The sequence below is a fragment of the Quercus suber genome, unplaced genomic scaffold (assembly GCF_002906115.3).
Source record: "Quercus suber isolate HL8 unplaced genomic scaffold, Cork oak 2.0 scaffold_34, whole genome shotgun sequence".
NCBI classification, from domain to species: domain Eukaryota; kingdom Viridiplantae; phylum Streptophyta; class Magnoliopsida; order Fagales; family Fagaceae; genus Quercus; species Quercus suber.
This window is the reverse complement of record NW_027069499.1, coordinates 1,835,499-1,907,587: the sequence shown is the minus strand read 5'-3', so window position 1 is coordinate 1,907,587 and position 72,089 is coordinate 1,835,499. Positions and strand designations below refer to the sequence as shown.

The 72,089-nt window shown below is 35.6% G+C and overlaps 4 protein-coding genes and 2 long non-coding RNA genes across 9 annotated transcripts in view; 4 read left to right on the top strand and 2 right to left on the bottom strand.

The window, feature by feature from the left end:
• LOC112034895 (uncharacterized) overlaps positions 1–2,300 on the bottom strand; it is a 5,488-nt gene extending 3,188 nt beyond the window's left edge. For 2 of the 3 annotated variants that reach the window (XM_024067717.2, XM_065770673.1), the window contains exons 1-4: positions 2,067–2,300; positions 1,857–1,937; positions 1,154–1,243; positions 839–1,005 (exon numbers count right to left, since the gene is read on the bottom strand). In XM_024067717.2, the coding sequence (XP_023923485.1) occupies positions 839–1,005; positions 1,154–1,243; positions 1,857–1,937; positions 2,067–2,144 (416 nt within the window). In that variant the 5' untranslated portion in view covers positions 2,145–2,300. The remainder of the gene's footprint in view (positions 1–838; positions 1,006–1,153; positions 1,244–1,856; positions 1,938–2,066) is intronic. The other variant, XM_024067716.2, reaches the window with a different exon arrangement.
• Positions 2,301–12,020: 9,720 nt separating this feature from the next.
• On the bottom strand, positions 12,021–13,534 carry LOC136066408 (uncharacterized). Its single transcript, XM_065770696.1, has 2 exons — positions 12,558–13,534; positions 12,021–12,456 (listed from the first exon to the last, which is right to left on the bottom strand). Exons 1-2 carry the CDS (start codon positions 13,532–13,534, stop codon positions 12,021–12,023), a joined length of 1,413 nt encoding a protein of 470 aa, XP_065626768.1.
• Positions 13,535–19,608: 6,074 nt separating this feature from the next.
• LOC111996559 (uncharacterized) lies at positions 19,609–21,721 on the top strand. Of its 2 annotated transcripts, none has more exons than XR_010627918.1 (3): positions 19,609–19,771; positions 20,510–20,575; positions 21,146–21,721. It is a non-coding gene; the product is annotated as an uncharacterized LOC111996559 (long non-coding RNA). The 2 variants fall into 2 exon arrangements; XR_002881261.2 differs by having other exon boundaries at positions 19,614–19,766.
• A 4,712-nt stretch (positions 21,722–26,433) lies between these two features.
• LOC111996550 (ATG8-interacting protein 1) lies at positions 26,434–31,724 on the top strand. The gene is made up of 3 exons (XM_024028530.2): positions 26,434–26,632; positions 27,939–28,783; positions 31,305–31,724. The coding sequence occupies exons 2-3, from the start codon at positions 27,953–27,955 to the stop codon at positions 31,407–31,409; spliced, it is 936 nt and encodes a 311-aa protein (XP_023884298.1). The 5' UTR covers positions 26,434–26,632; positions 27,939–27,952; the 3' UTR covers positions 31,410–31,724.
• A 2,638-nt stretch (positions 31,725–34,362) lies between these two features.
• LOC111996558 (origin of replication complex subunit 5) lies at positions 34,363–40,102 on the top strand. Its single transcript, XM_065770671.1, is given in 7 exon segments — positions 34,363–34,488; positions 34,574–34,840; positions 36,947–37,761; positions 37,860–38,279; positions 39,119–39,363; positions 39,366–39,433; positions 39,552–40,102. Coding segments are annotated over 5 exon segments (1,599 nt in total). The 5' UTR covers positions 34,363–34,488; positions 34,574–34,840; the 3' UTR covers positions 39,603–40,102.
• A 12,778-nt stretch (positions 40,103–52,880) lies between these two features.
• Positions 52,881–53,422, top strand: LOC111996552 (uncharacterized). The gene is made up of 3 exons (XR_010627917.1): positions 52,881–52,993; positions 53,201–53,273; positions 53,397–53,422. It is a non-coding gene; the product is annotated as an uncharacterized LOC111996552 (long non-coding RNA).
• The last annotated feature ends 18,667 nt before the right edge of the window (positions 53,423–72,089 follow it).

Sequence of the window (72,089 nt, the reverse complement as noted above, 5' to 3'; positions counted from 1 at the left end):
AGCAACTCCCCCACTAGTTTTGGCATCACCCAAGAAACACCAAACAAGCATAATACAAAAGAACATAAGCTAGTCGCATAGGTGCAATGAATAAGCAAGTGATTCACAGATTCCTCACAACACAAATATTCCTCCTTTTCAAATTATCCAATGTAAAAATCTTCCCCTTAGCTGCAGAATGAAGAAAGAAAGAAAGAAAGAAAGAAAGAAAGGAGTGCGACATGAGGACCTCCCAGTAGGTCACCCATCCTAGTACTACTCACACCCCCAACACACTTAACTGCACTTGGCATCACTATCATATACTAGTAGCCAAACATAGTTACATGAAATGATCTAATTTGATATAACAAAAGCCAGCATACACTTGCATGCATATAATGATATTTCATTAGTATTCATTTTCTGCATTATTAAAAATAAAATAAATAAACTACAAAAAGGAAAACTTATCTCAATAAACTCATAGAAGAGATGCCAATTATCCAACTTGCATACATTTCCAACCATAATCAGTATGCTTCATTTCTTTAAAAGACATTGCTAAAGTTGTAGATTATCCCCTGAATGCAACTTCCAATAACCTCATAAAGCATGCCAACACCACTAGCATAAAAGCCAAAATGGTTCAAAACACAAACTTAGAAAGCTCTGTCAAAAAATGCCTATGATCCAACAGATGCTTATATTCAAGTATAACCAGTATGCTTCATTTCTAAAAAGAATTGCCTCCTTGTACAATATCTCCACAACTTTTTTCAAAAACTTTAAACAGCTCCTATAAAGTCTTCTTTACTTTTTGTGCATCATGTGTTACATGATTGATCCCATCTCTTACCTATTTGCACTAACCCAAGTTGCCAAGTCCTTCTCCATCCATTCGTCCCTGACCTTTCCGAAAAGATCTACCAGATCATCTCTATTCTCAGTCCATTCTTCCATAATTACAGGTTTTAACTTTGACCAGTTCTCCAATATACCATCAACTGTGAGTCCCTCTGCAACCTAGCAGATAGAAAAGCATGATTATCATGCCCAGTCTAAGATATTTGCAGACTGGCGCTAATGTGATCAATAATAAATCTGAAATGATAGCATGAGTTTCCAAATGCAATGAATAATTCATGTCAGAATTGAGTGGATATATACTCACCGTGGACTTCTGGATGGAAGGTATTCTCATCTCCAATAATAACCTCACAAGCAAGAGGTTTTCATATCCAGTTTCCACTACAGGTCGCACCTGCCATGGTATAAGACATGACTCAATTTGGACATCACAATTATTGGATTTTTCATCTTTTCCATTTCAAAAAAATAAAGAAATTTTTTTTAACAGTACTAGCCTCTTGTTCTTAAAGAAGTTTCCATAATTACAAACACAAATTGATGAGTATGTCCTATTCTTCAAAGTATGCCAATTGAGCACTTATATACAAGACCATGATGTGAAGCACTGATAAAAAAGCTTCTTAAAATTGATGATAAAAACTTCCACAACACATAGTTAACTGTCATAACAGGTGTGAGGAAGTATTCATTTTCTTTATTCAAAGTGATAGAGTAGCAGAGAAAAACAGAAAACCATTGATTAAACTCTGGGTCTAGGACAAAGAAGAGTTTCAATTGAAGCAGTTCATAAGTTTGGGACTGACCCAATTGTGGAATCAAAGAATTAACTTTATTTTTTCTTTAAAAACCGAAACACCCACTTAAAAAAAAAATAAATAAATAAATAAAACTCAAATTCTAGTAGAATTAGATAATTTAAAGTTTCTTTTTTTTTTTTCCAGCTAAATAATGCATGGATATAAATTAAAAGCAAAAAAAAAAAAAAAGCAAAGGAGTTCACTCACTTTATACATTTGATCAACAATCCAATCCTCCGTGGTTGAATCCACGCCGTCAAATAAAGCAGGCCATCTAACTCTAGCAGCCTACAAACATTCAAAAAAAAAAAACAACATAAGTAACTAAAAAAAAGTACATGGTCAAAATTTATTGTATCTGATTTCTCAGAAAATAAACAAAGAATTTATGTGAGAGAGAGAGAGAGAGTTCTGGACCTTGACAGCAGAGAGAGAGCTCTCTCCGCAGCTATCGCAGAGAACTCCATCGAAGTCTAAGGCATACAGATCCCCCATTATTTCTTCTTCTCCTTGCAATTTGTTTTTTTTTTTTTTTTTTCTTTCGGTTGAGATAAAGTAATTTTGATTACCCGCCACCCACCCAAACAGTGCTCATTCCGTGTCGCCTACTTCTCTGGCCTCTTCCGTTTGGGAAGGCGACAGGTAGCACTAGGCTTTGGATTTTTAGCTATGAAATATTCAAATTTCAAATATCACCATCACTATTATTTTCATTTTTTTTATCTGATTTTTTTATTTAAATATAAAAAATTTTATTAATTAGGTTAACTGAAACCATATTGTAATTAAATTCATTTTCACATAATATGATTCAACAATGATTTTATTTTCATATTTGTTGGCTTAATTCTATATTAAATCTACTTTAATTTTCTTGTATTTTTGGAATTACATTATGGGTCTGTTTAGATAGCACTTATTGTTGCTGAAAGTTGCTAAAAATTGATTGTTGCTGAAAACACTGTAGCAAAATAATTTTTAAATATATGAATAATACTATGGGACTCATTTTTAATATTTTTAATGTGTAAACAGTGCATAAACAGTGTGTAAACAGTGTATGCACAGTACATGCACAGTAAATTTTGTCCCCCAAAATCAAAAAAGCCGGGAAAAAAAAATTAAAAAAAACACAAAACGCGACTTTACTTTGAGTAAGAAAAATTGCTATCCAAACGCAAGCTATAATTGGGTAGAGCACTCCTTGGTTATTGTGGATAATTGAAAAGCCTTGCTCCCGCTAGATGTTTGCATGGATATGGACATGTGGCAAAAAAAGGAGCAGACTTCTTATACGCAACTTGTGACTTGCTTGAGGGACAAAATTCCAACAACTCATTTTTATCAATTTTTTTTTTTTTTTGGGCTAAGCAAAAAAAAAATATATGATAAAAATGAAGTGTGAGTCTTGACTTACCCTAATCTGATAGTTAATCGATATGACAATAACCACCACAACTACAACAGCAAAGTTGAAGACGTAGTTCACACTAAGGCTGAGTTCCACCAATTTCGTGAAGAGAGATAGCAAATTGTGGGCGAAATCCTGCAAGGAATTGCTACTCTTCTTGCTAGGAAATTATCTCAGAATAACAATGATCAATATTGTAGTGGTAAAAATCCAAAATTATGTATTAGGCCTAGGGCCCTATTTAAAAACTAAAGTGTGTCCAAAGAGAAGAAAAGGGTTGAAAAGGAACCAAGGTGGGAGAACCATACCTGGGAATGAACGGAGAGTGTAGTCCGAAGAGAGCGCCAGTAGTCTGAAAAGTGTCTTCTCCTTGGATATCAATAGTCTCAGTCAAGCAAGTACCTAGGAGGTTCAAGTGACCTTCCTGACGATTCCAATAATAAAGATAAACCTCAGGCATGCATAAAGATGATAAGAACAGATAAATATCTAGAAGAAAAACTGCTACCACCACATTAAATGCACTACAGCAACTTTTTTGGCCGCATTAATGTGGAGAAGACCCCTGAACAGTGCATTCTCAACCACCACCACTCACAGAGGACCATAGAAGATGCCATAGGGGATATACACTCAAGTGAAGGCTCAAATGACTAACAAGTATACGATCAAGATGATCTAAAAAGAGACTATATAATGTAAAAGGTCTCCCAGAGGAGGGGGGATATTTTCTAAGAATGATACATGCAAAAGTTTGTCTCTTCAGACATGAATATATTCAAGTTTTAAGTTTGTTCTTACATTGATTTATCAGTAAAACCTTTATTGAACATTGTTTCACCCACTCTCAACAAATTCATTGTATTGGGCTTATTGGACTCATACTCCAAATCATTTGGTCTTGGGCCACAAATCTTGACCCTACAAATATATTCATAGACACACTAACTACAAGAAAAATCCATTTTGATGGATTTTATTAATTTGGAAGAGTATTTTAATCTTTGGAAGATTAGTGATGAAAAAAAGTACAGCTTGCATCTAGTAAATTGGACGATGAAGTAGAGGAATGGTCAAAAGACATTCAAATTGATAGAAAACATCGAGGTAAGCATCTAATTCACTCTTGGAAAAGAATGAAAAGGGTATTAATTGATTTATGGTTTCCTAATGACTACTGATAATTCTAGAAAATCAATGGATTGAAAATCTTCGAACTTCGACAATCTTGAAGGTTGAATCCTGTAAAAACAAAATAAGATCAGAGGAGACCGGTGGATGCTGGCCCAGGGTCCTCTGATGGCAAAGTTAATCTTTTTGCTAATCGTCTAAAGAAAGAGAGCGCTATCAAGAAGTTTTTAGAATGTTTTTCATACCTCGCTTCTCTGCCAATGAGCCCTTTATATAGTGTTCGGCAAAAGCAGTCACCTTGTAATCACTCCAGTCATTGCGGGTTTTGGGGGTAACCGCCACAACCGCCATGACAGTTACAATGCTTAAAACTGATTATTTACTGTAGAACGGTTAATGAACATTGCGCCCGTTAAGAACGGACGTAACGCCTCAGACGAGATGGTTATAATGCCCGGCTCGTCTGCCGTTAAGGACGGACGAGACATTTTTACTGTGCCTCGTCTTCGTCCCTTAGGACGATGGAGGCAAGGATGAATGTTGACTCAATTGGCGAAGGCTCCATCTTTTTCCACGGACGAGAATTTGTAGACAACCTGAGCTGCTTCTTTCCTTCCCCATTCCTTGGACGAGGTGTGTGGACGACTTGGGACTTAGATATTTTTGCATCCGCATCAGTTGCCCCCTGTCCACATAGGTCATTCAGCTAATGGGGTGATTCGTCCTTGGATGTTCATAGCTAATGCAGGACAAGTAAATGTGCCACGTGTTAACATCTTATTGGTAATTAGTCTCGTCGATTCATCTTTTCGAGATAGGCGCCACGTGTCACTCTCGTATTGGTGACGTCGTTTCAAATGCCCAGGTCAACATCCTATAAATAGTTGAATCTCTCCTGTGCCCTTCACATTTCTAGAATTTTCTGCCTTTGACATTCCTCGTCTAGAGCCTCGTCTAGGAGTTTTCACGCGTCTATAGCCTTCATCCGTCTTAGAAACAGGTATTCCTTCCTCCTTCGTCTTATAGGTTTCTTCAATTTTTCTTTTCAAAGAAAATGTCAACAACAATTATCTCCTCGTCTAGTGATAGTGTAGAGAAAGAGATAGACGAGTATTACGACGAGAGTAACTCCAATAATTCTAGTAGTACTAGTGATAGCAGTGGGGGGAATTCCTCGGACGAGTACATTTCTGGCGTCCCTGGGATTCCTTTGGAAGTTGTTCAAGATCAACTTCGGAAGGCCTCAGGGTCCCGGGCAGGTACCTCGTCCAACATTCCTCCTAATGCCTCGGACGAACAGACTACTGTCTTTAGTTGCGCCTTAGATATTCTCTCTAAGACAGACGAGCAAAGGTTGAACAATCTTAGGACATGGTACCAAATCCCGGACGAGCTTAATCCCAGATTGCCAGTCCGTGGAGAATGGTGTTGTGACCCTCGTTTTGGGATAGGCGTCTATGAAGCCTATCTTTTGGGGGGCCTAAGATTTCCATTAAATTCCTTTACCAGAGAATTACTATGTAGGTTAGGTTTAGCAGTATGTCAGTTTAACCCCAACGCGTGGAGGTTGATTATCTCCATGCAAATTTTGTGGAAGGAAGTATTTGGAGGGGACCGTCCTCTCACCGTGGACGAGTTCCTCTTCTGTTACAAACCTTCTGAAATTCATCAATCACTTGGCTTCTATCAATTCACAGCCAGAGGTAGTGATTGTAGATTGATCAAGTCCTTGGCCTCGTCTGATAGGAAATGGAAGACGGAGTTTTTCTTCGTCTCTGGCTTTTGGGCTGGCAGCCCTGCAGACGTTGGCCGGGATACATTTGGTCCTTATACTGGGGATTTAGGGAACCTTCGTCCAGAGGGTAAAGTCTTTGTCTCCCTTTGTCTTTTCTTTTTATGTGTGATTTATTTATTTTTATTATTATTTTTTACTAACTTTTATTTATTTTCTTTTAGCCGTTGGACGACCCTCCCTCAGCAAATTCCACCGTGACCGCGTCCACAGGGCTCGTCTACACTCAGACAGGGACTTCCATTCCTTAGTTACACTCAGACGACTTGCCAAGTGGGGACTTGGTCCTAAACCGTCTGAAGAAGCTCTTGCACACGAGATCACAGTTCGAAGAAGTAAGTTCAAAACTCTTAAGTGTTCTTGTTGTTGTTTGTCTTTTGTCTTTGCTCTAAAAGAAAGATTTTTTTTTTTTTTTAGGAATGGCTACAATGAAGGGGAATAAAGGGAAGGAGGTTGCTGCTGAAGGGGCTCGTCTTGAGGGCGAGCCTCAATCTCGTCCATTGGCTGGGGAGAAAAGGAAAACTTTATCCAGAACTCTGGATTTAGGGAATCTCCCCAGCCGTCGGAGCAAGAAAGTTAAACAGGTTTCGTCCCAAGCGAAGCCCAACCTACCTCCGTCCCAACCACCTACCCAGGTGTTTGACGTTGACTCGTCCACGCCCATTGAGACCCCCCCGTCCAAGACTCCTACACCCACGACGACCATTGCCGCCTCGTCCCAGCCTTCCCAAAGGGTTGCTTCAAATATTGTTGAAAATGAAGATTTGGCCTGGGAACGGTTCCAGAGTGCTGTGCTTGACGAGGACATAAATGCCTGTTATGACATGTCCTTGAAGGAGTTTGAACACTCAGGTGTTCATGATCTTTTTAAGGTATGGACTTCTTGAGCTCGTCTTAGCTATAATATGAGGATCATCCTGTTAACTTTTCTTACTCGTCCTTTCTTATAGGCTATGTCAAAATTTATGGCGGCTTCTAAGCAAGCTACAGAGCTGGACAAGATGAGGGTCTTGCTGGAGACGAGGATCCAAGAGGTGAAGGCTGAATCCAAAAGGTGGGCTGAGGCAGCTGCTAATGCTAAAGAAAAGGCAAAAGAGTTGGAAAATTTGATCGAGGAGCTGAGGACTGATGCTGTAGAGAAAGAGACTCGTCTTGATCATCTCCAGAAAAAGAATGACGAGCTGAGTTCTCTTCTCTCTAAAGCACGAGAGGACGCGGTGGCTGAATTTAGGGCGTCCAAGCAATGTACTGATCTCCTGGACACCAACTATGCAGCTGGCTTTGAGGATTTCAGAATTGAGGCTATGGAAAACTTCCCTGAAGTTGACTTCAGCTCCATCAAGCTTAATTTGAACGCTGCTGCAACTAGCTCTCTCCTCCAAACTGGCTCTGAAGACGTCAATATTGAAGACGACGCCTCCACCTTGCCTCCTCAGGACGACTCCCATGTTGATGCTCCCCCAGCCTAAGGACGAAGTTTTAATTTAGTTATCTTTTGTATTTTTATTTTTATTTTGGTCCATTATTTTAGGACCCTTTTATGTAATGCAAGTACATTTAGCTCGTCCATAGTTTAAGGACGAGTTTATGCAAAACAATTTTAATTTCACAAGGGTGTTTGGACATAGTTGTCCGCCCTTGAAACAGTTGAATGAATATTGTTATCTTTCTTTAATATGTGCATGGACGAGTCTTTACTTTTCACATGCCTGTTCTGATGCTTAGCTCGTCCATTTTACACATTTTATCATTTTTGTTGGAATTTCACTAAGTGTGATTTATCCATGAAGTAACAATTCAGCATCATTCATCTTTTTATTTTTGCCAACTTCCGTCCTGAGACTGTATTTTTATTCATCATGGACAGAAATATGACTCCAGAAGCACTCGTCTGTACCTTTCCTTGTTCATACGTGAGATACACATAATATTTTACTTCATCCCTTGTATGGACGAGTATATGTCAACCTCATGACGAGTGTAAGTTTTACCTCGTCCTTTGATTTGGACGAGTTTACTTGGATATCAAGTTTTACCTCGTCTCTTGGTTTGGACGAGTTTACTTGGATATCAAGTTTTACCTCGTCCCTTGGTTTGGACGAGCTTGCTTGGATGGCATAAACTTCATTTCGTCCTTTTACTCGGACAAATTTGCTTTGGAAAAAATTTAAACGATACATCTCTGCATCCAGAGAATTTTCTCGTCTTGAGCTTTTCAGCTCTTAGCTACATGAAAATCAATATTGAAAAAAATATTATATACATAACATAACATATTGTTTTAAGACGGAGCATACACTTCATAGGCTAATGCCTTTATTCAAACACATACTATAACGTTGTCCATAAGTTTAACACAATAATAAAGCCACACAGAAAATAACAGTAAAGTTTTTAATCCCTGAGCTCGTCCAGAGTCATGCTCCTCCAAGCTGACATTCTACTGATAGTACTTCCTCAAGTGCTCCACATTCCAAGGATGCTCCAACTTCCTCCCATCAAGGGCTTCCAAGTAATAGGATCCTTGTCTTTTCCAGTTGACGACTCTGTAGGGGCCTTCCCAATTTGGTCCCGCCTTCCCAATTTGGTCCCAACTTCCCATGTGCTGGGTTCTTTATTGCCAAGGAAACCCTTTTTAGGACGAGGTCTCCTATGTCGAAACGCCTTGGCTTCACTATTGCATCATATCGCCTAGCCATGAGGTTTTTGTACCTTGCCATCCTTTGCTCAGCGTCCATCCTTACCTCGTCTATGAGATCAAGGTTCAAACGGAGTTGTTCCTCGTTATCTTTGTCTTGATACGTCGCCACTCTATGGTTGGCCATATGCACTTCCGCAGGTATGACCGCTTCTGTACCATAGGCTAGCTTGAAAGGAGTTTCCCCTGTAGGAGTTCTTACTGTCGTTCTATATGCCCATAAGACACTTGGTAGCTCATCCAGCCATACTCCCTTAGCCCCCTCAAGCCGAGTCTTGATTATCTTCAACAAGGATCGGTTTGCAACTTCCGCCTGGCCATTAGCTTGTGGGTGGGCTGGAGAGGAGTAGTGACTTTGAATTCCAAAGTGCATACAAAAATCTTTGAAAAGTGCATTGTCAAATTGTCGTCCGTTGTCTGATACCAGCACCCTAGGTACTCCAAATCTGTACACAATGTTCTTCCACACGAAGTTCTTAACATTTTGTTGTGTGATGTTGGCCACAGATTCTACCTCTACCCACTTGGTAAAATAGTTAATACCAACCACGAGGAATTTCATTTGTCTTACACTCAATAGAAATGGACCCAGAATGTCTAGTCCCCATTGGGCAAAAGGCCACGGGGCCGTCATTGGAGTTAAATACTCTGATGGCTGCCTGGGAATGTTGCTAAACCTTTGGCATTGATCGCAGACCTTGACGTAGGCCTTAGCGTCAGCTTGCATATTTGGCCAATAATACCCTGCACGGACGATTTTGTGAACGAGCGACCTGGCTCCTGAGTGATTACCACATGCTCCTTCATGAATTTCCCTTATTACGTAGTTTGCTTCGTCCGGGGCTAAACACCTGAGATAAGGCTGAAAAAAAAACCTCTTTTATAAAGAATTTCGTCCATAAGAATGTACCTGGCTGCTCTCACCCTTAACTTTCTAGCTTCGTCCTTCTCTTCTGGAAGTCGTCTGTCTTTGAGGTACGACACAATTGGAGCCATCCAATTCTCTCTATCTTCCACCTGTAGTATCTCTGGGATATCTACACTTGGCATATACTGAATTTCATCAAACTTGTCTACGGCTTCCCTCGCCGAAGCTTCCCTCGCCAAGGCATCAGCTTCCATGTTTTCCTCCCTTGGGATTTGGACAAAGCTAACTTCCTCAAACTTTTTTATAAGGCGCATTACTCTGTTCAGATACTTCCTCATTCGTTCTTCCTTTGCCTCAAACATTCCATTCACTTGGCCTAAAATTAACTGTGAATCTCCCAGGACGAGGAGTGACTTCGCATCTACGGACTTGGCCAATTCCATCCCCTTGAGAAGAGCTTCATACTCAGCTTCATTATTAGTTGTCTGGTACTGCAAACGGACTTTGTGTTTTAATTTATCCCCCTCTGGAGATTGTAAAACCACACCTATTCCTCCCGCATACTGTGTAGATGAACTATCCACATAGACGACCCACTTAGTATCTTCCTTCTCGCCCACTTCGTCACCATTTAAGGTAAACTCTGCAATGAAATCTGCCAGAGCTTGAGCTTTTATGGCGTACCTCGGTTGATATTTTATATCAAACTCACTGAGCTCGATGGCCCATTGGATCAAACGTCCTGCTGCCTCCAACTTGTTTATTGCTTTCTTAAGTGGGTGGTCCGTCATGACATTAATAACATAAGCTTGAAAATAGTGCCTTAGTTTTCTAGAGGCTGTTATCAATGCAAAAGCTAATTTCTCCATTAGGGGATATCGTCCTTCCGCTCCCCTCAGTTCCTTACTAGTATAATATACAAGTCTTTGTACTTTGTCTTCTTCCCTCACTAATGCTGAACTCACTGCGTGTGGAGTGACTGCCAAGTATAAGTACAACTCTTCTCCTTGCACGGACGGGCTTAACAAAGGGGTCTTAGTGAGATATGTCTTCAAATCTTCAAAAGCTTTCTGACACTCGTCGGTCCATTCAAATGCTTTTTTAAGAACCTTAAAAAATAGCAGGCATTTGTCAGTAGCCTTAGACACAAACCTGTTGAGGGCGGCAACTCGTCCGGTGAGGGACTGGACTTCCTTAACATTGCTCAGAGGCTTCATATTCAGAATTGCTTGAATTTTGTCAGGGTTTGCTTCGATTCCCCTGTAGGAGACCATAAACCCTAGGAATTTCCCTGATGACACTCCAAAAGCACATTTGATAGGGTTCAATTTCATGTGATACTGCCTTAGTGTGTTGAACGTTTCCTGCAAGTCGTCCAAATGCCTATGCTCGTCCTGAGTTTTTACCAACATATCGTCTATATAGACTTCCATATTCCGCCCGATCTGTGGACGAAACATATGATTAACTAGTCGTTGGTACGTCGCACCAGCATTTTTCAAACCGAAAGGCATCACTTCATAACAAAATAATCCCTGACTGGTGACAAAGGACGTCTTCTCTTGGTCCGCTTCATCCATCCTAATCTGATTATATCTAGAGAATGCATCCAGGAAACTGAGCAACTTATGGCCTGCAGCAGAGTCTACCATCTGATCAATGCGTGGTAACGGGTAACTATCCTTGGGACAAGCCTTGTTTAAGTCAGTGAAATCGACACACATTCTCCACTTGCCGTTTGCCTTCTTGACCATGACCATATTAGCCAACCATTCGGGATAGTATACCTCTCAAATAAACTTCGCTGTAATTAACTTCTGAACTTCCTCCTTAACAGCATTGTCTCTCTTTGGGGCAAACACCCTCTTTTTCTGTCGCACTGGTTTAGAGGAAGGGCATACACTTAGACGGTGGGTAATGACACTAGGATCTATACCCGGCATGTCTTCGTGACTCCATGCAAACACGTCTCTGTTTCTTTTCAAAAAACAAATGAGGTCTTTCTTGATCTTCACTTCCAGATCTGCTCCAACCCTGGTACACCTCTCAGGGTTATCATCATCTAAAGGAATATCTTCCAACGCTTCAATAGGTTCTGCCACAACTTTCTTTTCTTCAATAGTCATTGCCTGAACTTGCTCATCCGCAGCCAGCATGGCTAGATAACACTCTCTTGCTGCTAATTGGTCTCCATGTACTTGGCCTACCCCATGTTCCGTTGGGAACTTGACTGACAAGTGGTAAGTAGATGTAACTGCCTTCCACCTATTTAGGGTTAGCCTCCCAATTATTGCATTGTAAGAAGACGAACAATCAACTACAAGGAAGTTCACCTCCTTGGTAACTTGCTGCGGATATGCCCCCACTGTCACTGGTAATGAAATGCTACCCACAGGTTGCACTTTCGTCCCACCAAAGCCTATTAGGGGGGAGCTCGCTGGACAGAGCAAGTCTCGTCCTAACCTCATCTGCTAGAAGGCTGGATCGTACAAGATATCAGCAGAACTCCCATTATCTATCAACACCCTTCTAGTCTTGTAGTCCACGATAAGGAGGGTGATGACAATAGCATCGTCATGGGGGTGATGGACTCTCTCCGCATCCTTGTCCGTGAAGGTGATCGCCTGCTCGTCCGTAGTCCCTGCACATGGTGATCGTCCAGAGAGCTGAACACTCTGGACTGCTTTCAAGTAGGCTTTCTTTGACTTAGAGGACTGTCCTGCAGAACTTCCTCCCAGAATGATCCTTATTTCTCCGAGCGGTGGTCGTGACAATTCTTCTACCTTCGCTTTCAGTTTCTCATCCTTGTGATCTCGTCCAAGGAAATTTTTCAACTTCCCTTGTCTAATGAGATTCTCAATCTGCTGCTTCAGATCGAAGCATTCGTCCGTATCATGTACGTGGTCTCTATAGAAGCGACAATACTTGTTTCTATTGCGCTTATTGGGCCCTTCATCTTCTCTGGCCACTTTAAAGAAGGCTCGTCTTTAATTTGCATGAGGACTTGCTCGAGTGGCACGTTCAAAGGAGTGTATTGCTGGTTCCTTGCTGATGGACCTGTCCTCTTCTCTCGATCTTTTTTATCCTCTGTTCGTCCCTTCTTTGGACGAGGAGCCTGTTCTGAATGACGAGCAGGATTTGTTTCCATTCTCTCAGCCCTCTTCCTCTTTTTAGCTATAATCGCATATTCTGCATTCATGAAGTTTTGGGCTGAATGGACGAGTTCGGCCATGGACTGAGGCTCCTTCTCATAAAGTTTATGTATAAACAAGTCAGAATTGACCCCATTATGAAAAGCTGCCAACAGTAGCTTATCATCTACCTCGTCCACGGTCAGGGCTTCCCTATTGAAGCGTGTGATGAAGGAACGCAAGCTTTCATTTTCCCCCTGTTCTATCGTTAACAAACTGGAAGTAGAACGTCTGTGACGCTGACCCCCTATGAAGTTATTAACAAACAATTTGCTTAATTTTCCAAAAGAACTTACTGAATTCGGGGGTAATTTGCTGAACCATACTCTAGCCGGACCCTTGAGAGTGGTAGGAAAGGCTCTACACATTATTTCATCTGGAACTCCTTGAAGATGCATAATGGTCTTGAAGGTAGCAATGTGGTCAAAAGGATCTCGATTCCCATCGTATGAATCTAAAGAAGGCATTTTAAACTTCGGTGGCAGGGGATGGTCATTGATGGAAGCCGTAAAGGGAGAGTCAGTTCTGTGAACCAAGTCTTCCACTGGGTTCGCCCTCCTCATGTTCTCCTTCATTTCGTCCATGGCCTTCTTCATCTGATCCATCTCTTTCTTCAAGTCAGATGCCCTCCGCGAAGTAGTATCCCTTGATTGACTCCCATGCTGCAAGTTCTCTCTGCCCTCTTGACTCTGAGTTTGCCCTTCTTCATATTCTTCATGCGTCTGCCTTCTTAAATTAGCCTCTCTTCGTAAGTCCTGATTCTGGCGAGTTAACTCCACTATCGCAGCTGCCATAGAGTGCATATGTTGGACAGACGGGGCCTGCATATCCGGTGCAGATTGGCGATCGCGATGAGGATTACTCGATGCGTCTCTACTCTGCTGAGGGCCTGGGCTAGTTGCCCTTGATCTAGTCCGAACCATTTCAAACCTTTCACGAGAGAAAGAAATCGCAGAACTAAACAAGTTCAAGAGCGACAAATACGTTTCTTTTCCCTACAGACGGCGCCAACTGATAATTCTAGAAAATCAATGGATTGAAAATCTTCGGACTTCGACAATCTTGAAGGTTGAATCCTGTAAAAACAAAATAAGATCAGAGGAGACCGGTGGATGCCGGCCCAGGGTCCTCCGATGGCAAAGTTAATCTTTTTGCTAATCGTCTAAAGAAAGAGAGCGCTATCAAGAAGTTTTCAGAATGTTTTTCATACCTCGCTTCTCTGCCAATGAGCCTTTTATATAGTGTTCGGCAAAAGCAATCACCTTGTAATCACTCCAGTCATTGCAAGTTTTGGGGGTAACCGCCACAACCGCCATGACAGTTACAATGCTTAGAACTGATTGTTTACTGTAGAACGGTTAATGAACATTGCACCCGTTAAGAACAGACGCAACGCCTCAGACGAGATGGTTATAATGCCCGGCTCATCCGCCGTTAAGGACGGACGAGACATTTTTACTGTGCCTCGTCTTCGTCCCTTAGGACGATGGAGGCAAGGATGAATGTTGACTCGATTGGCGAAGGCTCCATCTTTTTCCACGGACGAGAATTTGTAGACAACCTGAGCTGCTTCTTTCCTTTCCCATTCCTTGGACGAGGTGTATGGACGACTTGGGACTTAGATATTTTTTGCATCCGCATCAACTACTATAATATACTAGATTACACAAGTATTGATTATAGATTTGTATATTCATATGAAAAGCAACATGTTCAAAACATGAAAGGTCAACCACAAAACCAAAATTATCATAGCGAAGTCTATGTGTCAAGAAAAGACAAGAGTTTGAAAGTTGACAAGAAGCAGCCAGTTTCTAAAGAAAATTTTGAAGTGGTTAAAAAAAATCAAGAATTGCAACAAGTTGTTGAATTGAAGCTTGAAGATATCACTTGTCAAAATTTGATGAAGAGATAAAAAAATAAAATAAAATAAAATAAAAAGAAAAAGAAGAAGATTGAGTTGATTGTGGATAATGACAGAAATCAAGATATGGTAATTATTAAGAATATTGCAATCCAATTGAGGTCAAATATGAGAACAAGTCCACAAATCACAATCCCCAGGTTTTAGTTGATTTTTTGAAGATGACCACACAATATGTTGATTTTCTTGGAGTAGAAAATTATAATTTTATCATCAACCCTTTGTTGATTGATGTTGCAAATAAATTGAAAGTAGATGAGAAGAAATTTTATTCTACACTTTATGAACAATTCAAGTTTCAAAACCAAATCAAGTTATTAAAGCATTCAAAGTATTTGTTTATTTGCAGTAGAAGATTTCAAATTTCGACTATCAACTCGAGGATGAGTTTGTTTCAAGTGTAGGGGTCTAATGTAAGACACAATTTACTATTTAATTATTAAAATTTATTATTTTTGGTATTTTTACATAATTTTTATTATTTTAGGTTTAGGGTATTTATTTCCTTGTTTTAGGTATTTTTAATGTTGTTTAGTCAAATTAGGGTTTTATATGCTTTCATAGCCATCTTAGGGTTTCCTAACCGCCTTAGGTTTTCTAGCCATCCTAGTTTTTTTTTTTTTTTCAACTATTTAAACGCATTATAGACTCCAAAGGTAATTCATTTTTTGAAATTAATAAAAATGCAGACTTTGTCTATTTATTTCTCTTGTGGATTCTAGAACCCTACCACCTTGTGGATTCAAGGAACCTCTCATGAATTTGAACTTTAGTTTGGTTTCTATTCCATCAAAGAGAATATTGTGTGTGTTTTCTTCAGGCTTCCATGATATCAGCGCAAGTGCCTGCGACGAGTGGATTCCTCATGGGAAGTACGCCTCAGCCTAGAATGGACTAGGTGGAGGGTGAAAATGGAGTCACCACCTAAATTAGGTTTTGGAACCATATATATAGCACAATTGTAGAAAGACTGATATTTATCAGAGCATGTATCCGAAATTTAGGTATAGGGATGAAAAAGTGTTAGGCACCTAACCCCACCTGACTCATAAGTCGATCTTCTCTCATTGTGTTCCAAATCTTAATCCTATCAAAGGATCCTCTAATAGGTTATTTTAAACTCACACACACACACACACACACACACTAACATTCATCTAAACACACAACATGACATATTATCCTAAAAGCCTAGTATTCATTTATCATGGCATTCTCAATCATTTATCTAAGGGAAGCTAGCATATCAAGGTTGTAATATCATATGATATCAAGCAAGCATTCAAGCAGTTGATGATCACATTCTTTACCCTCTTTTTATTTTATTTTTTTTTAGTTAATAGGGTACTAGGTTTAATAATGAATTTACTAACACAGAATCTAACAATACAGGTGAAGGTTAACCATGTGGCTAAACAATCTTGGGTACCTAACACCTTCACGGGAACATACCATAACTCCAAACATAGTTTAAACTAGTTCCTTTGCATATAATGGTCAAATGGTTCTCAATTTACACAAAACCAAGTGACAACTCCATCTCTCTGTCCTGGAATAGTCTACCCTTTCACTTTATACTTTTAGAATTTCATATGTTTATTTTTATGTTTATTGTTATGTTTGTGTGTTTATGTTTTTATTTTTTTTTATTTTTTTTTATGCATTATTGAATCTTGGGGCAATTGCACTCCCTTTCCTTAATGTGGTGCCCTGCACCAATTAGGATATTAAATTAACTTCACATGAGTGATATATGCTTAGTAACTATTTAATCCTAAGTAAGTTAGTTTAAAAGTCAAGTTAGAAGACAAGGTGCTTAATTAATGGTATGGTATAGAAGTTAAAATAATGTAATACATATGTTTTATATATTTATATGTATGTGGTAACATAGTAAAATACCTTAATATAGGTACTAGCCTCTGAGCACTTGCTCACGAGCGTGCTCAAAGGCTCTTCTATTTTTTGAATGTGGGTTAATTTAGAGTATTTATTATAATTTGGAATTACTATAGTTTTCAATCACAAAAAAAAAAAAAAAAAAAAAAAAAAAAAAAAAAAAAAAACACCTAGGGGTGTGATGAGTATCATGTGTGGAGAAATAATTTTTTATTAATTTGATTCCAAGTATAAAATGACCGAGCAAGATAATATTAAAAAAAAAAAAAAAAAACCAAATGTAGAGGTTAGAATTTTGCAAAGAGGAAAAGGAACCAAACTGTGGAGGTTAGGTTTTTTCTTTTTCTTTTTTTCTTTTCTTTTTTTAAATTTTTTTTACAAAGGAAATACATTCATGAAAAGGAAAAATATAGCACAAAGAATGAAAACCATAAACATATTGTCAAAAATAATAATAAAGAACCAAAAAAAAAAAAAACGTAGACAAAACCATAATACATGGATTAGAAAATGTACATACCTTTTTAAAAGAATATACGCAAGCATTACACCGGTTTTTGGGAGACCCTCTAAGAATGAAATTAGTGTAAAGGCCATTCAACAATTGTTGTAATTTCTAGGAATTTTGTGTTATTCGTTATTGAATTTTTCATCCAAAACACACACACACACACACACAAAAGCTTTGAAGAAAACTTACATGCCTTTTTAATGAAATTAAGCAAGGATTGTACACAAATCTTTGCACCTCCAAGAAGCAAGTTTGTGCATAGACCGTGCAGCAAAAGGAAGTGAATACTTCAACTGTCTATGGATGTTACACTTAGAGAGCTTGACAAAGATTTTATTTCAATTAGGAATAGGAATAGTAATCCTTGTACACGTTTGTGAGCACCGCGTAACAAAAGTTCTATTTCAATTAGGAATAGGAATAGTAGTCCTTGTACACGTAAAAAATACTGAGAAGAGTTTTTGTTTAAGAGGACTTCATCTATTGGGAAGTTTTTGTTTGTAGCGGATGGGAAACGTGGGGAGTTTTTTTTTTATTTTGGGGGGGGGGGAGATAAACCGAGGGAGTGTTTTAATTACATGTAACTTCCCACTATAACTATCACATGCGTAGGGGTAGAACTGTAGAAGTTACAGAGTTAGCTAGATTTTTAGAAAAGTGGGTAGTTTTGGTTGTGTACATAGGTGGTGAGATTTTTTTTTTTTTTTTTTGGGTATAAATCTACCATTTTGGAGTTTTTGTAACGTGAGGAGTGAGGAGAGTGAGGTGTTTTGTTCCCAAAAATTTTGAATTTAATTTTGAACAAAAACAAAAGTAACGTGTGGAAAGTATTATTATTATTATTATTTTATTGGAACATTGTATCTATCTACTCTGGAGAGTTTTTATTTGTAGGTTTCTTGTTTTAATTTCTTGTTATTTTTGTTAATTAAACCGGAAAATTTTTGGTAAGAGAAAAATTAGTTTAGGTTTTTTATTTTTTTATTTTTTTTTTAAAGAAAAGATAATGAAGTTTGGATAAGTTTTTAAAGCATTAAACTCGAAAATTTGGTAAGAGAACAAATTAGTTGAAGCAGATTTCACGTTATAATTGTTTTTGTTTGTTTGTTTTTTTTTTTTTTTTTCTAAGGAAAAGATAATCATGCCTACATTTTGGATGAAATTTTGCTAAAAGGTTGTGTAACTGCTTGGTAGTAGGGATGAACTTCTTGAACATGGGATTTTTTTAAAATTGTTTTTGAATTTAGTTATTGAATTTCCTTATATGCCTCATTTTTTTATTTGGAAATTAGGAAAAAAAGAAAAAGAAAAAGAAAAAGAAAAAGTTGAATTATGCTTGACTACTAACGTGTGAGAGAAATGTGGAGGTGGGAGAAATGTGGTTAGAAAAAACTATTTTTTTAAATTTAGCTAAAATATGGGAGTTTTTAAAATCAGTAATTATACATATTTAACCCTATTATTAAGCTTTACAAATTGATAAATTTGAGGGTATTTTGGATATCAAAATTGAGGAATCCAAACAGGGAAAGCCCCTTAAATAATAGTATAGAAATTTAGCTAAAATATAGGAGTTTTTAAAATCAGTAATTATACATATTTAACCCTATTATTAAGCTTTACAAATTGATAAATTTGAGGGTATTTTGGATATCAAAATTGAGGAATCCAAACAGGGAAAGCCCCTTAAATAATAGTATAGACTAGCCTCTGAGCACTGCTCACGCGCGTGCTCAAAGGCTCTTCTATTTTTTGAATGTGGGTTAATTTAGAGTATTTATTATAATTTGAATTACTATAGTTTTCAATCACAAAAAAAAAAAAAAAAAAAAAAAAAAAAAAAAAAAACCTAGGGGTGTGATGAGTATTATGTGTGGAGAAATAATTTTTTATTAATTTGATTCCAAGTATAAAATGACCGAGAAGATAATATTAAAAAAAAAAAAAAAAAACCAAATGTAGAGGTAGAATTTTGCAAAGAGGAAAAGGAACCAAACTGTGGCGGTTAGGGTTTTTTTTTTTTTTTTAATTTTTTTATACAAAGGAAATACATTCATGAAAAGGAAAAATACAGCACAAAGAATGAAAACCATAAACATATTGTCAAAAATAATAATAAAAGAACCAAAAAAAAAAAAAAAAAAAAACCCGTAGACAAAACCATAATACATGAATTAGAAAACGTACATACCTTTTTAAAAGAATATACGCAAGCATTACACCGGTTTTTCGGAGACCCTCTAAGAATGAAATTAGCATAAAGGCCATTCAACAATTGGTGTAATTTCTAGGAATTTTGTGTTATTCGTTATTGAATTTTTCATCCAAAAAAAAAACAAAAAGCTTTGAAGAAAACTTACATGCCTTTTTAATGAAATTAAGCAAGGATTGTACACAAATCTTTGCACCTCCAAGAAGCAAGTTTGTGCATAGACCAATACTTGGACCAATCTTGTTAGGACGCTTACCTTGCTTGCCATGCATGTGAGACATGTGGCAATGCCATTAGTAACCACCTAACCCCACCCCACTAATCTCCTAGCCGGTTAAACAAACCAAAAATTTTCACATTATTTTGCTCTCATTCCTATTAAGGAAGAACTAGAAACACAAGCTCTCATACTTCGGTTCCAGCAATATCAAAGGAGAAATTCCTCTATTTTCCTTGATTACTCACCATAAAATCTTCAAGGTAAGGTGATTTAGCTCAAGCCCTTCCAAGAATTTTAGTTTCGGTAAGAAAATAGTAGGATTATTTGCTTCCAACCTTAAAATTCTTAGGTTTCACAATAGATTTTTCAGTTATGTATTTTCTTTAATTAGGGCTAAGTTGATGAGCTTTGTTTAAGTTATATGTGTGAAGATTAATTTTCTTTGTAAGGATGGACCTTGTGTGGATTTCATACTAATCATAACAATAATTGGTTTATTTCCTTGGTATTGCACAGCACATATTGCTTGAGTTGATAATGTTAGGATTGTACATAAGGCCGTGGCATGGTATATGAATATCAAGGAATGTCAAATAGGTTTGGTAGGCTCTAAAAGAAAGAAACAGAATTTAGTACTTTCTTCCTATATACCTTAGTTCCTTAAGAAGTTGGTCCATATGAATAATTTATATTGCATTTGTACATGAGAATAGGAACCATTATGGCTATATTCCCTTAGTTACCGAATTCACTTGTATTCACCTTCTAATTTGAGGGAATTCTCCTTTAGGATATATGAAATTGATAGTTTAAATTAATATGTTGAACATGAAAGCGGCCAATGAGCTTTGTATAATTGATTGTATTGCACTTTGGATGTTCTATATGCATTTGGGATGCTTGGAACATATTATGTGGGGTTTAGTACGGGCTAAAAACAGCTAGTTAACTTGGAGTTAAATGAAAAGTTAAGTGTTAATTAGCTCTTATTATTTATTTCTAGGAGCATAAGAGCATAGGGAAGGTCCATACACTACTTAAGATTCTTGGTACACAACTGCTGATCGAGGTAAGGGATATGCCATGAAAATCACTAGTTCATGTTTTCAGCATAGTATATGTATGTATGTTTTAAATCTCCCTCTTGCCTCACTAGGATTGTTTGCCATTCATTGAGTTTGCATATAATCAAAGTGTTCATTCTACTACTAAATTTTCACAAATTGAGATTGTTTATGGTTTTAATCCACTAACTCCTTAGGATTTGTTGTCTTTGCTAGTTAATGAAATGACTAGTTTGGATGGTCAAAAGAAGGCTGAGATGGTGAAAAAACTCCATGAAAGCGTACAGCAACATATATACACACACACACACATATATACATATATAAAGAGCAATATGCAACCAAAGCCAATAAGGGCCGTCGACAGGTACTCTTTGAACTGGGTGATTAGGTTTAGGTGCATATGAGAAAGGAAAGATTTTTAGCCCGTAGGCGGTCCAAGCTACATCCTAGAGAGGATGGTCCATTTCAAGTCCTTGCGAAAATCAATGATAATGCATATAAGTTGGATCTTCTAGGTAAGTATAACATTAGTTCTACATTTAATGTTTCTGATCTTTCTCCTTTTGATGTAGGTGACGATTCGAGGATGAATCCTTTTGAAGAGAGGGGGATTGATGAGAATCAACAAGCATTAAAGGATCTATTGCATATTCCAGTTGGGCCTATTACTAGGGCAAGATCCAAGAAGATCAAAGAAGCACTTAATAGGTTAATTCAAGAGATTTTGGTTGATTTTAACACAAGACATTCCAAGCTTGGCCCAAAAGAAAATGAAGGCGTAATAAATTTAATCCAAGCAGAAAGGGCTGATCTGTCTTAATTGGGTGTGATTTATGGTGTGGATTAATGACTGATTGACTTTGCAACTCCATACCAATTAATAACTATTTTTCCTATTTCGGACCTGCTAATTTCAAACCAAATCCACCTTAGTTTTAGGCTTCTATTATTTAGTATGCTTTTAGCTATTTTCCTATTTTGGAACTACTAATTTCAAACCAAATCAACCATAATTTAGGCTTCTATTATTTAATACGTTTTTTTATATATTTTTTCCTATTTTCAATCATGTCTTATAAATAGCATGCACCCATTGTAATAGAGAGGTCTTGAATAAAAATCAGAAAAACGTGAGCTTTTGCTTCTTCTCTTGGTTCTTCAAGAACTATGAACTTATCTGGGATTCTTCCTTGTGGTGTTTAAATTTTATACCTTTGGTTCGTGATTCTGTTATAATCATTGAGTCGAGGTCTGTTACTTATACCTTTGGTTCGCGTTTCATTTATAAACGTTGGGTCAGAGTTTCTATCAAAATCTGAATTTTAGCTTCCTTGGGCAAGTATTTCAATATTATTTTTTGGATCTCAAAGTGTGTCGATTGAGATTCGCATCACAACCACTTGCTGCCACCACCACCACCACTACGAACAAACCCTAAAAAAGCTACCAAAACTCAAACAAGCTACCACTAAATTAAACATTTAAACAAAAACCCATCAACCCATTAAGCAAAAACTCAATCTTAAAATCAAAAAACTCCAACAACTAAATTAAACACTTAAACAAAAATCCATTAAAAGGCAAATAAAAAGCAATCATAAACTTCTAATAAATACTCAAAATCCAATAATCGGTGAGGTTAAGCCCATCATCGGCGGGGTTTAGTGAGATGGGAAGAGAAAGAGTAATTTATGAGATGAGTAAATACAGAGGCATTTGGAGATGGGTGAGATGGGTAAATTGGCAGAGGCATTTGGAGAGAAAGAGAAAGGCTTGGTGCAATGAGGCTTATGAGCTTTGGCGAGAGAGAGAGAGAGACAGGATGAGAGACCGTGTGAAGAGAGAGAAAAGGCTAATATTTTGGATTAAAATATAATATAATCTTTTACAATTGTGCTATAGTACCATCATAAATTTATGATGGTACTGTAGCACAATTGTAAAAAAATTTACAATTGAGAGACTGGGTAATGATCACTTTTGGGGCTTTGATGCTAAAATATACCTACATATGGCATTTGAGAGAACGGATACTAATCTATATATATATATATATATATATATATTAATAGGCAAAACTTAGAAAAAGTACAATTAGAATTTCAAATTAGAGTCCAATTTTACGTCATGTGTCCTAAATTATTTATTTTTAGAGAGGGTTTTATTTCCTAATTATCAAATGTGGGACCACATCATAAATATTCATTTAAGTGAGTTATTGAGTACAAAAATCAAAGAATCTAGAATAAATGAATCATAAAAAAAAAAAAAAGTGTGCTTCAAAATAACAAAAATTAAGAATAAATAAATAAATAAATATGGACAGTTTATATTTTATACTTAATAATATTCTTACAAGACTTTTTAAAAAGTTAACAAAATATAAGAATGACTATCAATAGTATTTAAATTATATTATATATATATATATATAAATTATACTATACATCTTATTATGTATTTTAAAGTATATCTATGCATATGCATGAAGTTATAAGCTAGTGTTCTTAAATGTGATGGATAGTTCCCCCAGTTCATTTTCTCAATCAATTATCATTAACTAGTATGTAACCCATGCTACCGCATGGGAATGGATATATTATTAATCATGAGTTTATTCATGTTTAAAAGGCTCAATTAAGTCTAAATTCATATTATTAACCATAAAATTATTAACATAACTTAGTAGTATATATATATATATATATGTATAAAAGAAAGCGAGTTGAACCACAATAGATTGATATAGTATACAAGTTACAATCATAGTCATGCGTATATTGAAAGGGTAATTAAAGGGCAATTAAGCCCATACAATTAATTGGTTCTTAAGTAAATAAAACTTTAGAGACATTTGGCACATCAATCAAACTTAAGTAAAAAAATGTTTAAAAGAGCACAACTATAAGCCAAAATAGAGTAATATGAAACTAAATTGGCAGCCATGAAGCTACTAAGAGAGAGGTGTTTGCCATAAAGGAGACTAATTAATAGGTTTAAGAATTCACAAGGTTGACATTGGATATTCTTCCCATGTGCTAAATATTGTTTTCAATAAGGTCACACCAAATAGGTTGAAAGCCATCTTTGTGCAAGATTGATATCTACAAGAGAAGTCAATCATCAAGCAAGGACCAAAGGATTTCAAAAAATGTTAATATTGATTCAATGTATGCACATACACACAAACCCATCACTATATCAATTAAGGGAATCAAAACAAAATGAAAATATTACATAGAAAGATAAACCTTGGTGATGATGTTTATCCAAAAGATCCATTCACGCTTTTGAATCTTCAATCTCTATTGGTGATTGAAATTTTCGTAGCTTAAAAAAATTTTTTTAAAAAAAAACCCTCAGAGTTGTACTCATTTTGTAGTTTTACGATGGGTTATTTTATAACATGATGGGCATTTGTATGAAGAAAAAACCTTTGAAGTTGCATGGCCGATAAAAGAAATTCTCTCAAATCTCTTTTTATAGAGAGATGGATTTGTGCGTATTTTTATACATCCTTCATAGTTGTATAATCACGAAGCAAGTCCAATGGATTTAGATTAGTACTACCAATTCCCAAAGCATGAGTGTATAATGTGTTATTAATTTCATCTCATCTCATTACCAAGTCCAATGAATTTTAATTGGAATTCAATTTTCCAAGTGGTGCATCTCTTGCAATATTCTTTCATTTTTAATTTTTAATTAATTTTTTGAAATTTATTTTCAATTCCCAAGGCCACTTTCCATATTTGGCTTCCTGTTATAGTTCCCTAGGACTTTGAAGTTTGAACCAAGAGAACAATGAACCTACGTAAAAATAAATAAAAACAATGAATCAAAGTAATGGTTCTCTCGAAAACAACCCAAAATTATATTATATTCTTCTGATTATTTTCTTTGTACACGTGTATAGTAAAATTGGACTTCAATTTCAAATTCTAATTGAACAATTGGAATGACACATGGCACAAAATTGAAACTCTAATTTAGAATTCTATTTGAGTTTCTCTCTGCTTCACCTATCTATATATATATAGATAGGTGAAGCAGAGAGAAAATCCAATTAGATTTCAATTAGATTCTCAATTTTGCGCCACTTGTCCTAACCAAAACTCAAAAAAGAAATCTAATTAAATTATAAATTTAACTCCAATTTTGTGTCATGTATCTTATCTAAATTTTTTAATTTTTGTGCCCAAATAAATGATGCATTAACATTTAATACAAAAGTCAAGAAAACCACAATAATAATGCTCATTAACCTAAGCAAGAACATCTTACCTGCACACTTTTATGGAGATTATAAATTGAACTCTAATTTTATGTCATGTATCTTTTTTAAATTTTCTAATTTTTGTGCCCAAATAAATGATGCATTAACATTTAATACGGAAGCCAAGAAAACCACAATGATAATACTCATTGGCCTAAGCAAGAACATCTCACTTGCACACTTTTATGGATGATCTCAATAGAGTCTAGAGCTCTTCTAATTTCACAACCAGAACCAAGGAGTCTAACGAGAAAGACTATAAAAGTAAAACATCATCTCCTCCTAATTCCATATCGTCATCCCATGTCTCCTCCTCTCTCAACCTCTACCAACTAGATCCACACACTACCCTCTCCTCCTCCTTACGGATTTCTCAGACCAAGGTCAGGTTCAAACACAATGTTCAATCCCACTCTTCCTTACTTCACACTCTCATACGTTAGCGCTTCATTGGTGCCTCCAAGAAAATTCTAAACTCAATGATAAGTTTTTATTTTTTAATGTCCCTTTATATATTTTAAATAATAAAATGCAATATTCTCTTTTTTTCTTCACTGTAGCATCACTTAAATAATAAAATGCAATATTTTCTTTTTTTTTATTCATTGTTTTATCTAATACTATCCTATGTATGATAAATCAAAAAAAAAAAAAAACCAATAGCATTACATAAATAATAAAATGCAATATATGTTTTTCATTGTTTGATTTAATTTTATTATCCGTGTGATAATAAAAAAAAATTGGCCAATAGCATCATTACAATTAACCATTCCCGTGCAGTAGCACAGGGTCACATACTAGTTATTATATATATAGATTACAAACAAAAAAGGGTGTAATGTTCCTATAGAGGTGATGATTGACCATGCCCCCATTTTTTAACACAACACCATAGCTGCATATACGGTGCTTTTTTTTTTTTTTTTTTTTTGCTACATATTAGTTTTTGAATATCTTTTTTAGTTAAAAACCTTCAGTAATTTATTTTATATAACCTTTTTTGGAACTTAACTTTTTCAAAATCTAGTTCAAAGTAATACTCAATTTTGACAAAGTTGAAATCTATGCAATTCAATAATATGTGGCAAACATGAAACTCAATTTTCTCAAATTTGAGTTCTATGTTTTTCTGAATTGCATAAAACTCAACTTTAGCAAAATTGAGTTCCACATTGAGTCCTTGTACATGCTAATGGGCAGGTTCCTTGGTTCCCTTTTTTTTTTTTTTTTTTTTTTCTCGATGGATTATCATTAATTACATAAAAAAGTGTAAGGCCCTTTGAAAGGCTTTTCTACCCATTATTTTGTTTTTACAAAGTTATTCATTATATGGTCTCAAATAAAAATCCTTATGTATGTGATGATTGATGATGTCCCCATTTTTTAACACAACACCGATAGACCATAGCTGCGTTTACACATGATGCATGGCAAAAAATAGACCCGATTCCATTGGCAGTGGAAAACTCCTCCTTTACACGCAAACGCGAAACAAAAGCAACTCTCTGTCTAATCCATTACGTTACCGGTTAAAGACCAGTAACCAATTCCTACAAGCCACTCTCTCCACTACCGTCTACCACGTACACCTCCACTTTTTTACCTACTATATCCGGTCAACCCCATTCCTCCTTAGTCCTTACCCGCAATAACCGGTTCCCGAATAAATTTCCACTATAAAACCCATTTTCCCCGCACTTCGAGGCCCTTCTTTTAACCTCAACCATACTCATCGGAACGTCGTCGTTTTCTTATCCGATTTCACTCCGATTAGGGTTCTGTGAGCACTCTCTCTCTCTCTCTCTCTCTCATCTATTTTTTTTGGGATAAAATCTGAGCCGTTGATTGCGTAGACTTTATTTTCTTGCTGGACCGTGAATACTTTTTTCTTTGATTTTTTTAGGTTTTAGTACAATCTTTGTTGTTGATTCATATGTTGTTTGGATCTGTATGTCTATGTTGTTTTCGGCTACCATGGTTGAATTTCTGAAGCTTTTTATTTTGCTTATATAATTTGAATTGACTATTGGTGTTAACTGATTGGATAAGATTGAATTTATTAGACGAATTGGAGTTAATAATTGTTTTAGCTATTTCTTGGAAAAGAGAAAATAATTACATATGTGATTGTGTAAATTGTTTGCCTATTTTTTTGATTGTTTGGTAGTATTGATGATGAGAAATGAAGTTTTTAAGATGGAATTGGATTATTTTATTTTATTTTGTTGTTCTAGATAAAAGCTATGAATGAGTTTTTTTTTTTTGGTTTGATTAAGATAAAAGTAAAATACAAATATTAGGTATATTTGTGTCACTGATTGCAGCAAAGTGGGTGCAAAGGAAGAAGTTCTTCAAAGGTTTTTTATTTTTTATTGTATATCAATAATTGGATGATGAAAATACTTTTACAATTTGGCTTTCCTTTTTTTTTTTTTTTTTGCCAGTTAAAATGAAAGGTAGATGAGTTTTTGAGAGTATGTATTAGTAGCTAGGAAGCATGGACACGGGTACAGGTACTATGCAATGACATGGGTAATTTCTGAAAATTTATAATATGACACTGTGGGTACCAGTATGATACGGGTAACGGTATCCCAAATAAAGTGTCTGTGCATAGTTGTATGATTTATTGAGTCTCAAGCCGGTTGTTGATGGGCTATTTTTGATTTAGGGAAGTTATATCACTTCTATATTTTATTTGTTGTCTTATTGGTTTTTCCTAGTAATTGTTTGGTTATTGTAATAGTATCATGTACCTGGATCGGGTGAGAATTTTTTTGCATCTCTTTTTGAAGTTCTTCAACTGATGCTTGTGTATGATTTTTGTGTGGGGTTATCTCGTTATATCTTCTAGTAACAAGAAAGAAAGCCTTACTATATCTTGAGTGGTTTTATTTTCAGAATAGCCCTTGAAGTGTTGCCTCTTTACAGGCTTTTTGGAATATAGTTTATTTTGTAGGATGGTGAAACAAAACTACTGTTAACTGCTATGTTTCCATACCATGTTTGACTCTAAATTAACATTTTATTTCCTTTCTGACTATCATTTTATTTTCAAATTTTATTCTGGTGAATGTGAATTATAGGAAATAAGGACTGAATGATGGCAGATAATGAGCAGGGAGAGGAAAATCCTTCACGTGGGAATGAATGGGAGGTTGTGTCACTGACAGCATCTGCATATGCTGCTGCTCCTGGTCCAAAAGATGTTGAACTAAAGGATGATGAGAACAGTAATACGTATCGAGAGGGTAATGCAGCAGAAACATCTAATGCTTTGTTCATGTCTGGTCACTTTGTCTTTCCTCCCAATCAGCACGAGAATTTGCCATTGGAACCTGAACAAGGAGGTAAGGATGTGGCATCTGAATTTGATATCAATGAAGCTGGTATATCTAGTGGAAAGGATGAAGAAAACTGGTCCTTGAAAGGGTTAACTGTTCCAGATGAGTTCTCAGGGATACAGTTTTTTGATGAGAAGGGTAATAGGTTATCTCTCCATGGTACAGAGTTTGAAGAAGGCACTCCTGTCCAGGGATTAAATTTGGTTGATAAAGAGCAAAGTATATATAGTGCTGCTACTTATGGTTCCTTACACGGTGAAACAGCTTTTGGCAGTTCTACATTTGGTGAGAACATGGCCGTGCCTGGACCAAATGAATCTTCTGAGCAAGGCCTAGATTTTTCTCCTGATATCTCTTTGTCCCCAACACCTGTGAAAGATGAAAAACATGATGGATCCAACCTTCCTTGTGGAGCCTGGTGGAAGAGAAGGGCTGCTTCTTTGTATACTCATGCAAAAGAGGCAAATACATTTTGGTCTATCTTTATTGCAGCAGCTGTGATGGGTCTTGTATTACTTGGGCAGCGATGGCAGCAGGAAAGGTGGCAGGCTATGCAACTTAAGTGGCAGATCAGCATCAATGATGGGGTAAGTTGATTGCTATTGGTTACTCCTTACTTTTCCTTTAATCATGATACTGCTTTCAACTGAGCAACATGTTCTGTTCTGCTATTTGGTATATAAATGATTGCACCTAATATTTGTTGTTTAACATAGCATGGGAATAGCTCTTGTTCTATGCATATAAATGAAAAGGGGTTAATGAACTTGGGCTTTTTTTCTTTTTTTATTTTGTTAATTAGCATGTCCTATTTATCACTACTACTATTAATGTTATCTTTGTTCTTTCTTTATCTTTTTTAGTTACCTCAACTTGAATCAACTTACTCTTTCTCACTAGTGCATCTATTGCTCTCTTATGAACATGACCAAATAATGTCAAGTGACTCTCCCTCTTCTTTTCATCAATAAGGGTAGTGTCCATCTTTAAGTGAATTTCCTCATTTTGAATCCTATCTCTAGGTTCGTTTGGCATCAACTTATTTGGCTTTTGTTGAAATTTGGTTAATGTATATTTGTACTTTGAAATAGTGAGAAAAAGTGAGGTTTCCATAAACAAAATAAGCTAAAAGCTAAACAAAAAAGTTGTAGGCAAACAGACACTTTATGTATATTATCATTTAGTCATCATAATATTCTCATTTCAGCTTCACTTATTTTATGAATATGTTGCTTCTTAACAACCTAACATTCTGTATGCATAGCTTGTCTTATAGTAGTCTTATAAAAGCAATTTTATGAGTTAATAGGTATTATTATCGCACAATACTCTCTTAATGCACTTCTCTTTGGCAAAAAAAAAAAAAAAAATCCCTCTTTCCATTACAAAGTTAAAGAACCCCTACCCTCCCCCCAAAAAATGAGGATATTGTGATGGGTGAACAGTTTCACTTTGGTGACCGTGAAAAAAAAAAATTGCAAATCAGTTTCTTCATCAATCTGGTTGCTATAAGACACATGCTTTTAATCAAATTGAACGGACTTGACATCCCTTATGCTTTGATTCTCTAAGAATGTTTGGCAACGCATTATAAGAAGCTGAAGATGGTAGTGTAGGACATGAAGGTGAGTGGCATTAAGTGAGGTAGAAGATAGGTTGGGGAGTTCTGTTGATTTGGAGAGGCAAGTGGAGTTAATGGTTTGAATGTTGGGAGAGTTTAGCCCTAAGAGATGAGGTTGTGGCAGGCTAGCAGCCTTGAAGAGGTTAGATCCTCTCATGTTGCATTAGCCTGTTCTTTGCCACATTCAGGTCTGCGATGCTTGGCAGTTGCTGGTGTGGAAGTGGCAGTCAGAGAGTTGTGTGTTGAGGCAAATGATGACAAGAAGAAATTGAAAGACAGCTGGTTGAAATTTTGAGTTGTGTTTTGTTTAAGGAAATGAGATTGTTGATATTTACTAACTTCTATTTTTAATTAATGTGGCATATTTTAATTGGACTAGTGATCACACATGATAGGGGTTAAATGCTTAGTTAGCATTTAATTACCACGTGCTACGGAATTGGATGGAAGGGCTTCATTGGAATATCAAAGGTTAAGGAAAAAATTGAGGATTTTAAAACTTAGGGACCAAGTTGACAATAACCCCAAGCATAGAGGAAGTAAAAGTGCGGGGTTTGAAGTGGCACATTTAAAAGCTTGAGGTTTAATTTGTGGTAATGATATAACTTCAGAATTATTTTTAAACTTTCCCTTTTAGTCTTACATAATTCAAGTAATTAGTTGAATTTTGCATTTCTCTGTATTAGTTAATGTACTACTACATAGGAGATTTTCTCTCCTGGTTATGGGTGGATGTCAGATTGAAATACTAAACAACCCTAATGGCTTAAGTTTTTTAGAAATATAAAAGAACACTGCATCAATTTCATACATATTTCACTGCCTCCATCTGCCACTTTCTAAAAAAAAAAAAATCCTCATTTCACAAGTTTTTCTTATGAATGAATTCTGTGTACTTAGGTTTCTCCTTATTAATGGAAAGAATGTAAGATTTATTTAATAATAAGATTTTCTTATTGCACATCAACAAAAGAAAAAGAAAAATACTGATGTCAAGGGTAGAATGTGGTAATATCCAAATGTTTAGCCTGCACCTGTTATGAAAGAGCTACTGATGTGTCTGTGAAATGTTGCCAAGGTGTACAATAACTATGCACATTATATTATCATATATCATATAACAAAGGCCTGAGTGAAGGATTTGTTGGGTTTGGTTTATACCGGTAACAATCAAGTTGTATTAAGAAACCTAAGAGGCCAGTTGCACTGGTAAGCTCACAATACAGATTCATTCGTAACTGTTGTAGATCTACCTGTCATTTTGTTAAATAGGATTTTTCTATGTATGATTTGATCTAGATTTTAGGATGTGACTTAAGTTTAAATAGGCTCAAATATTGTCTATAAATATCTTTTTACTCTAATGTGGCCCACTTTATTGATGATGATAAAGATTTGCATATTGAGTGTCATACAACTTGCACCTTGTTTGCCTTGCCATCTACTGACATTGGTTTTTATCTTGTCTTCCCTGATGATGTTGAAAGAGGCCAGGCAGGATTTTGGGTCCCATATCTCGACTTAAAGATGTAATTGTTGGAGGCCACCGCCGTGGTTCCATCCTCAGAGGCAGCACTGCAAGTGAGATTTAAGATGATGACGAAAGATTCTAGAGGGAGAAATGTCAGGGTATGAAGTGTTAGTATGATACTGAGTGTGGTTCCTCCTATTTTTCTTATGACAAGTAACATGGTACATATTAAGTTTGATATTGCTCTGTTAATGGTGGTACTTTCTTGCGTTGCTTTGTATAGCTTTGGGAGGTGATTCATCTTTTCAAATGTTAAGCTGTTTATAATTTTCAGCACAAAAAGGAAAAAAAAAAAAGGAAAAAAAAGGGTAGTATGTTTGATCCATGGTACCTGTAACTGCTACCTAATTTCTTACATGATTTCTTTTTCTTTTCACCTTTTTATTGTTTGTTTTCCTTATCTAAATTATTCATGCTTCTATGGGGGGCTCAAGAGCATCTAGTATCATTTAGAATCAAACGAGCAGATGGGAACAGGTTGGACAAAGATTACGCATAGCAACCTATTTTTATCATAGATAATGACCTGGAATTATATGCCCAGAAAGGTTTGAAACTAGTTGTCAGGGAGGAACATATGCGTAGATGTGGATGTGATTACCACTTCCTGTTAGGGGATATGCTCAGCTAGAATCTGGTCCTGGTTAGACATTTTGCTCTCAAGTCTTATCCAAGACCATGAGTGAGAGAGGTGCTATAGCATCAATTTATATTCTATGATGGGATGGTATATACCTAGTGCCGTTACGTACAGTCAAATTGGCATGGATAAACCATATACAAAAAAAAAAAAAAACAAAAAACAAAAAACGGCACATCAATAGTTGAATGGGGAGCTTGGTCAAAGTAACAAATTCAACTATAGTGTTGATTTAGGGGGTTGGGTCGTTTGAGAGGCTCCTCAGCGGGGGGTCATTATCATAAAACTTACATGTATTTTAATATCCCCATTATTAATCAAGTCAGATTAGATTATTGTTTACGTGCTAAGCTAGCCCAATTGGAAGGTCAAATTCCTGTCACCCGCTGGAAGAGTTGTGCTAATTTATTGATTCAGCCATTCCAGCAAGCTACATGCAAAACACTTCTCTTCCCAATAGAACTTGCTTTGAACTGGATAAAATCAATCATAAAAAACTTCTTATGGGGATCCTATCCTATGAATATGAAGGGTAAAGTTTGCGAAACCAAGAAGGGATTGGGCACTTTGGTTTATGAAACTTATGGTCATGGGTCTTTGATAAGTGACAACCCATGTCACCTCTCTAATCCTGTCCAATTGGGCACTCATTAAGGCCACTTAATTCTATTTCTTAGATTCTCAAAATAAAAATTTTATTCTTTACTGGGACACGATGGCCAAAAAAAAAAAAAAAAAGGAAAGAAGAAGGAGAAGAAGAAGAAGAAGGACACCCCACTTCCTGGATGGGCTAAGCCCAACAAGGATTTTCTTCTACGGGGAACCATTATGGGTGGAGGGGGCCTTCTAAGGGATTCTAGAGGGATGTGGATTTCACGGGCCATAGGCTTCAAAACTAACATTCAAAAAGGCACTCAAAGATATGTGGAGTATGAGTGTGTGACAAATAGACGTGGACATTTCTTGCTTAGAAAAAGAACTTGATTCACTGTGAGAGTTGTTGAGCTAATTAAATCAAGTAAGATTATTAATGACTTTCTAATACCTATTGTGGATAAGTGTAGATACCTAATAGGGAAGCTTCAGCAATATCGTATTCACCAAATCTGCAGCCTACAGGGAAGCTATTGGTAGATAATTTCTATTTCCAATATGACAATTGATTTTTTATATTTGTAATTTTTATTTTGAAGTGGACATATTTGATTTTAATTATTGCATTCATATAAAGGAATCAAAAGAGTTTTCTATTAGGCTTTTTTTTAGTGGTACTTTGGGTTAAGTAATGTGTTTGAGCTCGTTGAAAGAATGTAATTAGGTGTGTGTTGTTTAATAGTTTGTTTCTCAAAAAAAAAAGAAAAAAAAAAGAGTTTTTTGTTAAAGATAAATTTTTTGCTCCAACACTATACATTTTGATACATATTTAGCTTTATAGTTTCACAAGTTAAAACATATGGAAAAAAACTACTAAAAAAGACTTTCGTTTTAATTATTTTAATGGTCACGTCAGCATTTAGTATGCAAGTGGAGCAATATGTTTGCCATGTAATTTGTTTCTGCTTGTGAGATGACAATAAAGAATAAACTGAAAACGATTTTCATATTTTTAGGAATCAAAATAGGAGCTTTGAAAAAGAAAAAAGAAAAAAGAAAAAAGAACCAAAGTGAAAAATGATCCAAAATATAAGAGTATTTGCATCGATCCATGCAAAATAGAAAAATGTATCAATTTTACACTTTTAAGCTCCAAAATCACCTATATTAGTTAAGTTAAAAAATGTGTAAATTTGTAAAGTTGTTACAGTAATTGTGTAAATTAACATTGATACTATTCACTTTGCATTTTGTTTTTGTATTCTTCCTTTACATATTTCAAAAATAAAGGAAGAAAGTTAATGATAGTTGTTGTATGTGAAAAAAGAGAAACAATTAACAAAATCAAGAAAAAATAATAACATTTTAATGTAATGTAGTGCAAATTAGATAATTTTAGATAATTTGATGTGGGGTGATTTAAAAAATAAGTATATAAAATAGAAAAAAAATAGGTTTTTATACTGGATAAATATTTTACCTGAGCTGATATAAATGCTTTAAAGACAAAAAGCAAAGAAAAGAAAAGAAAAATATTTTAGCATGCTTTAAAAAACATGAGGGATGCACGTGAGTAAAATTTTTTTTTTTGCAACTTGATGTTATGAAAATAAATAGAAAATGAACATGTTTCAATAATTAAAAAAAAAAAAATTGTAAGAACATGTAATTATAATTACGTTACGATTTTGCATTTTGGATTGATTTAAAAAAAAAAAAAAAAAAATTCACCGAAAAGGGGGGAGTATACTTCTTTTGTGCACTTATCTGCACCAAACAAAAGCTCATTGGCGGGAAAGCTTTATTTTCCCGCATTTTCTTTTTATATTTTCTCGGCAATCTCGTCGTTTCCTCTCTTTCGCCAACTGCGTTCTTCTCGTTGATTCTGCAGTGATTCTACAATCAGGTACTCGTCGCCAATATCACCATCGAACCTTTTTTCAGAATTTGGGTTTTGCTGTTTAAGCGTTCATTTTTCTTTCTGAAATTAGGGTTTGTGGAAGCGCATTGATTAGTTTAATCAGGGACTTATGAATTGGGTTTTACTCGTTTTTGGCTCATACATGTGATTGTCTGAGATTAGGGTTCTCTCTCCCTCTCTCTCTCTTTGCTTCTCGTCAGAAAACAACGGCCGGAGAAGCACAAAATCGACGCAGCTCTCTCTCACAAAACGATCTGCCCAGATTTTTTTGAACCCCAAACTGTGGCTCAACCACCTGTGGAGGAAATCTGAGAACATCGGTCATCAACGGAAATCAGTACCCAAAATTTGATTTCATGGGTTTTTTGCATTATGTTTGAATTTATTGGCTTATACATGATTTTCTATTGCTTCTTCTTTTTTTTTTTTCTTTTTTTTTCTTTTTCACTCTGTTTGTTGATCTCATCTATAGCTATTTAATTAATCAATTTAGAGTCAATAAGCTAATCTGATTCCCTTATAGTTTCTTATCTTTTAATAAAAATTTTGGCCTCATCTCTATTTTTGCATGCCAACTGTTCGACTTAAGGCCTTCCCTCATTGATATACAAAACCAATGATATTGTTAGCACATTGTTAAGCAAAAGTAACCTGCTTTTGGGTGCAATTTGGTTGTCCTTTAATCTCCCAAGTGAGACTAACCAGGGCCATAACCATAGCACAATAGTGATGGTAAATTCGTTGGCAAAATCAGTGTGTTTGTAAAATACTTAGTATGCTGTGTAACACAACCAAGAGACAAGATGAACTCTAAGTTTCTGAAGTCAATTTAAGTCTGTACAACCAATCTTCCTTTTTTTTTCTTTTTTCTTTTTTCCTGTGTCCGAAGTCAGCCAAAGTCAAACTCATACAGAGCTTAATCCCTTTCCTTCTTCCTTCCTTCTTCTTGTTCTTTTATTTTTTTCAATGCATTTTGATCCATGTGTTACAGAAATATGAGAAGTTAGAAGCGAGCTGGTTTATATTGCCAAAAATGACATCTTAGTAGTTAGAATTGTCCCCCTACAATAATATAATAGTTAAATAATTGATGGGGTTTGTGGAATTCACTTTACAGAAATGGAATTAATTGATTATGATTGAAATCCTGTTTGTAATTATGAGATACAATGAACTCTGGTTGTTTATAGAGTAGCCAGAGCTTTTTGCTATGCTTTTTTTAATGTTTCCTAATTCATGTGATCATATTATGTTTGCTGAGCCTTAAACTTGATCATAGTCATCAATTCTTCATGATATACCAAATTAATATGAAATACAATGCTTCAAGTTGATGTTTAGGTTTGCCATCATTAATAAAGCTCCAGTTGATCCTCTCCATATATTCAATCATGAATGAGGTAGTACATTACAAACAACATATCCAGAACAGCTCAGATGCATTAGTTTTATTTTACAATCTCCCCCAGATTTGTTTCAACAAACTGGGAATTCTCTTTGCAAAGTTTATTAACCAAAGAATGGCATAGGCCTTCTCTAAGTGTACAACCTATCCTAAACATAACGTCTAATACGTGAAGGCATGCATAATATTGCATAACATGATAATTGAATTTGATCGTGATGCCAATGGAGTAGAAGACTTTGATTATGAACAAGTGCCTGAAAGCATCCCTACAATAGTGTCACACAAGCCTACAGAAGAATTTAGTCAATTTTCGGCATTCATTGTAGCCCATGAAAAAATTAGAAATAGAGAAAATCATTCTAAACTCCAATAAGATTTCGTTGAGCACTTGTGGCAATGATATAGCGAGTCGTATAATCATCTAATTTTAAGTTTTATACTCGCATTAATTTTTATGTCTTTAGTCTTTATTGTAATTTGAAATTTCTCTTCATTTATGTTAATCTTGTACAAGTACTTTAAAAATTCGATGTAATTTGAAATTTATCGAATCTATGTTAATCTTGAAATTTATCAAGTCTTTTTGAAAAATATGACTATTGAGAAATATTATCATTTGAAAAATATGACCCTTAAAAAAAAGGCTATTGAGAAAATATAATTGTTGGAAATTTAAAAATGTTATCATTGGAAAATTTAAAAATATAGCTGTTAGGAATTTGAAAAATATTAGTTGTTGGGAATGAATAAAGAAATATTAAAAAAGAATAAAAAAGAATAAAGAAAGAAGCTGCTGGAGATGCTCTTACAATGTATATATATCCTGTTATTGAAAACATTCCTTTTTTAGTTGCTATTCCTTTTTCAATTTAGTTATATTTAAATGCTTGGCTTTTTGTTTTGTTTTTTTTTTTCTTTGAGGGTTTTTTTGTTTTGTTTCTTACTATGATTGTTATGTTGTAAGTTTTTCTTTTTTCATGGGTTGATTTCTTAATTGCCTAGAAAATAAGCTGTTCTTTTCACTCATTTGATTAGATGGGTAAGGAGGAAAGCCCACAAGTTACCAGAAGAACAACCAGGTCTTCCTCTTCTGCTACTGTTGCAACGAAAACATGTGATTCACATCCTCTAACAATCAAGGATCTTGTGTTTGGGGAAGATCCCATTAGCTTGAATGATCTGTTATCTAGTTTTCCTGGTAGACGTATTCAGATTCTTGAGCTTGTGCGCCTTTTGGGTGCATCTAATTCCCCCATGCTTCCTCTTTTTATTTATGGAGGCGCTTCTTCTGGAAAAACAAGTATAGTTCTTCAAATGTTCAGGCATCTCAACCGCCCTTTTGTTTATTCAAGTTGTCGTACGTGCTATAGTCCTCGTATCTTGTTTGAATCCGTTTTGAATCAGCTTTTGCTTCATAGGAAGGATGCAGCCAATGGTTATTCGAGTGCAAAGCGCTGTGAAAGGCCATCTGATTTTGTTAATTTTCTCCGTGAAGCCTTGAGTAATGTTATAAATAATTTCAAGGGGAACTCTGGGAAGTTGGGCACCAAAAAGTTGGTTGGACAGGCTGATGGAAATATGGTCTACTTGATATTTGACAATTTGGAGCTTGTTAGAGAGTGGGATAAAAGTTCCACCATATTACCTTTCCTGTTCAATCTCTATGACATTCTAAAGATGCCGGAGGTGGGTCTAATCTTTGTCAGCAATACTTCTCCTGATACATATTACTCAAATATGGGTTACATGGAGCCTATACCTGTTTATTTTCCTGATTACACTGAGGATGATCTTCGTCAAATATTCATGAAAAACCAAGCAAACCGGAAACTTTATTCATCATTTCTTGAGTAAGAATACAGTTTTGAATTATCTTTATATTGCATTCCTGATCTTTTACTTGATGTGATTTTGTTAATGAACTTGAGTTTTCTTTCTTGTTGAACAGTGTTGTTCTTAGGTCCTTCTGTAGAATAACTAGAAGGGTGGATGAATTATCTACTGCCTTTTTACCATTATTTCAAAAATACTGTGAGCCTTTACATGATTTGGGAGTTGTTCCCAATGAAGAAATGAAGAGACGGTTGTTTTGTCATCTTCAGCCACAAATTGCTCCTTCTCTGAATGAGGTATTTAAGGTTTCATCTCAGTCTTCGCCTGCAGCTGAATCAAACAAGGAGACAAAGAAGAAGAGCAGCAGAAGGAAATTGGGAGTTTGTGCAGAAATTGATGAGTTGGATTTTCATATGTCCACTTCTGCAAAATATCTCCTTATATCAGCATTTCTTGCTTCAAGAAACCCAGCTACCCTTGATGCCTCCCTTTTTGATTCAATGGGTGGTATAGATAGTCGAAAGAGAAAGCGAAAGTAAGTGCATTGACAATTTGATATTCAGTCTATGTCATAGTAGTGAAGTCTATAAGTGATGGTTATTTGGAGTTTTCAGGTTGCAGAACTACTCACTCTGAAGTAGGATATATCTGTGTGGTTGAATCACATTCTTATGAACCCCATTTGCTTTCCTTGGCAGAGGTTTCCTATTATCATTTTTATTTTGCAATAGGAGAACTTCTATCCATGCTTTTGGTTGGTAATTTTTTTATTAAACATTTATTTTTCTACAACTTGGATTTTCTCCAGGAAACCAAGTTGGAATCTAATTGGAGCATTGTTAATAATGAAGAGAGGCATATCAGTCCCACTCCTTTTTGCCCCTCTATTTTATTTTTTAGGATGACAAAATGGATCCTAATGTGATTTTTTTAAGGCTGTGATTTTCTTATCATGTTACTAGCATTAACACTCAATGACCACACCGTGTTTCACACAGCTAACTAACCAATACCCATCTACTGCATTTCTTAATTTAAGGGATTTGAAGAGCTTATAGGTTTTCTGCAGGCCCTTTGCTGGAATAATTTATGTAACATGTGGTCACTCTTTTATTAGATTTGCAAGTTGACTCCTTTTATTATGGGCATGGGCTTGTGTCTAATGTTCTCTTACAGAGGCTAGGTAGCAAGAGAATGCCAAACATCCATCCACTATAGGAATGATGCAGAGTTGAGCCCTCTAGTAGTTTTTTTTTTTTTTTTTTGGGTATCCTAGACCCCTTTTACTCCTCTCTACACCCAACCCCACCCCCCCCCCCCCCCAAACATTACTGCAAGTTATTATTTCATCTTTTTATGCTTGTTCACACTTAGGTCCTCTCAAAAGTCATTGGAGAAGAAGGAGAATGCAGAACAGGAATTACTTATGAAGGGACCAGGAACTTTCCCATTAGAGAGGTTATTAGCCATATTTCAATGTCTCACGTCTGTGGCAGAAGGTTCAATCGATGAAGAGGAACAAGGAGATGAAGGGTTAGGAGTTCAAGGTGGGGATGGTGGACTCATGTCTGATGTTCTGTTGCAACTATCCAGTCTCTGCAATGCAAATTTTATTGTTAAAGGGGAAGCTGCCCATTGGAAGGCTCAACTCGGTACAGATCTACTGTGTGTGAAGACATGGCTCTGAAGGTAATCTTTGTGCTCCTGTGTATTGATTTTGTAAGAAAATTTTCTGTAGGTTTAACATTATGAGTTGCTTGTTGTTTACATTAAATCTGTTTTATTGGTAATTTTGAAATGTTTACAGGTAGCAAGGAGTTTGAAGTTCCCTTTGTCAAAGTATTTATATAGAAGATAATAACCTGTAATGTGGAAGCTAATTGTGACATGGTCTTCAACTCAAAAAATCTTTCAGAGAAATTTTGTAAAGAAAAAGGTCAGATTGGTTACAATTTCAAGTTCTAATAGCCCCTGCAATGTGATCATGATTTGTGGATATCAAGTTGAGAAACATAAGATCACTGCTATTGAGTGGACTCATTGGTTCTTGTTGTCCATTGGATATGAATTAGCACTTAGAACATTGAAAGGGACTGGAAAAGAAATAGTTAATTAATATCCAGGTAGTTTAATTAGTTTGGTCACTGACTGTATTTCTGTTATTTTGCGTCTCACCATCTATACATTGTACTTAACTGACTAACTACATCCGGTTATTGCTTACACCCAAACTCCAATTGTATGGGTTCTAGGGTGCAAAACTTGGTAGATGTACAAACTTTGTCCACACTGTGGCAGAACCCTCTTGTATTTATTCTGTTATGTAGTGTCCTCATACAGTGAGTGCTGATGTTTCTACTTTGTATATAAGTTGTGCTTCCTGGCTTTTTCTCAATCCTGGGCTACATGCTGCTTTCAACGTAGCAAAAAGCCTAGGCCGTTCGGGTTATTCTGTGGCAAGGTCCACAAATAAACTTGGTGTGGTTATGCCGGCCCTTGCTGCAAGCCTAATCCTCCCATAAATAGGCCAAGATGATTGGACTGTATATGTTGATCCTCTAGTTATTTCTACTTTGCCTTTTGGATTGTCCAAACTTTCAAAATCAGTAGAAAGATGACATTCAGCTAGTATAAATATTTTGGTTTGGTATGGAAAGAAACTGTTCCAACATTGAGCTCTAGATACAGATAGACTATCAAAAAGCTACATCCTAGAATAATGGTGGAAGACATTTCTTCAGACTTGAGGAGGAAATGTGCAAGAGCATTTAGTAGTGCAGGAGAGGGGAGGGAATGTTCATATAAAATGACAATTAGGATTATCTTATTATAAATTTTAAGAAATAGATATAAATTAACATCGTTAGGGTAAAATGGAACTTCTCTCCTCTCCTCGCCCTTTGAGGTTCATTGACATCCACTGCCTTCCTCTCCCCCCCCCCCCCCCCCCCCCCCCCCCCCCCCCCCCCCCCCCAAACAAGCCTTTAGTTTAGCCTCCTAACATTGGCTCTGGAAACATTATCATTACTTCCCAACCATCTACATTAAATGCACTATTGAGCATATTGTTTTGATAGCTTGCTAAGCGTCATTGTTCACGCAACCATAAAAAATGGGCCAAAGCATAAATTTGTAGAGAATTAATCAACATTTTAATTAAAAGAAATATGTGCCTTACATACACTGCATGTGCAGTGAGCAAGATCGGTTTTCATTATAAATAACCCACGAGTCATTAATGCATCCACGTTCCTCATAAGGCAGTGATAATTTAGAGATAAAAGAAAAAATATAGAGAAGTGTTTGAAAATATTTTAGAATATTGAAACTTTCTAGAAGGTAGCTCTCTAGAGCTCAACTCAGTAGTCCAGAAGGAAGCTCCCTAAAGTAGTCTAATCTAAAGGCATGGAACCAGGACTGGAAGTACATCTCTTTAAGAAATTGGAGTAAGCCCTAAATTAGACCACTTCGACCTAGGTATGGTTCTAAAACTCCATTTTTAAGTAAAAGCAATACGCAAGGGCAGAATTTTGATTTATTTTTGATAAGTAATTGAACTTCATTGAAAAATTTGAAAGAATGTATACAGGTATTATACCAGAGTTTTTAAAAAAATTCAGAAAAAAAAATCATAAACAGAAAATATCAAAGCCTTTGTAGCAATGGCTGTAGCATAAAGACTCTAGAAACTCCGTTAAGGAGTACATAGAGAGGGTAATAGAATGTGATGCCCGTTCAAAGAGTCTTCAAGAAGGGAAACTTGAGATTAGGCAGAGAAATCTCCTTTCCCTCAAACGTGTGTTGATTACGCTCCTTCTAAATACACCACATAAGACATGCTGGAACTGCCTCCAAGCTCTCACATATCTTTGAACTACCCTTCCTCCTTCCCAAGATTTCAGTATGGTGTCAGCAGAGTTTGGCATAACCCAATCAATCACAACTAGACAAAATATGAATGCCCATAGATCATAGACAAGAGGACAACGCAGCAGCAAATGAATTAATAGATTCCCCATCAGATCTCAAAGGCCTTGTGCCTCGGTTCTGCCAAGGTCCCCAAATATCCAAAAAAAGGAAACATGACAGGAGAATGATGCTATCAGGCTGTTGATCCCATCATACCTTAAATACCTAATGTAGTATAATGAAGTAGAAGTGAAATCAATAGGGTTAATGTTACAAACCGTATGTCATGGGGTTCCAAACACCTTCCATGGCCCAAATCTATATCTATGGTTTGCAGGCATATTTCTCACCTTAGATTAGGAGATTTGACACCCTCCCTGCCTTGGTTTGGTAATTAAAATATAGTTGGCCATTCATACCTATAACCTTATATTTGTTTGTTGGGGACCCTACGAATCCATTACACATCACCAGATATGGTAAAAACGTCTTGCCATCGAGTCAAACTGAGAGGGGGTATTATTAACAGATGGTACCCACTTACACCCTTGTTCCACATTTCCCAACTGAAGAAATATTTTGGGCAAGGACACCATGTAGCGTGTGCCAATAGAGTTACCCAATGTTAATCATGAAGGAGAGGTAGTGCTAGATTCATAGTTAGTTAATGTTTTTCGTTGGGTTAAGTCCAGTGGAAATTATTTTAAAATGAAGGTAGGGCAGATAATTTCAAGCTAACTTGCAATGTTTTTATTTTGATTTTATTTATTCAAATAAAAACAAGCTGCAAACAATACAATCACAAACACGACCAAACTAACAACTTGAACAATATCTGCTCTTCTAAGCTGCAGCTGCTTAATATTGCATCATGAATGGTGTAATGTTGGATGTGCACTTCTTTCAGTGTTATATGCAATGATGAGCCTGCACCATCTTATGCTCGTAGAAGATGGTTATGTTGGCACCAGCATCCTCACTTTTGAATTTAGTCCTCCATACATTTTTGAAGCAGGCCCCCTTTCAACATAATCTCTCTCTCTCTCTCTCTCTCTCTCTCTCTCACACACACACACACACACACAAGCACAAAAATATGTACAACAGAAGATAATGTGCATTTACCCTTTTACCATTGCATTATGCAAAAATGAATTAATTTGGTTGTTTCTTCAGCCTGGCCTATATCATCCATGCTGATTCCTGCACAAATCAAAGTTGTCACTATTAAATTACTGGAGCATTCTTCATGTAGTCCTCAGACATTCTCAATTCTTGTTTCTTGTTAAATTTATTTTAATTAACTGCAGAGAAACTAATAAAAGTTTCTATAAATATTCAGAAGAGTTATAGTTCACATACAAGAATTTGTGCAAGTTGATGTAATATATAGTAGTAATTAGTTAAACAGAAATACTAACCTCCACTGCATGTAAAGCTCTTGAACCGATTATTGTAGTGTGACCACTTTTCTTCAGTCTTCCTCTTGATCTTCTCAGTTGTCTTCTTCTCCTCCTCTGCATTAGCTGCCACATCGTACTTTTCCTTCAGCTTCTTTCCATCAGTGTAGATTGTTTTCTTCTCTTGCTTTGCCTTTCCCTTTTGTTTTATCAAAGAATCTATTTTTTGTTTTAGCTCATTTATTAGTCCTTCGTCTCCAGAGATACTCTTTCCAACTGTTGTTTGCATGTCATGCATGTGTTGTATCTCTGCTTCAGCCTCAATAATAACTGAATTGAGCTTCAAGAACTTTTCTTTATTCTCATCCAGTTGAGATGCTATCTCAGCCATAGGCTTGATCACATTGGTGCACCTTTCGATGGTGTCACTGGCTTGGCAGAATCGACTATTTATTTCTTGGCGATGTTATCCATTCAAATAATCAAATGACAAAACTTTGGTACAATATCTCAAGTGTTGTTTCTTAGGTTCCCCTTTAAAGATTCAACCAGTGGTCACTTAACTAAAAAATATACTTCTATCCATGAGGAAAAAATCCACATTGCAGAATCTTCAAAGGGGAATCTAAGGAATAGTATCTAAGTATTATACCTAAGTCTTGTTCATAATCAAAATAGTGTTTATTTACAAAATTTAAATTAGGCTAAAGTTCATTTTGCACCCTTTAAGTTTGGGTTAATTTTATTTTGGTCTCTGAAAGTTTTAATTTGGTCAATTCCATCTTGAATTCTTCGATCATTATCAAACGTGGCATTTCCATTCATGGCTATTTTAATACTACTATCTTTTTTTCTTTTTCTTTTTTCACCAAAAAAAAAAAAAAAAACATTGTAGTTTTGGTTTAACAAAACTTACTGAAAATGACACAACACTCCCTTGAGTTTTAAAGAATATTCCAAATTTTGAAAAATTGGTTAAAAGGGTGTGTGGTACTGTAGGAATTTTAGAAGAGAATTTCCAAATGTACATAATTGGATCTATGAACTTGCTTGGGGGAGTTGTGGAAGTGTTTATTTCCTTTTTCCTATTGGAAGTATTCTTGTATAAGTTTAGTGATAAGTAATGGTGATATTTAACAACAGCAACCAAAAAAAAAAAAAGATGTCACTAACATTGTTATGGCTAGATTAATGGAATCTTTTCAAAATGTTTTGTTAATTGTTTATTAATGGAAAGATTAATGTTTTGATTTTCTCTAAACCTCAAGTGAGGGGCGTGTTACTTTCCTAAAGTTTTGGAGCAAGAGTGCCATTCTCGGCCCCAAAACTCAAGGGAGGTTTTATGATTTACCATATTACAATTTATGGAAAAATACAAATTACACTCCTAAATTTTAGGGGGTGTTTGGATTTAACACTCTAAAGTCTCAGAATTTGGATTTTACCCTATGAATTTTGCTGATGTTTGGACTTTACACCTCAACGTTTTAGAATTTGGATTTTACCCCATAAATTTAAAAGTGTTTGAATTTTACTCCCTAAAGTTTGAGAGTGTTCGAATTTTATACCCTAATGTTTCAAAATTAGAGTGTAAAATCCAAACAATCCCAAACTTTAGGGAGTTAAAACCAAATTCTGAAATGTTAGAGTATAAAATCCAAACACCTCAAAAATTGAGAAGTAAATTCCAAATTCTGAAATTTAAGGGTGTAAAATCCAACACTCCCAAATTTTAAGAGTGTAATTTACAATTTACCCTACAATATATAACTTAAAATATGTTAGCCAAAATTATTAACAATGACAATAATAAATAACAATTGGAAAAAAATACTATGCCCATAATAAGAGAGAGAGAAGAGAGAGAGAGAAGAGAGAGAGAGAGAGAGCTATTGTTGTGCTTCTAAGAGAGAAAACCTAATCTCTCTATATCACCATAGTACCAAAGTTTAAGAAGTAAATCTGAAGATGGTATTTTTGAATATTGGTGAATAAAGTTTGAAGCATGGTTTTAAAAATTGGACTGGCCAGTCTGACCAGTTGAACCGGGAACCAGCCACTAGTTTAGTCCAAAAAAAAGCCTTAAAGATAGGTCAAAACTGGTCAAAAACAGAGTTAAAGTAGGAACCAAAGGCAAATCCGACTTTGCCTCCAGTCCAGTTTTTAAAACCATGGTTTAAAGCCATAGAACCATCCTAGCATTTGTGTAGAGGTCAACTCATCAAGGTGGTCCTTGGAGTCATGAATGTTGTTCGTAGAAGGATTTTAGATTAGACGATTCCAAATGGCTTAGAGCAATTATTGAAGTCAGTCTGAAAGTTTCTATGGGGTAGAGACTAGGATCATAAGTATGATTCAGTTGTAAATTTCAATTCTAATAATGAAATTCCTTTTAGGATTAGGGTGAACCCTTATAGTGGTTTTGCCTTTGGATGTGTGTAGACACTCGATTTTACAACCATGATTTAATCAAGGAAGATTACTAGAATGACCATTTATGTACCCAAAATTCATGATTGCATTACATGCATTAATTTGTTCATTGCATATCATAAAAATGATCTTGAAGTTCTAACAGTCGCAACGGTATGCCCAGTTTCCAAATCAGATCATCGGATAGAAAGATATCGCATGATCAAGTTTGCATGGTTCGCATGCATTGTGTTTAGGTAGAATTAACTACGCATGGTTAATTTAAATTGATTCTAATTGGTTAAACAATTAAAATTAATTAAATAATTTTGTAATTGGTTGATAATTAGTGTCAAAAATTGGATTGCTTGCATGAGAATAAATGGGATAATTGGATAACAATAAAATTATGGAGAATTTTTTTTCCATTTAACTTTATTATTAGAATAATTTTGTTAGTTGACAAGCTGCGAAAGAAAGTGGAAAACTAGCATCTCAAGTTTTTAAAACTCGAGTTCACTAGCAAATCAAGTTTTAAAAATTCGAGTTCCAGACTTCTAAGACAGTTGACGTGCATAAAAATTCCACGGGGAACTCGAGTCTCTCTAAGACTCGAGTTCCAGTGCATACTGACTGTGCAAGAGGAGGAAGAGATCCACGGAGAAGAAGAAAAAAAAGAGAAGAAGAAGACCAAAACAAAACTATCTGTAACCTCTCAAATCTCATTCAATTTCATCTCTCTTCCATAGCTTTTTCTTTCAAATCATTCACATCTTTATGAGTTGTGTGTAATTTGTTCAGATCGTTTGCTCGGTGATGGAGATCGTGAACTGTAGTGTAGATCAACGATCGGGATGTGCTTGATGGAGACTGGGTTTGTGTGTGCCGTGGGTCTTCTTCTTTGCTGTGGATCTTCTTCTTCTTTCTTTCTTTCTGCTGGGTTTCCTTCTTTCTTCTAGGTTTGTACTTCTTTCTTCTGTGTTTTTTTGAAATCAAGTGTAAAAGACTTGAGATCTATGTGGTATAAACATGTCCAACTTAGCAAGTAGGAAGCGATTCTTTAAGTCTCGAGTTCTATATGGAACTCAAGTTTTTAAAACTCAAGATGCTAGATTGCAAATAACTTTCAAACCCGTGTTAACTTACTATATTCTATTCCCTCACTATGCTAGTCTCCAAATATCCCCAAATTGTGGATAATCTAGACTTTATCAAGATTTATTTTAGAGTATTATCTACAAGATAATTGATGCTAAAAAGACCTGAATTATCTAGAAAAGAGTTTAATTTTTAGAATACGGATTAAAAACACGTCTAAGTGCAAGTCCAGACTTAAGAAAACCTAAAAAATGAGTCCAAAATGCACCCAAACTCGAAAGTGGGATTGGCACCCAAAAGTGCCATTTGGCACTTTTTGAGTGCCGATTGGCACTTTTAAAGTGTCGAATGGCATACATTAGGGCTTTGGCCTGATGGCATTCAGGTGACGATAAAACACATCCTTTTCGATTTTTTAGCGATAAGGATGCGTCCCAATTTGTATTCTAATCAACTAAGCTATTTTCCAAGTCTTCCAGCCTCTATAAACAGAGACTGGATCTCAAAATTTAGCAAACTTTTTCACGCTCTCAGATTTCCTCTCTTTCTGACTCCCTTTTTTGATATTTTCTCTCTTTCATTAAAAAGGTTCTACAGGCTTTAGTCTTAAGAATTTCCTTTTTGTAAGCAAGGATTTTTAGGTTTCAAATATAAGTGCATAAATTTTTTTGAACCCTAAAATATTCTCTCGAGAAAAAGAATACGTCTATGCAAGAGGTAGCTTTTCTTTACTTCTTCTTCTTCTATCTCTTTTAATTTTGTGATGCATGAATGAATATTTGTTTAGTTTTGACTTTTTAAATGCTCACATCATGTGTTGTCGATATATTCTTTATTAGAATATGTTTATGATGTTTTCATTGTCAACTTCTATTTTTTATTTTGAAAATATGCTTGTTATCATATCTTTTCTTAATCAAAAAAACTAATTTACATCTTTATTAGATGCAGATCTGAATTTTTCTTAATCAAAAAACTGATTTGCATCTTCATTAGATGCAGATTTGAATTTTTCTCAATCAAAAACTGATTCACATCTTCATTAGATGCAAATTTGAATTTTTTTTTTAACAAAAACTGGTTTGTATTCTCCTTAGATACAAGTTTGAATTATTTATTTATTTATTTAAAAAACTGATCTATGTTTGCTTTAAATGTAGATTTGATTTTTATATACATAGCAGATTTTGAAATAACAAAGAGTCATGAGTAGTGTTGTTTGTTTTGTTTAGTGCATGTAGCATAGGTTTATTTTCATGAATATAGTCCTCTTCTAAACAACAAAATCTTTTTCTTATTTTATTTCATATAAAAAGCAGATCTAATTTTTCCTAACTCTCTACAAATCATTTTTTTTTTTTAATTACAAAACCGATCTGATTTTTTTTTACATATAAATCAAAAACCAATTTTTTTAGTTCATAAAAAACAGATATGATTTTTTTTAAATCAAAAGACTTTGTTTTATTTAATAAACACAGATCTGAATTTTTTTTTTTTTTTCCAAAAGCTAATTTTTCTACACATCAAAAATAGATCTGATTTTTTTAAAAACCCAATTCATTTTTTTTTACTCACAAAAACAGATCTGAATTTTTAACAAAGAAGAGGGCACATTCATAAATAGACATATGTGACTTAGTTTAGTTAAGTGTTTCATGTATGCAACATATCATTCATATCATGCATAAAGGAGTACATTGGTCATGAGAGACTAGAAGACCAGACTCTATCTGAGCAGAATGGGTGCCTAACACCTTCTCATTCCGTAACCTAGTCTCCGAATTTAGTGTCTTTGGATAGGTAGACCTAGGCTTTATCTTTGCTTTTATTTTGGGTAGATTGTAACTAGGACAAAAAGCCATGTATATTTGGTAGTTTGTAACTAAGTGCCTATTTGGATTAGGCTGAAACGCGCATTTGCGTTTCAGCATTTTTTTTTTTCACATGTTTCAGGCCAATATTTTTTACTATTCATTTACTGATTTCAGGCCAATATTTGACTTTTCCCGTGAACAGTGCACACCGTGCACTGTTCATGGACCCACAAATTTCACTTTTTAACAACTTTTTCATTAAAAATGGGTCCCACGGTACTATTTACACATTTAAAAATTATTTGCTACAGTGTTTTTCAGTTTTCAGTTTTCAACTGTATCCAAACGGACCCTATGACCCAAAGCCATGTAATACTCAATTTATCAAATATTTATTCTTTTTTATTCAATCAATGAGAATGAAACAATTCAGTCATGTAAAGTTGTATTTTTTTTTTTTTTTTGTATAAAAAAATAAGTGGCGACTCCACACTACTTACCCAAAAAGAGAGGTGCCCTTCAAAGCACCAAAAAATCTCTTTTTTGAGAGGCACCCCAAGTTAATTTTGGCCGGTCTCTCACAATCTGTCCATAGGTTTTCCATTTCGTCACCAATAACTTGTGTTATTTGTTTTATTGATTTATTCTTTATATAGGTGACTTGCATGCTCATGGTAATTATTTGCTAATCAAACTAAATTACATAAATCGTTAATTCATCAAACTTGACTAATTCTTCTTCAAATAAACTAAGGGGTCTAAATTGTTCATTTTGATTGGTGTTTGAGCAGGTTCACTCTGTGTAGAATTAAGATCTCGAGTGTTATCCTTGACCTTGTTGTCATAGAGTAAAATTTTCAAATTTTATTTTCTTGACTATGAAACTTGGGCTTTTGAAGACTCTAATGGTGAAGATGGCCTTGAAATTGCATGTGATAAACTTCTTCAGGATTGTCAATATAAGAAAATTGCTAAGAAATCTCAAGAAAAATTTAATAAGGTGAAACTTGAAAAAGAAGAATTGACTGTAAAATTAGATGAAACCAACAAATTGAATGATTTTTTTAAAATCAATTTGCCTCTCAAGTGGACAAGATTAATCACTTGGAAGAGGAACTAGTTGAATGTAAAGTTAAATTGGAAAACTTAACAAGTGCCAAGTGTAATAAAAAGCCTTCACTCTAAAGACAAAATCTACATATTCCTCAATTTAAGAGGAATCATAATGAAGAGTATAAGGCTAATGAAGGTAGGATAGATAAGAACACAAGACCTTTAGTTGAAATTCAAGTCAAAACTCATGTCTATTCCTCCTCCTCGAGTACAAGATAGATCTAAGTTTGTCCTTATCTATCACTACAGTGGTGTTATTGGTAATATTAGACCAAATTGTGTAAAATTTAGGTCTTAGTTTGTTGTCATATTTAGACCTTCACCTAGGAAGTTTTGTAGTTCAAAGTTTATTCCTATTTGTCACCATTATGTTGAATCGATTCCAAACACAGTTGTCCAAACTATTTCAAGCACCATCTTCATAAGCAAGTAGTCAATATGTCACAAGGTCATGTACCTTTGTTGGGTGAGTTATTAAAAGCCTTGAGCCTTTTGGGTCTATCAAGCTGCCAAGGATCAGAGTGGTCAGAGCTGTGAAGAACAAAGCTCCATTCACACAAGGGAACTAACCAAAGAGACCAAAGTTAAGAAGAAAAAGAAAGACTGTGACAGATCAGAACAAAGGAAGAAATCTTGTGTCAAGCAAAACGATGTGTAGCTTAGGTGTACATATATGTAAAACTACAAGTAGTTTAGTGAGTGTATTTAAGTGTCTAAGCAAACACGTGTGTGAGTTTGTTATTCACACGTGATTAGAGCTGCTAGGAATCTTCTTTTCTGTTTTTCCGTTTCAGTTAGTTAGGCCCTGCTTTTCTGGTAGCTATATATAGCTAATTGTAAATCATAATTAATCAATTCAATCATTCCTTCATTCACTCAGATTTTATAGAGTCCATTATTTCAAGGGAAAGCTAATTTCTCTTAATCCTTCCATTTTGACGTGTAAGACCAATGTCTTTTCTCCTTTACAGGCAAAGACTTGTGCTATTTGGGTGAAGGAAGGATTTCAAGACTAAATTATCTTTCTATATGTCCTCTGCATATTGTCAAGTGGATAGCCATAGTTGTTCATTTTTATAATTATAATCATACTATGATATGATTAATTAGCTACTTGGCCTTGGTAAATAGACCTTATGGGGTAACCAGTTTACGTAACCGCGTTGGTACCTTTGGGTGGGGGGGTATACTGTTATGTAACCGAGTTGGGGAGTGGTATCAGGCCAGCACTGGGATCTATGGATTCAATCATTTCCTAGTCTCTTCCGTTTAGTCAACTTCTAGAGACACAACACGCATATAATTATTTGCATTCTTCTTCTTCTTTTTCTTCTTCGGGCTATTAAGTATTAACAATCCAATAGCTGACCTTATTTCACTCGTGGCAAAACTGGATTGATTAGATATTGATTATGTGCGGTCCCTGACTACTATAACAGTCTAATTTGTGACTAAACTAATCCTATTAGGGTATAACACAGACATAACTGGTTCTAAGTAAACTTAGAAAAAAAGGTCTAAAAATATATGATGTCTTTATCTATCTTCTCCTTTCCCCTATTTTGTATCCTGTTGAAATCTAACAAAAGATTTTTTACTAAAATAAATGATGTCATGTTGCTTCCTATTTCAACTAATGAATTTTTTTTTTGTTCTTTATAAATAAAAAAATTATATATTATTTTACTTTTTTTAATTAAAATTTTCATCTTCTCATATTATTAATTTGCTAGTGATAAATATGTTGGGGTTAAGTTTTTCCAATCATGATGGTTGGAAAGGAAAGAGAAAAATAGAGTTTTCCCTATTCAAAAATATTCAACTTGTACTCATTTATTTTAATGTTGCCTTTAATCTCAAACTGCTATATTATCATCTAAAATTATGGTTTTATCACTTTTGACATATACAAAAGTACGATAATGATCTCTCTTCTTGAATATATTGTCTCAATAAATTTGTAAATATTTACCAAAAATTGATTTTCAATTTCTTTTTTTCCCTAAGAAAGCCTGGTTTTCAAATATAATCCAAACTTTCAAGCTTGTTCAAGATAAATCATACTTCCCAAAAGTGTTTAATTAAAAAAAAATAATAATAATAAAAAAAAACTACAGGATTTTTTCACTCATTGTTAAGGGCCATTTTTGTGCGCAGCCACGTATTATCCGCTCGAATGGTGATCTTGCTAGACTCGGATTTGTTTTGGGAGTCGAGCCCAGAACTCGACATTGGGCTGAAGAGACCAATGACTTCTAGTGCATTTTTAGGCTTACAAAATAGATAAAACTCAAAGTCTAAGAATCAAGATAATAGCAGAAATAAATAAATATATGTTTAGGATAATATCATTGTTTAATCATTCTCTAAAAGAAATTGTAGTAAGTTCCAGTTAACTCAATTGGTAAAGTTTTTTATGGTTGAATAAGAGATTCAGAGTTCAATTATTGTCTGCACCAAAAAATCAATTGGAGTCTTAGTCTAATGATAAAGAACAAAATTATTAAAAGTGGATGTCATAGGTTAAAACTCAAAAAATGTTAAAAATCATAATGATGGATATTAAGTAATGTCCAATATTAGAGAACAATGGATTGGGTCCAAAATTGTTCATGTCTAGATAGAATTATATATTCAAATAATGTATGTAAAATTGTTCACGTCTAGATAATATTTTATATTCAAATAATGTATATTAAGAAGTGATAGATCAATTTATTAATCTATATGTTCATTAGTAAAATATATTAGTGAAAGATAATATTAAAGTAACTTGCATGCAGCAATGCCTCATTGCAATACCTAAGAAATGACTCGTGTTTTTGCAACTAACCAAACTCCACCGGGTGTTTTTGCAATTAAACCTAACATAAACTTGAGCATACTTTTGAAAATAGAAAAATAAACACCCTTTTGATTACTGAATCTGAATGGGCCTGCAGTGCACCGCGTAGAAAGATAGTTAGACACTCTTGTTGACGTACATGTTATTCAAAGTAGTTAGTTGAAGAATAAAAAATTAACTTAAAAGTTAAATTAAGATTTAAAAGGAAGAAAGAGTTCTAGAGTCCTTGAAAGATCTTTATAAAACTTTAGTCTTCAGCAATTAGAGCAACCCATGCATCTTCAACAAATTAACGTCATTTAAGTTTTAATTAATTGGTCTTCTAAAAAACAGACTAATTAAATGGTCTAAATGCCTTTCAGAAAGAGAAAAAGTATCTAGCTGGTAGAAAATAAAAATCTCACTAAAATTAAATAAAGACTTATCACTTTTAAGAGGAAGGGTCCAAGGCTCTTCTTGGAATTTTCTAACATCCTTATTAACAGAGACTACAAATTCCATTTGTTTGTTATAAACAGCTTTGGGAGAGGAGAAGGGAACAGTTGAGTTAAACTTGTTTGATTTATCAAAGAAAGAAACTATGAAGAAGAAGGCATCAACAGATCTCATCAACAAGAACACCGTGTCTGAAGAATTCCTTGAATTCAAGAGGAAGGTCAGTCAGCTTTTTCTGTTTCTCTTTAACTCATTGTAATCAATATATGTCTAAACATGAGGATGGCAAATCATGTATGCCTTAACTTTAGACACGCAGGGTTACTTTGCTACTCAATCATTGTAAAACAAGGTAATTACTTTTTCATAATATAGAAATAACTATAAGCTGATTTTTTGTCTTTTTCGCTTTTCAATCATTATGCAGAAAAAATGGGGTGATAAGTTGACAGGCTATAAGTGCTTTATGTTGTATCCAAGGTCGCTCTACTTCACCTGGGGTAATCGTGAATACTGGACTTGTTTTGAGGAAACTGGTTGAGTTTTTTTTTTTTTTTTTTTTAATGGGTGTATTTACTATTCTCCATAATTTGATAGCTTGAGCCTTGTACCTTAACTTGCAGTGATGAAAACATTGAAGTAGCCAAACTATCTCATGTATGTTGGCTGGATACGAGAGCAAAGTTGACAATGTCAGATCTGTCCCCGGAGGTTGAATATGAAATTGTGTATGTGGTGAAGTTGACAAAAGGAGCTTCTGGTTGGGAACTCCCTATCAGACTTAAACTCTCTCTCCCAGATGGAAGAGTTCAAGAACGCCAAGTTTGCCTTTTGGAGAAGCCTAGAAAACAATGGATGGAGCTCAATGTTGGCAATTTCCAGTCCAAGGATGGAGAATCGGGAGAAGTTTGCTTCGTGAGCATGGAGGACATTTGGAAAACTGGACTTATAATTAAAGGTGCCATCCTTCGGCAAAAACAGAGTTGACTCTTCGAAGTTTAATAGAATAAACATCGAATAATTGTTTTTTTTTTTTTTTTTTTTTTTTGGGCTGGGTAATTGCGGAGATAGAACCTCCGAACTAATGGTTTACATAAGAATCGGGTGCCACTGGGCCTTGTAGCAATAGTTTGTATCTTTGTAGTTAATACTTGTGAAACAAATTTATGTCCCTATGACTTATTTTATTGTATATTAATAGTCATGCTATATAAGCTTCTTAAGTCTTGCCACACGCTTCTCAAATAAAAAAAAAAAAAAAGCCTTGCCACACATTGGCTGTATTGGATTTATTTGTTTGTTCACTCTCAATTTTATATGTGGGAGCCAGGGAGTGTCACATATGTAAGATGAAGTTCCCTAAACATAATTTAATCAATTATCCCATATAATAGGGGTGTTGGAAGTATTGCACAAATATTTTAGTTTTTGTGATTTATGAACAAGATAAATAATTAATATATGCACAAATCTATGTGTGAATATACTGGAGAAAATAGAATAAAATTTACAGACTAAATAAATGAAGTATGGTTGATACAAAACTGATTAAGGCTTGTGTTTGACACTAGATCCTTAAGAAAGATTTCACCCCTCATAAAATTTATTAAGTGATGCTTGGAGTCTCCTGAACGCCTGCCTCCTAAAATACAATGATCAACGACACGCTAAAGAAGCACTATAATCTTTGTTCATAGCAAACATAAATCTCTCTCTCTCTCTCAGGACTCTTATGAATGAATGAAAAAACTCTCTAAAATGAAATGAGGGATGCCCTAAAATACAATGATCAACGACACGCTAAAGAAGCACTATAATCTTTGTTCATAGCAAACATAAATCTCTCTCTCTCTCTCTCTCTCTCTCTCTTATGAATGAATGAAAAAACTCTCTAAAATGAAATGAGGGATGCCTATTTATAGGTACACTAGCTAGCACCAGTTCATAATAAGTGCAATAGTGAATAAACATATTGTGACAAACTCGCACCAGTTCAGAAATGTGCAATAGCCAATAGACATATTGGTTTGGAATTAAGTATAATGTGCACAAACAAACATTGAAATATGCCCAACCCACTTGGGCTGGCATTTATGGAATCAATTTCTTATTCACATCTTAATGGTTTTTTTTTTTTTTTTTTGGGTAAGTGTCCATGACTTAATAATCCATATTTCTAACAAGGGGTTCAAGTGAGAGTTCAACGTTAATGATTTTATTTATGATGCCCCATGTCTGTGCTTCAATCATGATAGAACGATTGCATCAATACATGATACAGTAGGCTTGTGTTGGTGACATGTGAAACTTGGTTAAGTAAATATGTTTGTTTAGTTGGCTTGCTTTGGATTTTATGAATGTTTATTTGATTTGGAGAGAAGGAAAACATATTAGTAAGTAAAAAATGTCACTAATTTTATGTATTAAGTCATGTTGGATTGAGGGGGAGAGAGGGGGAGTAGATTAGAGTAGAGTCGAGTTGGTCTAAAATTAGTTTATTTTCAGCCAACTCTACTCTACTCCCGTCCACTCCCCCTCCCTGTCTCCTTAATCCAAACAGGCCCTAAGTATTAAAATTTTCAAGGTTTTATTCTACAACCAAAAAAAAAAAAAAATTTGTTCAAGGTCTTTATATGGATTGGGTTTATTGTGATTAACATCACTTCTACTTAGTCCATTTTTTGTATCTCTTTTTATAATGCCCGATTGCAATAGACGAGATCAACAGTTAAAAAAAAAAGTGGAAAATATTATATTCTTAGAGATAATGTAAAATTAAAGACTGCTAGTCACTGACCCACGCGATGCGTGAGAATAGATAATTATATTCTAATTATGGTATAATATATAATTTGTTAACTAAATTTTGTGGAAAATAATTTGTTCTCCCCAAAACTTAAACAATTTCTAAAATTATTTTTCATTTTTTTTATCTCAAAAAATATATCATCATTTTATTATTTGGATTTATTTGATTGATATTATTTATTTTTTAGGCGCTCCATATTTTGATAAATTATGTTATCATGCGTTATGTTTTCCTAATTTGTTTTTCATGTACAACTAAACTATTTGAGTTTCAAATATATTATTCAAAATTTTCATTCTCTTAAAAAGAGATTATTACATTTATTATTTTTCTTATCGTAGTAGTAGCTTCGAACTATTGATTGAGTTTCGTTTACTAATATAGATACATGAAATTGGAACTGCATATTTCTTAAATATTCCTAAAAGATTATACCATATTATAAATTTAATATTTAAAATAATATGTAGGAAAAAAGTATACTTTATGTCTAAAATTGAATACTTCACCTATCGAAATGAAAGAAAATAATCTGTATAACATAAAGAAAACATGATCTAATATTTTTTTTTTCTACTACATACACCTTTATTTATTAAGATTTAATTGCCTTTAACTGGATTTTCATATCGAATTTTTGTTACTACACTCCTAAATAGCTTTCTCATCTATCACATCATTGGTCACATCATTATTCTTATTTTTTACTTTTAATTTTTTTTGAAAACATTAAATATATAAATATATTAGCTTTACAAATTCATTTTAGTCAGTTTTAACTTTACATGTTCATTTACTTTAATTTCAATGTTATAACTAAATAATAAATCAATGAAAAATAAAAATAAAAATAAAAGCATTGTCTATACATATTCATCTTGGGCGGTTTAATTTTAATAGTTTTTTTTAGGGGGTTTAATTTTAATAGTTGATAGACACATTCAAATATATAGTCAACATTGTATTTTGATATAAATTCAAAATCTCACTTCCAAAATAACTAATTAAGTATTATGTCCAAAAAAAAAAAAAAAATCAAACAAAAGCTAAAAGAGGAAGAGAGAAGACTTGTGAGTTGTGAGAGAACAATTAAAAAATATATATAGAGAGAGAGAGAGAGAGAGAGAGAGAGAGAGAGAGAGAAATCACATTTTTCAGGAAAGAAATAGAAAATAAAATAAGAAAAAGAAACATCAAATAAAAAATATAGTATAAGTCAGACACCTAATTATTCAAGCCATGATATTTAATAGAATAACATTATTTTCTTGTAAATTATATTTATACGCAATAAAATAACACTTAACAATTATAGGAAAGAAAAAAAAAAACTTAAAAATACAAAACTAAATTGCAACCCAAAGTAAAATTCTAAAGAACACATATATACATCAATCTAAAGTAGAGATACAAAAAATAAAAAATTCACACAAAAATAAAACATGAGAGAGAGAGAGTAATAACCTTTTTCATGTAAGAAAATATGTATAGAATGACATAGAAAATGTCATATTTATAGTAATAGAATAGGGATAAAAAGAGTCAAAATAAAAGGAAGAGGAAGAGATAGATAAAGAGTGACATTAAGGTTGAGAGTATTGGAGAGATGAAAAGGAAAATGAAAAGTTATGGTTGGAAGTAGTGGAAAGAAGTGAGAAATAGGTAGATGATATGGCTGCTGATGTGACTCAATAAAAGCGTAGCAACAATAAATACAACGCTTTAACTTTTAGATATATATAGATATAGATTAATAATGGTATTAACATCTTTAGCTATAATCAATTTTGTAATAAAAATAAGTTAGGTTGTGCTTGAGGATATGTCCTCGCATCTCCCTTTCCTAGTCATTACAAGAAAAAAATTTAAAACTTTTTTTTTTTTTTTTTGATGAACGCGTAAGAATGTTTATTGCGTAAGAACCGTGTTCAAACTTTAATAAACAGTGACGTAGTTGGAAATTACCCAAAGATGATAATTTGGAGTGGCCATGAAAGATTCCTTGACTTTTGAACATAAATTTTTAAAAATTATAATTTAGCTTAATGGGATTTCTTATTATCACAATTTATTTTATTAGCGTTCAATTGGTAACCCCTAAAGATTTTGGACTAAAATGTCAAAAGTTTTATAATTCAACTATCGCATTTTAGTTCTTCATTTTCTTCTCAAAAAAAATAATAAAATAAAAGGAAAAGAAAAAAAAAAAATTAGCACCTTTCACTTTTAGTGTTTCTAACAGAGACACTCAAGGTTTAAATCCTCCATCCTCGAATGTAACTATAAATTTTATAATAAATAATAATAACAACAAAGATTTTAGACTAAAATGAATTCATTCATATTAAAGATTGGATTGACATGGCACAAGTAACACTTATCTCGGGTCAAATGACCGAAGCACAAGCTATAATACATGTGATCATATCATCTATAATGGTTGAATATGTAAACAAATATGTCGTCAATTACATATTTACATATCATATTATTAAGTTAATAAGGTGACACTTATTAGTCAAAAAATTTGTAGTTTAATTAGTTGAAATCGTCTGATATTTTCAATGAAGACATTCATATTCAAATCCCTTCCTTCAAAGCATTGCCATTGGATAATGCAAAATGCATTTTGCATAGCCAAAAAACTTTAAAAACACATTCACATCATCACATGCATATTACTATAACAAATGCATTTTTCCTAGAGTAATGTATAAAAATAGATTTCGTTGTAGCTAACATGCAAAAATAAATTCTAATATTCTATTCTAAAATGCAAAAATAAAGAATGAGATGCAAATATGTGTTGTGGGGGGACGAGGATCCAAAGGGTTGATAAAGCTAATATGGGAGTAAATCTCAGACACTGTAGTTGGGTTATCCTTGGAAGTTAGCCATGTAATTTGTACTTAGATTGAGCAACCATAATTGGTGAAGATGCCGAGGACACGTGCCTAACCTCGGAAGGTCGAGGGACAAAGTCAAAGGGAGCACGGCTAAGTCCGAGGGGAGACAAGGGTAATTTGGTGTTGAGCATGGAAGAGAAGAAAAAGGAAGGACAGAGTGGTCATCCCCTCCACATTAAATACCTTGCAACCACTTAGCTGGCCGCATTAATGGAGAATGACCTTGAATAGTGCTTTCACAACTAATACTTTGGTGTAAAAACCTTCTAGCAAGGTCTGATGGGACAAGTATCAGGGAAGTATGATCATGACCCTCCAAGTGTAAGATCTAGGTGCATCTTTGCTAAGATATATAAAGCCAAGAAGCATCTGGATAAAAAGATAGGTCTAAGAGAGAGAGAGAGAAAAAAAAATGGACATCAAACTGTAACAACCTCCTCGGACCAAACCCGAGGATGAACACTTAGCTTTTTCAAAGCTATTCTCATTTGCATACTATACATACATCTCTAAACGTCACTTTTTATTGCAACGGGTAATAAAAGGTTGGCCTTGCATCCCATCTATAAATTAATTATGTGAGCGCATAGTAATTGGTGTCCAACATTTTCATTTTTGTTGAATCCATTCTTCTGCTCACCACAATTGGCGCCTTCTATGGGAAGTCTCCTAAGATACCTTTGCAAATCTCACTATTATGACTAATTCCAGACGTAGCAGATCGCTGGAGTCCGTTGGCTTTCAACATAGGGATCATTTCGTTAATCTCGAGCGAAGGAGGGATCATCATGACGCACATACTCATAGCCAAGGAGCACCCTTAGTTCACCTTGAGCAGACTGGGCAGCATGACGCTAGTCACCTTTCGCGTGATGAATAGGTATATAACTTAGAGAAGAAGGTTAAGTGATTACATCAACGTCTTCGTTGCCAAACTCGAATAAGGGAAAGTATGACCCCTTCTCCAAACCAATATTTAAGCACTGGAAGTGATGAAAATTACCGACCTAGAAGCAGGACTTCACCTAATGAATCATTCACATCATCGTCTTAGCGTATTTCTAGATGAAAAATATCATCATAGGAGGTCCAAAACTCCATCGAGGAAAGGCCAGGGGCATGATGCTATGGGAAAGGCACTCCTCCAAATATCTCGCTCCTTCTTCTCAGCGTATTGAGCGAGCCGAGCTCCCTCGTCATTTTAACTAGCCTACCTTTACCCTCTATAATGGAAAAACCGACCCTGTTGAACATGTGAGCCGTTTATTCAAAGAATGGCCATCCACTCAAAGAATAAAGCTCTTATGTGTATAGTTTTCCATTCAAGCGTAGGTCCGGTAGCCATAAGGTGGTTTGATAGCCTTGAGGAAGGCTCAATACATTCCTTTGAGGAACTAACTAGGGCCTTTGGGGCAAGATTTATGACATGCATCCACGTTCCTAGACCTTTAGACTCTTTACTCTCCATGTCAATGAGAGAAGGGGAGACCCTGAAGAATTACTCTGATAGATATTGTGAGATTTACAACGAAATTGATGGGGATTTTAAAGATGTCGTTGTATGAACCTTCAAAATAGGCCTTCCTACACATTCCAACCTATGGAAATCACTTACCATGAAACCGCTCGGAGTATGCATCAATTGATGGATAGGATTAAGGAACACAAAAGGGTTGAGGACAACCAGAGCTCTAGCAGGGGTAAGGCCAAGGTTTTCACCAATGACCGAAGGGATAGTTTAACAAGCCGGTTTGCTACTTCTCGGCCGAGGAGGGAGTTTTTTAATCAAGCCACCCATAATTTCACTGGTCCTTAAGCAGTTAATTCGGTATTCAAAGAGCCAATCTATCAAGTGTTAGAAAAGATTAAGCATGAGCCCTATTTCAAACAGCCAAATAAAATGGGAGGAGACCCCATTAAAAGAAATCAGAGTTTATATTGTCAGTATCATCAAGACCAAGGTCATACAACAGAGGACTACAGAACTTTGCATGCCTTCCTAGATCAGTTAGTCAAGGCTGGTAAGTTGAAACAATTTTTGCACCAAGCAGATAGTTAAGGAGGTCAGCCCACAGCAGGATTACAGAGAAGTGGAGCTCCTCGATCGTCCTTGGGAATGATAAACATTATTTTTGCAACTCCAAGACAAGATCCTCGTTCAGTTAGCGGGGTTATGTTGGTGTCACCGCAAATGGAAGGACTTGAAGAAGAGGCATTATGTAAGAAAGCTAGGATTTCTGAGCAGTCCGTCTTAGGATTCTCCGAGGAAGATAAGATGGGAACAATATAGCCACATGATGATGCCTTGGTGGTAACCATGCAAATAACAGGGTTCAATGTCAAGAGAGTAATGATTGATTTGGGCAATGGAGTAGGAATTATGTACCCTGACTTGTTTAAAGGTATAGGACTTAAACTGGAAGATTTGGACAAGTATGAAGTTCCTTTGATTGGATTTGATGGGAACATTAATGTTCCAAAGGGTATGATTCAACTACCGATGCAAACAAGAAGTAAGGTGGTGAGTGTAGGTTTCATAGTGGTGGATGCTTTTTCCCCATACATTGCTATCTTAGCTAGGCCATAGTTACATGCTATGGGGGCAGTTTCATCCACGTTGCATGTTAAGGTGAAATACCCTACCAATGAGGGTGTGACTAAATTGTCAAGATGCCAATCAGTGGTAAGACACTGTACGGTGGTGGCAGTTAGGCATTGTGGTGTAAAGGTTGACTCCTTGAAAATGGGGACAACATTATAGCAATCACTTCCCGGGTTGCTTGTCTCCTCGGATAGTTCGGTATCATGTGAAGAACTAGAAAAGATTGTTATTGGAGAAGATACAGATAGGTACTTCCAAGTCGGGGTTCAACTCCCAATGGAGGATAAAAAGCAATTGATCAATTTTTTGAAGGAAAATTTGGATGTTTTTACGTGGAGTGCGTATGAAGCACTTGGAGTTGATCCCGAGTTTCACCATCTAAATGTTAACCCCAAAGCTACCCCGAAGAAATAATTACCTCGGTGTTCGTCTAAAGAACATGACGAGGTTGTGAAGGACGAGGATCGTAAGCTTAAACAGGCTGGCGCGATTAAAGAGTTTTTTTTTTTTTTTTTTTCAAAATCTAAAATGGCTGGCCAATACTATAGTGATAAAGAAGAAATCGGGTAGGTGGTGAGTGTGTGTGAATTTTACAGACCTCAATAAAGCCTGTCCGAAGGATCCATTTCCTATCCTGAGAATATATCAATTGGTTGATGCAACGTATGGACATCCTAGGATGAGTTTCCTAGATGCTTTTTAAGGCTATCACCAAGTCCCGTTGGCACTGCCAGATCAAGAGAAAACAACATTTCTCACTCCGATGGGAAATTATCATTATAGAGTAATGCCATTTGGCTTAAATAATGCGGGATCCATATATCAAAGAATTGTGACCAAAATGTGGAGGTATACATTGATGACATGGTGGTAAAAAGTAAGGAAAAGTCCGAGCATCTGTCAGACCTTGGTAAAATTTTTGCAATCTTGAGAAAACACAAGTTACATTTAAATGCTTCTAAGTGCTCTTTTGGGGTAGGATCTGGAAAATTCTTAGGTTACATGATCACTCATAGAGGGATTGAGGTTAATCCCATTCAGATTAAGGCCATTTATGGTCTGCATCCTTCTCGGAATCCAAAAGAAGTTCAACGCCTTACGGGGATGATAGCAGCTTTGAATAGGTTTATATTAGGTCCGCTGAGCAATGTAGACCATTCTTTCAATTGTTGCATAAGTGGAAGGATTTTTCATGGACCGAGGAGTGCGATAGGGCTTTTGAGGATCTGAAGGCATACCATGCTTACCCACCTATTTTGTCTAGGCCAGAGAAAGAGGAAGTTCTGTATGCCTATGTGGCTATTGCCCAACACACAATAAGTTTGGTTCTGGTACGGGTGGATGAAGGAATTTAGAAACTAGTTTATTATGTTAGTAAATCTCTTCAAGAGGCTGAGGTCAAGTATCTCCCTTTGGAGAAGGCAATTCTTGCTATCATTCATGCTACAAAGAAGTTATCACACTACTTCCAAGCCCAAACAATGGTCATCCTGGCTTAGTTGCCTTTGCAAGCATTGCTCCGAAGGTCGGATTATACTGGACAGGTGGCAAAATGGGGAACTATGCTCGAAGCATTTGATATTAAGTATTTGTCCTAAACAGCTGTGAAAGGTCAAATTTTGGTAGATTTGGTAGCAGAGTTCATCGAAGAATTGAGTGACTCAGGGGAGTTGGGCAGGCCTAAGGAAGCAGTAAGGGTGAGTTCAGTGGTAGCTTAGCCAACATGGCAGTTGTTCGTGGATGGAGCTACCAAACATAAGGGACCAGGGATAGGAATTGTGATGATTTTGCTAGACGGAATTACTCTAGAGAAATCTTTGAGGCTTGGCTTCTTAGCAACAAATGATTTCAAAATATGAAGCTTTATTAGCACGGTTGATTGCAATGCAAAAGTTCGGGGGTAAGATTGTCAAGGTGTATTATGACTTAAGACTTGTTGTGGGGTAGGTTCTGGGTGATTTTAAGGCAAAGGATCTAAGGATGCTCTGGTACTTGAGTCAAGTTAAACATTTGTCGGGGCGTTTTCACTCTTTTACTCTTGAACAAGTCCCTCGAAGTAAAAACTCTCACGTTGATTCGTTAGCAACTTTAGCTACTACTTGTAGGGAGAATCTCCCTAGGATCATACTTGTGGAGGATTATGCATTACTAGCTTATGACATACCTGCCTCAGTGAGAGTTCATTTTATGCGAGTAGGCCCTAGTTGGATGGATCCATTGGTTATATTCCTCAAGAGCGGAGTATTGCCTGAGGACAAAACCAAGGCAAAGAGGATTCGTAGGAAGGCGCCAAGGTTTTGGTTATCCGAGGACTAGAAGTTATACAAGCACTTGTATTCAGGACCGTGCCTATTGTGCATTCACCCTGAAGCAGTAGAAGTGCTATTGGAAGAATTGCATAAGAGAATTTGTAGAAGTCATACAAGGGGTAGGTCACTTTCCCATAGAGCTTTAACACAGGGCTACTGGTAACCGAGCATGCAGAAATCTTCCCAAGAGTATGTTAAGAAATGTGATCAGTGTCAAAGATATGCTTCCAACATCCACCAACCAAGGGGAGTGTTGAACCCATTGAGCAGCCTTTTACAAAGTGGGGGCTAGATATCGTTGGGCCTTTTCCTAGGGCAGCATGGAATCGAAGGTGTCTCCTTGTTGTTACTGATTATTTCATCAAGTGGGTAGAAGCTGAACCATTGGCAAACATCTAGGATCAAGATGTGAAAAGGTTTATGTGGCAAAATATTGTGACCAGATTTGGGGTTCCAAGCATTCTAATCTCAGATAATGGGCTTCAATTTGATAGTAAAGCTTTTTGGAGGTACTGTTGTGACTTAGGGATTAGGAATAGATATTCCACCCCGTCGTACCAATAGAGTAATGGCCAAGCAAAGGCCACAAACAAAGTCATTGTGGATGGTTTATAAAAGAGATTGGATGATGCCAAGGGTAAATGGGTGGATGAGCTACCCCATGTTTTGTGGACATATCGCACGACTCCTAGAAGATCCACGGGTGAAACCCCGTTTTCCATGACATACGGATCTAACGTAGTTATCCCAACATAAACAGGTTTTCTGACATTGAGGTCCGACCAACCCCTCGGTAACAGTAATGAATGGCTTCTTTCCCTAAACCTCGACTTAGCCGAAGAGCAAAGGGAAGTAGCTATGGTTAGACTAGCACAGTATCAGCAGAAGCTTAGGCAAGGATTTGAGAAAGGTGTAAAAGTTAGGGTGTTCATTCCAGGAGACCTTGTTTTACGAAAGGTGGTTGGGAGTATGAAGAATACCTTTTGGGAAAAGTTGGGTTCTAATTGGGAAGAGCCTTATCGGGTGACCTCAATAGCTAGAACGAGGGCTTATCAGTTGGAAGATTTAAATGGAATTGTAATTCCCTGACCATGGAATGTAAATAATCTGCGAAAGTATTATTTTTAGTTTCATAGGTCTATAAACAGTTATCTATTTATATGCAATCAGATGTATTAATCAATACTATTATTGTCATCCCGGTTAAATATGTACTTAGCTTATTATTTAATGTTAAATAGAATCTCGGCCAGGTTCGATTCCTCTGATCATCTGTCTTAGGTAAATTAACACTAAGCTTATTATTGAATGTTAAATAGAACCTCGACCAGGTTCGATTCCTCGAATCACCTGCCTTTGGTAAATTAACGCTTAGCTTATTATTTAATGTTAAACAGAATCTCAGCTAGTTTGACTCTTCGGATCACTGCCTTGGGTAAATTAACACTTAACTTTTTATTTAATGTTAAACAGAACCTCAGCCAGGTTTGATTCCTCGGATCACCTGTCTTGGATAAATTAACACTTAGCTTATTATTTAATGTTTAACAGATCCTCGGCCAGGTTCGATTCCTCGGATCACCTAACTTGGGTAAATTAACACTTAGCTTATTATTTAATGTTAAACAAAACCTCAGCCAGGTTCAATTCCTTGGATCATCTGTCTTGGGTAAATTAATATCTAAACTTGTTATTAAGGTATGGGTAGAACTTGGCTAAATTTGATTCCTTAGGTTTCCTACCTCGTGCGGAGTAACTCTTGGTGCTTTCCATAACACATAACAATGAAAACAAAGTAATTACTATTGAAGTGACAAATATATATATATATATATATGAAACAAGGACTTTCGTTTCTAAAAAGTAATTATCTAAGTTTTTTTTTTTTTTTTTTTGAAGACGAAGAAGAAGAAGAGAGTAGATAAGAAGGCCATAATACTTAAGGCCACAACTAAAAAAAAAACAAAACAAAACAAAAAGAAGGAAAGTAACAAAATAAGATTTCAGCCTAGCATCTACTGTGTCCGTTGGGCCTCGGGTGTCTTCTCTTTGTCTGCCTCCTTTGAGAGTTGCACTTAAGTAGTAGGTTGTGATACCAGAGGAGCTGCTTCAATTGAGGTTGGGTCCTTCTCCAAAGAAGAAGTCTTGGTTGCAACATTGGAGGTTGGAAGGGCAATCATGCTAGATTTCGAAGGTGGGTTCTTGGCAGGGGTTGACTATGTAGAAGCAGTGGTGTTAGGAGGAGATAGAGTGGATGTATGCGCTCTAATTGCTAGGGGGGTAAAACACCTTTTATAGATTCCTCAGTTCCGAGGAAGGATCTACACCGGCAGCATTTAAAGCCTCAACCCAAGTCCGAAGATAGAAACTTCGGCACATCATAGGGATCTAGGACATAAGATGGGCTTCAATTTCTTTTTGTCCCAGATCGTATGCAGATTGCTCGACCTTATTCATATATTCAGGTTTTTGCTCCAACTCCTTGTTCAGTTCAGAAATCTTAGCCTGAGCAATGGCAAGTTGACTCTCTAGCTCTCTCAAGTGAAGAGTTTCCTTTAATTTTTTGTCTGTCTGAGTTTGGGACTTTTGGGCAGTGTAGCGTTTGGACTCTTCCTCCTTTTTCTCATAGAGGGCTTGATCGACCCATTCATCGACCATATATGCTGCCTGGGTGGCCTAAGAATGTGCTAATGAGGAAAGGATTATAAGTTAAGTATGTATAAAATCAATAAATGTGTAATAATAAAGTAACAGTAATAAATAAAGAGGGAAGAGAGTGCACCAAAGCTAGGTCCCTCTTTAGGGACAAAAACATCTCATGCTTCTTCAAGTTCTGGAGTTCAGCCATGTCTCTGGGAAGAAGAAGCGCCTGCTCGACTGAGTTGGCTACATAACCTGCCCTTCCGTTATCAAAGTTGCGAATCAAGGAGTCAATAGGAAGGGAGGCACCATCTAGTACGAGGGGAGGGTTCCAGTTGGGAACACGAGATTAGCATTTGGGGATCATCTCAAAGCTTTCTCCTCCCCTCCTTTGTTGAGGTCGGCTCGTCTTTCTCACCTTAGTTTGCTTGAGAGGAGTCTCTCATTGGATCTCTCCCTCTTCGGTAGAGCTCTTCCCTCATTTTTTATCCCTTTTTCGGTTTTTGTCGGCTGATTTGAATTGCGGAGGAGGTGGAGGAATTAGAGTAGGAGGCTTGGGAACTATTAGGACTTCGGGGGTGGTAGTCCGAGCATGGAACTCCAGCAGAGAAAGTAGGTCAGGCAACCTTTTTTCTAGCACCATTGCTTCAGTTACCTCAGTTGTCACTTGGTTCTCACTAACAAGAGTTATGGCTAACCTCAAACTGGATGCTATTTCCTCGATCTCGTTTGGGCAATAGAAGACCTCAAAATCTTCGCCATGGACAAGGCTTTCAGTGCTTCCCCTGGAGTGTTTTCCTCAACCTATTCTGATTGTTTTTCAGCTTCTTTGTCTAAAGATAAGACTTCCTCGACTATTGGTTGAGGATCTTTGAAAGTAGGAAAGTCTACAAGTTGTGTGCTAGGGGGAGGAGGTTTCCAAATAAAACCCTCAACAGCCACGTCGACCAAGTCAAGACATGAGTCCCTGGCTTTGATCACGTGCTTGGACACTTGGAAGGGATTGGAAATAGGTTTGAATCCAAGAATGACATGAACTACCCAGAGTTGTCTGTCTCGGTGTAGGAAGATCTTAGATCTCAAAACTTGGTTCAGTAAGTTGAAATTCACCAAATTTTATCTCTTGGCAATAGCTTTTTTGTCTGAAAATAAAAAGAATTTTTTATAATCATCTGGTTAGGAGAAATCAAAGTAAACCAAATATATGTATATATATATATATATATATAAAGTATTTTAAATTTTTTCCTAAGTAACATAAGGTCTTAAGGACGTTCCTAAACCATCCGACCTGGAGTGCCATCCGTGGTCAGGCAGTGAAGTCCGTCATGCCATTCCCCTAAAACGATGAGAAAATCATCGTCCATACCTTTGTTCATCTTGGAGAGGCAAGAAATTAACCTAATGGCAGGAACCCTAGTTTTTAGGTAATACCTCGCCTAATTATTTTTCTGACAACTATAACCTAGTTTTGTCATGGTGGGTGAGGTTTATACCTATTCTTTTATTTATTGTGTCTACACTACCTAATATCCTAAACATATTTGGGGTGCACTGAGTAGGGCAAAGTCTAAAAAGAGTTAAAAAAATTCCTAGTGACTCTACCCATGGGAATTCTCATTCCTCCTTCAATAAATGCTATCATAAGAATCGCAACGGCTTCAGTAGGCCTTTTCTCATACCATTCACCTAGGCTATAGTGCTGTATTGATACATTACTAGGGATCCTATAGCATCTCTTAAATTCTTCTCTGTGTTCGGGAGTATCAACCAAGTTAAAAAATCTACCCATTTGGGAAAGAGAAAAGATAAAAGAGGAGAAAAATCTATGAATGCGAAAGAAGAAGGAAGAATTTTTTAATAAAAAAATATACACTTACAAAATTTGGGAAGAAGGACTCCTCGGGTGAATTTATCTAAGGTGAGGAGTGATTTTTTGTTCTTAAGAGGAAGAAATTGAGACAGGAATCCCCTCCCTTCCTATATATAGGGGACGAAAAGGTGGCGGCTGTTTTCCCGCTTCTTTGATGAAGGATTAGGAACCGTATGATGTTGATCTCACCGTAGAACGTCGGGGACAGCAAGCCACTTACAGCATTTATTAAGGCATCATGTTTTTTGAAGCATCAAGAGCATGCTTCAGTCAGTTGAAGGGACGTTCTCACGTGGGATATTCTAAAAGCGTGCCAGAAGTAGTAGTCCCAAGTTGACAAAACCTCTCTCTCTTGGCTTGGAAATAGAGAGTGAGATTTTGGGGGGCTATTGTGGGGGGATGAGAATCCAAAGGTTTGATAAAGCTCATATGGGAGTAAACCTCAAACACTGTAGTTGGGTTATCCTCGAAAGTTAGCCATGTAATTTGTACTTAAACTGAGCAACCATAATTGGCGAAGATGCCGAGGACACTTGCCTAACCTCGAAAGGTCGAGGGACAAAGTCAAAGGGAGCACAACTAAGTTCAAGGGGAGACAAGGGTAATTTGGTGTTAAGCATGGAAGAGAAGAATAAGGAAGGACATAGTGGCCATCCCCTCCGCATTAAATACCCTGCAACCACTTAGCTGGCTGCATTAATGGAGAAATGACCTTGAATAGTGCTTTCATAACTATTACCTTGTTGAAAAAACTTTCTAGCAAGGTCTAATGGGACAAGTATCAGGGAAGTATGATCATGACCCTCCAAGTGTAAGATCTAGGTGCATCTTTGCTAAGATATATAAAGCCAAGAAGCATCCACAGAGAGAGAGAGAGAGAGAGAGAGAGAGAGAGAGAGAGATAAAAGGACATCAAACTGTAACAACCTCCTCAGACGAAACCCAAGGATGAACACTTAGCTTTTTCAAAGCTATTCTCATTTGAATACTATACAAACATCTTTGAACGTCACTTTTTATTGCAACGGGTACTAAAAGGTTGGCCTTGCATCCCATCTCTACAAATTAATTGTGTGAGCTCGTAGTAATTGGTGTCCAACATTTTCATTTTTGTTGAATCCATTCTTTTGCCCGCCACATGTGTTATTAAAGTGTTGATGTAAAATAGATAAAACAGCTTTTGGTAACGTAAAATATATACTTTATATTTTTTTAGCATAAGGGAATGAAGATGCTCTCAAGTCTCAGCTATTGAATTACATATAATAATTAGGTTAAAATAAATAATTTTACCTAAATGCCACTTCGAAAGCTTTGTCAACTATACTCCCAACTCCCAAGACATCTCACTCCAACCATCGAGTTTGGCTTATCTCTAATAATTTTTTTAACTGAAATCTCCTTTTATTTTAATGAGAAATTGTCACATCATCCACTAATTAAATAAAAGGTAGAAATTAAAATTCACTACTAGTTGCCATTATGTATTTACAAAAGGAGATCTTCAGTTAAAAAAAAGTACTGGAAGTAAGCCAAATCCCCAACCCCCAACAGCTCCATTGTGCTTCGACGCCATAGCCGTCATGAAACTCACCATGACCTCCACAAACCATTCACACACAAATCATTCCAAAGGACAAATATTTTTGTCCTTCCTATGTTTACACCTACATACATCAATGTCGTAGGCCTCAAAGCTAATACTTTTCTTAACTCTAATCTTAATTTGTTATTATTATTAGTTTCTGTTTACTGATCTTATTGTTTCTATTACATTGGGGATTAATGGAGTGCTTACTTTGTTAGCTCAGAAACTTATAGAAAGATAAAAAGAAATTAAAATCTTAGGCTTTAAGTTATGTCTCAGTCGTTGTGATGAGTTTCATGGAACAAACTACCTTTCCTTAGAGCATTCTTATTAAAGGAGCTAAAAATGCTAAATGCTATTTTTTAGCATTTTTAGCACCTCAAATGATAAAAACCCATCTACTTCAATAACTTAAATCTTAAAATTTTGAGTATTGAGCTACAGTAGAATCTCATTTTTAAGACGCTACTGTAGCAAGATGCTACAACTTTTTAATAATTTTTTCTTTTTCTCTCTCCCACTTTCTCGTGTACCATGCCTTTTCTTCTCACCCTCACCCTCTCTCTTTCTCTTTTTCCTTTCACAGTTTCTCCTTCTCAGACTCACTCTCTCTGTTCTTTCTTCTTATCCTCACAGAGTCACAATCAACACCTCACCTCTGCACACTTGGCCTTCTCTCTATCTCTCTCTCCTTTTTTTTTCCTCTATTTCTCACTTGATTCTCTCACTCTTTCTATTTTCTTTTCCTTTGCCAGGCCAAAATCTTACCCTTTTCTTTCTCCCATCTCTTCTTCTCTCATGTCTCTATTTTGCTAATGGAAATCCTTCGGTGGTGGCTGGTGGGTCAACCATTCTCATCAACCAAACATTGAGTAAAGGAGTCTAAAGAGCAGATGAGACTATGGATAGTCCTCTAGATATTTTGGCTACTAAATTAGGAATGAAGAAGATTTATGGGTTGTACTTTTGATTTTCTTGGCTACCAAACACGGAATGGGGAAGATCCATGTCACTTTTTCTTTGGGTTTTCTTGCTACCAAACACAAATTTCTCTGGGTCTAGGTTGTGGAGGTAGTGGGTTTGGGTCTGATTTGTGGGTCTGAGTTGATTCGATGGCTTTGGTTGTGGAGGTTTTTTTTTTTTTTTTTTCTCTGCTGTTGTTTGTGATTGTGGTGGATCTGCCTGATGGCTGGTGGCAGCAATGGTGGGTGGATGTGGTGGTTGTGATATGGGTGGGTGGATATGGTGGCCGGCAGCACTAGGTTGAGAAAGAGAGACATAAAGGAGACAGAGACAGAGACAGGAAGAATAAAAAATAATAAAAAATGATAAAGAAAGAATATTTAAGTGAAGTGTTAAAAAAATAGAAGTTTTGATATAAAGGATGTTGTAAAGTGATGTGTTATATGTTATAAAATTGGTTTTTGAGATGGTAAATGTTAAATTTTTTTAGAATGTTTGATGGGAATGCTCTTAGCAACCTAGTATACAAAAGTAGAAGTCTAATCAAGTGTCTTGTCCAAGATAACAGTTTTTGCACAAGCTCTAATAAAGCATGGAATTTGGAACCAACAACTTCTCACCAGTCCTTTATCCCCCCTTGGCATGTTAAATTTATATCCACTCTTTTATTGATTTTTCAAGTGGATAGCCCCTCTTGTTCTTGGTTTTAATATGATTAGCTAGTTTCCTCTCTTTATTTTTTTGGTCTAACTTAGGTGTCTAGAGCTTTATGAATATCTGGCTATTATCATCATTTTGAGATAAGATCCCCTCCTATTTATTAATCACCCAATTCTCTCTTATTTTTAGTAAGATTTACGACATAGGCATTTATTTTATTGGAGGGGATCTTTTTCGCCACCCGTCCTACACACATCAAATAATTACGAGGAATCCTAGGTGATGGCACAAAATACTGGCTTAGAGTTTTGACTCCAAGACCTTATGGATCTCTGAAGGCCTTAAAAACCACTTGACCAACCGCTTGGGGTTTCTAGATCTAGTTGCTCAAATTGGAAGTTGTTACTAGAATCCAGTAACTACTTTAGATAATTCTTCTTCTTCAGGGATGACCAGTATGTTACTTTTGCTAAGCACCAGTATGTTACTTCATTGGGACTTCCTCTTTCCTTTTTCTCGTTATTTAATTTTGTGAGAGGAAGATAAGTAACAAAACTGGGACTACCCATCTAGTTCAGGCTAGTACTGAGACAGGGAAACTTGAAAAAGATAGTTCAATCATTTTCTAATGCAATTTCCTAGTCTCTTCCATTTAGCCAGTCTTCTAAAGACACTACACACATGTAAATAGAGAACCCTTGAACAAAGCATGATAGTTAGCCTTTGATTGTTCGGTTCACTTATACAAAAAAAAAAAAAAAAAAAAAAGCTTATCCTTTAATTCTCATACTGATCCAACAGAGATATTTGCATTCTTCTTCTTCTTCTTACTTTGAGCTATTAACAAACCATACATGGTTGACCCTACTTCACAAGTAATAAAACCAGTTCTGTCTTTCATCATGAAGACTACTACATCCTTGATCAATGATGAGTATTCTATGGTCCATGGTGTCAAGGAAGACA

What these genes read in the sequence shown, in the direction of transcription:
- LOC136066408 (XM_065770696.1), bottom strand. Translation starts at nt 13,534, where the DNA reads ATGGCAGCTGCGATAGTGGAGTTAACTCGCCAGAATCAGGACTTACGA. An exon ending in CCTTTGAACGTGCCACTCGA is followed by an intron (nt 12,457 to 12,557) that starts GCAAGTCCTCAT and finishes TCGCTTCTATAG; the next exon opens with AGACCACGTACATGATACGG.
- LOC111996550 (XM_024028530.2), top strand. Translation starts at nt 27,953, where the DNA reads ATGATGGCAGATAATGAGCAGGGAGAGGAAAATCCTTCACGTGGGAAT. An exon ending in AGATCAGCATCAATGATGGG is followed by an intron (nt 28,784 to 31,304) that starts GTAAGTTGATTG and finishes TGATGTTGAAAG; the next exon opens with AGGCCAGGCAGGATTTTGGG.